We start from the raw sequence: 71824 nt of genomic DNA, 5'->3' as shown, positions 1-71824 counted from the left end.
AAATATATATTTATGGATACAAAATTTATAATTTTTTTCTTAGTTGTGCTAACACCAGGATTGGCCGCCAGAGACTGAATTAATAATGCAAATGATAATCCTATGAAAATGACCCCGAGCCGCTGAAAAAATAACAAATTACATGATTGTGTTTTCTCATTTGTTTAGTGAAATTTAAAAAAGATAAAGATTCTTTTCTTCAGTTTTTTCTTGTTATAAATAGTATACATCATATTATTAATTACACCCAAACAATAAGAAGCAGAAGAAAAAGGATAAAGGTTCTTTTCTTCAGTTTTTTCTTCATATACTATTTTTCTGTTATAAATATATAGCATACATCATATCAGTGATGTGCTCCTGCCCGAAGGTCAGTTTCCACTTGTTACAGAGCATGGTTAAAATATGGAGTTGCAAACATAAGATGATTACTCTGCTGACGTGTTATAGTTGGTTAGCTGACTCAGCTTACTGTTAATGAGTTTGTTAAGCGTGTATATTTGTTGTAACAGACTCAAGTGAGTGTAATCATCTTTGTATATAAACAGAGCTCAGATCATTATTATGATTTAATTAACAGTTTCTAATAAACTCCGGATTCTTCTTATTTGTTCTTCTTCACTTTCTCGTTAACTTTCTTGTTAACCAAACACATTATATTACAAACTCCTTCATGGTATCAAAGCTAGCCATGATGAGCTCTAATCAAATTTCAGGATCATATAGCTTTGCAACTCCAATCAAACTAGATCAGAATAATTTCATTGTTTGGCGAACTCAGATCTTAACATCAATCAAAGGAAACGGTTTAGAGAGCTTCGTCAATGGTGATCGAACTTGTCCAGCGCAATTTCTCTCATCAGCTAGCACTATTACTAGTGGTTCAACTCGAGCAGAGGATCAAGAGATCAATCTAGAATATACAGCTTGGATTAAGACTGATCAATTGATTCTGAGTTGGATGATGTCGTCTATCCAACAAAACTTACTTGCAACAGTGATTCATTGCTCCACTGCCAAAGAGCTTCTAGATGCACTCACAAGTATGTTTATCTCTCAGTCTCAGGCTAGAATTATGCCACTTAAAATGCAGATTCAAACACTTAAAAAAGGATCTATGTCTATGATTGATTACTTCGCTAAAATGAAAAGGTTATCTGATAGCTTAGCCTTGGCTGGAAAACCTGTTGAATTGAATGACTTTATTCAACATGTGTTAACTGGATTGGACTCTTCAGATTATGAATCTCTGGTTACTAGTGTTTTAGCTAGAAGGGACAAGATAGGTCTTGATGAATTTTATTCTTTGCTGCTAAGTCACAAAAATAGAGTTGAGCAGAGGAAAGGCAAAATTGCCAGTGATGTTACACATAATCTGACAGCTAATATAGCTCAAAAGCAATATAATTCTGGAAAAAATGCTGGTGGTAACCAAAAATACAACAATGGAACTTATGGAGGTGCTTATAACTCTGGTTTTGGTGGTAATAGTATGGGTCAGACTGGTGATCTTAATTCAACAATCATCTGTCAAATATGTTTTATACCTGGTCATGGAGCCAATAAGTGCAGAAACAGGTACAACTCTGCTTTTGTGCCTTCAAGGAATCAAGCTAGAGGAGCATTTAATGGTAACTTTAGGCCTGGTCAAAGAAACTTTGGAAGAGGTTTTGGAAATGCTGGTGGTAGGTCTTTTAATGGAAATAATGGCAGAGGTTTTTATCCTCATTCTGGCAATATGTTTGGTCATCCTAATTTTGGAAATTCTAATATGCCAAGAGGTTCTGGTTATCAAGGTTATATGATGTACTCAGATCCTGCTGCATTTTATGTTGCCCATCCTGGAAGCTCCTCTGGTGCCAGTCCTTCTGCACCTGCTTTTTGTTCTAATGGAGATTATAACAGTGGATGTTCTTCTTCAGCTCCATTAGTGCCTGCTCCATAGATTGTTGAAGATCCTACCTAGTACATTGATAGTGGTGCTACTAATCACATCACTAATGATTCAGGTAAACTTCTTGCACCAAAAGCTTACACTGGAAATGAAAAATTACTTGTTGGGAATGGTTCCTCTTTGCATATTAATCTCATTGGATCAGTATTGCTAAACACAACCACACATGAGCCTTTATTACTAAATCATGTTCTTCATGTTCCTCAAATAACCAAAAATTTACTTAGTGTCTCAAAACTCTTAGCTGATAACAGTGTTACTATTGAATTCCTTGCAACTTTTTGTTTTGTTAAGGCCAGGAGCTCAGGGATCATTTTTCTTAGAGGAATTGCAAAAGGAGGATTGTATTAAGTCCAAAGTGCATCTCAATTATCTCAAGATAGCACAGCTTTGTTATGTCAATCTTCTTCCAATAAATTTGAGTCTATGTTTGCTTATTTTCCTTCTATGTCTTGTAATCCTTCTGGTTCACTAAACAGTTCTGATTCAGTCAATCATCTGTCATGTAAGTCAGCCTTTATAGCTAGTGCAAGTGTAGTAGATGTTAATCTACTTCACAAAAGGCTAGGGCATCCTGCTTTTTATACTCTTAAAATTGTATTGAAGGATTGTATTGCTGGTATTTTTAATAAAACCAAAGCCTTGAACTTCTGTACTGCCTGTCAATTTGGCAAAAGCCACTTGTTACATTTTGATTCTGTTGCCACAAAAACAACTCAACCTCTTCAGCTTTTATATGCTGATCTCTGGGGTCCCTCACATGGTACTTCAACTCAAGGCTATTCTTACTATATGTCAATCTTAGATGATTTCAGTAGATTTACATGGATTTTTCCTTTAGCTGCTAAGTCTGATGCACTACAAGTGTTCATAACCTTCAGAAGCTTCATTGAAAAGTTCTTGAATAACAATATCAAAACTGTGCAAACAGATTGGGGAGGGGAGTTTAGAAGTTTTTCTACTTATCTTGCTCAATCTGGAATCCAATTCAGGCATCCTTGTCCTTATATTCACCATCAAAATGATAGAATAGAGAGAAAACACAAGCATATTGTAGATATTGGCCTCACCTTATTAGCTCAAGCAAACTTGCCACTCAAATTATGGTGGAATGCTTTTCACACGGCTGTTTTTCTCATTAATAGGTTACCAACTCCAACCTTAAATAACATTTCTCCTTACCAGAAACTCTTTGATCAAAAACCAGATTATAACTTTCTTAGAATTTTTTGTTGTGCTTGTTATCCCTATCTCAGGCCATATAATAAACACAAGCTTGATTTTAGGTCAGGAAGATGTGTTTTTATTGGCTACAACAATCAACACAAAGGGTATCAATGTCTTCATTCCTCTAGTCGAGTGTACATCTCAAATCAGGTAATTTTTTATGAGAATTCTTTTCCATATGTGTCTGGTTTAAATTTTTCTTATGTCTCTCAGTCTTGTGTCTCATCAAATACAGTCTCTCCTAACTTCACTTTTTTTACTCATTTTCCAATATAATCTCCTCTGCAACCTCAACCAGCAAGTGATTCCTCAGAGACTTCATCTCCAGCTCCTAGAGAGGTATATACTCCTTCTCCATCTCTATCTTCTTCTCATATATCTTCTCACACAGAACAACTATCTAACACTTTATCCTTAAGACATATTCACTCACCACCTCATGTAATACCAGCTGCACCTCCAGTAGGACACCATATGATAACCAAATCTAAGGCTGGTATTTTTAAACCAAAATCATATCTTGCTGATCTTTTGGCTAAACCTTCAGAACCTACATCTATAACCCAAGCAATTTCGGATCCAAAGTGGTTCAAGGCAATGCAAGAGGAGTATCAAGCTCTTATAAGCAATGATACTTGGGACTTGGTTTTACCTTCAACTCCTGTCAAAGTGATAGGAAGTAAGTGAGTTTTCAGAATTAAACACAACTCAGATGATACCATTTCTAGATACAAAGCACGTCTTGTAGCTAAAGGATTCCATCAAACACATTGAGAAGATTACACTAAAACCTTCAGTCCAATTGTAAAATTATCAACCGTCAGAATAGTTTTAAGCTTAACTGTTATGAATAAGTGGATTATAAGACAGGTTGATGTCAATAATGCCTTCTTAAATGACATTTTGGTTGAGGATGTATATATGGCACAGCCTGCAGGGTTTACTGATTCCACCAAGCCTAATCATGTCTGTAAACTCAAGAAGGCCATCTATGGATTAAAACAGGCCCCAGATCATGGTTTGACAGGTTCAAGTCTGCTATGGTATCTCAATGGAGGTTTCTCAATTCTAAGTCTGATAGTTCACTCTTCTATAAGTGGGAAAATGGCCACATTTTGCTTGTTCTAGTATATGTGGATGATATCATTGTTACTGGTTCTAACTATCAACTGGTGCAGCAAGTGATTCTTAATATGCAGAAAACTTTTGCTTGGAAGGACTTGGGAGAGTTGAATTATTTTCTTGGGATTGAAGTCTCCAAAACAACAAATGGATTCTATCTTTCTCAAGCAAAGTATATAGCTAACCTCTTAGCAAAGCATAATATGGCAGATTGTAGCCCAGTTCCTACTCCCATGTCCACAGGACATCAGCTCATAAAAGGATCAGGTTCAACTATTCCAAATGCATCTCAGTATAGAAGCATAATTGGAGCACTGCAGTATGTGACACTAACAAGGCAGCTTTCTCTGTTAATAAACTTAGTCAATATCTGGCTTCACCAACAGCAGAACATTGGGAAGCTTGTAAGAGACTTCTGAGATATTTGAAGGGCTCAATTCATTTTGGTCTACATTTTTATCAATTTGGAACTTTACAAATGAATTGCTTCAGTGACTCAGATTGGGCGTGTGACAAAGATGATAGAAAGTCAGTTGTTGGGTATGATGTTTACATTGGCTCAAACTTAGTTTCCTGGTGAAGAAGCAACCAGTGGTATCAAGGTCCAGTACTGAAGCTGAGTATAGAGCTTTAGCTCAGGCCAAATTCTGAGGTTGTATGGATTCAAGCTCTGCTCGGGGAACTCAATATTAAGCTTGCTGCAGCTCTTATAATGTGGTGTGATAATCAAGGTGCTATAGCATTAACTTACAATCTAGTATATCATGCTAAAACCAAGCATGTGGAACTAGATATTCATTTCATCAGGGAAAAAGTAGCAGCAAAGAAGATTGTTGTGCAATTTGTTCCTAGTGAAGATCAAACTGCATATATACTTACCAAGCCATTAACTTTTGATCAGTTTCATTACCTTCGAAGTAAGCTAAATGTTCACCCTGGATAGTTTAGCTTGAGAGGGGATGTTACAGAGCATGGTTAAAATATGGAGTTGCAAACATAAGATGATTACTCTGCTGACGTGTTATAGTTAGTTAGTTGACTCCGCTTACTGTTAATGAGTTTGTTAAGCGTGTATATTTGTTGTAACAGACTCAAGTGAGTGTAATCATCTTTGTATATAAACAGAGCTCAGATCATTATTATGAGTTAGTTAACAGTTTCTAATAAACTCCAAATTCTTCTTCACTTTCTCGTTAACTTTCTTGTTAACCAAACATATTATATTACAAATTCCTTCACCACTGTACCACTAATTACACACACAAACAATAAGTAGCAGAAGAAAATTTGAAGTAATGACACCTCCTCCACTAACATTATTTTAAGACAATTAACCAAAATAAATAAATAAATAAATGTGGCACTGAAATGAAACATTAGATAAAGGATGACTCTATACAAACTCCTAATATTACTCATTAAACCCATAACTTTTTTATAATTTTTATTACATGTTAAGGAAGCTCATAATGTGTACAAGCAGTCAGCTCAAGGTTAGCAACAAGCAGTCAGCTCAAGGTTAGCACGTGGGAGAATTTGCTGAGCTGAAGTTAGTTAAGTAAGCAATGCCAACTCAGCAAAGTTAGTTAAGGCTTGCTGAGATTTTATTCTGATTAGTTTTCCTTTCTGTTAACAAAATGTATAAAAGGTGTGCTTTGTATTCATTTGAAAATTAATAAAAGAAGAAATAAAAACCAGTATATGCTCTGAAGTTTTCTCAGTAAAACAGAGCAGATTTTCTTAGTAACCAAACAGTACAGATCAGTAGAGTTTTCATTTTCTTTCATGGTATCAGAGCCAAATAGTAACCAGCAAACAATGATGAGAAATTCAGCAATCAATAATACCAATTAACACACTCAAATCAATTTCTCTTTCACGAATCCAATTAAACTAGATCGATCAAACTACCTGCTCTGGCGTTCACAAGTGCTGGCTTCGATTAGAGGTAATCGACTGGAAGACTTCATAACTGGAATCAAATCAGCACCTGAAGAAAATATTTTGTTAGCTGGAGTTGATGGATCTACACAACAAATTGAGAATCCTGAGTATCAGATCTGGAGATCACATGATCAAATTCTTCTTGGTTGGCTGCTGTCAACATTAAGTGAAGGTATCCTTAGTCTTGTTATTAACTGTGAAAGTTCATCTGGTGTATGGAAAACGTTAGAAAAGAAATTTGGAGTTCAATCTGAAGCTCGAGTTCTTCAGCTTAGATATGAACTGAACACTCTTAAAAAGGAATCTCTTAGTATTGAAGATTATTGTGTTAAAATGAAAGTAATAGCTAATAAGCTTGCTAGTAATGATAGCTCGATAACAGAAAAGGATCTAATGCTAACCATACTCAATGGATTAGGATCAGGATACCGTGATATTGCTACTTTCATAACTGGTTCACGTATGGAATTTGATGATGATGCTTATGCGTTATTACTTACTCATGAAACTAGGTTGGAACAAGATCAGGATGATAAGAGTATGTTCAATGCTAACTATGCATATACTAATGCCTATACTAGTGCATTTCATCCTAAGGTTTCTTATGCACAACCTAGAGGAAATTTTAGGAGAGGAGGTTATTATGGTGGTAGGAATGTGATCTCTGGTAGAGGAAATATGAACCTTTCTCCAAGAATGTTTAATGGAGGTTTTAGAGGTGGTTTTGGTAGAGGATATCCTGTTGGTAATCCTTTTAATGGTAATAATCCTTTAGCACCAAGGAGTTCACCATCTGTTATCAAGAATGGATCACAGGGAGCTTTCAATCCAGTGGACTCAATATGTCAGATTTGTTTCAAATCTGGTCATACTGCTGATATCTGTTGGCATAGATTTGTTGAAGATTATGTGCCAATGCCAAGGGGTTTTGGAAAAGGAAAAGCACCTAGAGCAGCATATCTGTCCAATTTTGATGGTTCTGTTCCAAATCCAAACTTTGAAGATTATGAGAACTTCAACTATATGTCTTCATCTTATAATCCTATTTCTGGCAGTAGCTATTATTCTGGTTTTGATGCTTGTACTCCTGGAGCAGCATTTATGCCTAACTTTGAAGGAGTTGCTGATGATGGATGGTACTTGGATAGTGGGGCAACTCACCATCTGACCAACAACATGGAGAACTTGCAGATCAGTGAGGAGTTTAAAGGTACTGATCAGCTCATAATTGGTAATGGTGAAGGTTTTTCTATCACTCATGTTGGTTTTGCATTTCTGTTACAAAGAGCATCAAATTCCTTATCTGCACATTCTAGAAAAGCACTTAAGGATATATTATTTGTTCCATCAATTACCAAAAATCTACTAAGCATTTCTAAACTGACATCTGATAACCCTATAACTGTTGAATTTTGTGGGAATATTTGTTTTGTGAAGGACATGAAGGGACAAGTTCTGCTGTAGGGACTTGCTGAAAAAGGTCTATACAAGCTGCTGCTGAGTTCTAATCCCTCTTCTTCATTTTCTTCATCCCATCTTTGTCATACCAAGCTAAATAAACCTATCTTAATGTTGTCCAGCTTTCAAAGCTTTTATAGTTCTTCTAAAGCTTGTTATCATTCTGTTTCCAATAAATGCAAAACCAAATCTGATGTAATGACTTTGTTGCATAGAAAATTTGGTCATCCAAGTTCAATGATTCTGATGCATTTAGCTAAGTCTTGCAAGCAATTTAAAATCTCTCATAAAGATATTGTGAATTGTACAAATTCTTTGTGTGAGGCATGTCAGTTAGGCAAAGTTCACAGGCAAAGTTTTCCAGCAACTGAAACAAAAACAAAAGGAGTATTAGAACTTATTCATACTGATTTGTGGGGACCCTCACCCACTGTATCCAGAAATGGATACAAGTATTACATTAGTTTTGTGGATGATTACACTAGATACACCTGGATCTATCCACTTAAGCTTAAATCACAAGCATTTGAAGTTTTCAAACTGTTCAAGGCACAAGTTGAAAATCAGTTTAATACCAAGATTAAAGAATTGCAATCTGATCTGGGGGGAGAGTTTAGAGTAGTTTAGAGTATTCAGTGATTTTCTCAATCAAAATGGGATCAAGTTTAGACATTCATGCCCTTATACTCATCACCAGAATGGTCTTGTTGAGAGGAAACACAAACACATAATTGAATTAGCATTGACACTCTTAGCTCAAGCTAGTCTCCCTTTTCAGTTTTGGTGGGAAGCTGTTCACACAGCAGCATATCATATTAATAGGTTACCAACACTTGTTCTTAAGCTTTTTTCTCCTTATGAAAAGCTTTATAAACACAAACCAGATTATTCATTTCTTAAGTGTTTTGGTTGCCTATGTTATCCATATATGAGAGATTTTAATAAACACAAATTTGATTTTCACACCACCAAATGCATCTTCATTGGCTATAATCCTTCTTACAAGGGTTACAAGTGTTTAACAAGTTCAGGAAAACTTCATATCCTAAGGCATGTTGTCTTTGATGAAAATACATTCCCTTACTCAACCAACAAAGTCTTTCATTCATCTGAGAACAGTTCAAATTCTGAATTATCAGTGTCAAACTTTTCCCAGCAACAAATTTATAATCTCTCCGCATTATCCTTAACTAACAGCAGCTTGGAAGATCTTTAATCAGCAAGTTCAGGGAGCAGTGAATAGGTACCTTCTGTTTCTGTACACACAAATAATCTGCATCAACAAGAACATTCTCAAACTACAATATCAGAACATTCCTCATCAACCATACCATTGTCACCAACACAACAACAAACTGAAACACAACCACAAAATGAACCACAGCTATTTACTTCCCAGCACATAAATCAAACTCAAACCAGAAACCTTTCTTCACAACCATCACATTCAATGGTAACCAGATCAAAATCTGGAATCTTCAAGCCAAAAGTTTACATAACCACCTTCACCAACAAAGAACCTAGTACTGTTCAAGAAGCTCTAAGTGATCAGAATTGGCATCAAGCCATGAGAGATGAATATGAAGCTTTGCTTAGGAATGAAACATGGTCACTGGTACCATTTTCAGAGGCATACAAGGTTGTTGACAGTAAATGGGTGTTCAGAATCAAACAAAACACAGATGGGAGTGTAGCTAAATACAAAGTTAGGTTAGTTGCAAAGGGTTTCCAGCAAACTGAGGGTATTGACTACTTTGAGACTTTTAGTCCTGTGGTAAAGGCCTGCACAGTAAGACTTATTTTTAGTTTGGCTGTGATGAATAAGTGGAAAATAAGGCAAGTGGATGTTAATAATGCCTTCTTAAATGGAGAGTTGACAGAAGATGTTTATATGCATCAGCCAGTAGGTTTCATTGATGATAAAAAATCCAACTTTGTATGCAAGTTGAAGAAGGCTTTGTATGGCTTAAAACAAGCTCCTAGAGCTTGGTATGACACGCTGAAAAACTTGGTTGATCAGTAATTGGGGTTTTCAAAATTCCAAAGCTGATACTTCTCTCTTCTTCAAAGAGATTCAAGGCTCAATAATACTTGTGCTTATATATGTGGATGATATACTTATTACAGGACCTGACAGTGGAGAATTAGAGAAATTTATCTTAGAATTCAGTAAGACATTTGCTTTAAAGGATCTAGGAATACTATCATACTTTCTTGGGATAGAAGTCTCTTATGCTGATGGTTGTATGTACCTATCTCAGAGAAAGTATATTAATGATCTTTTGTCTAAGGCTGATATGTTGGACTGTAAAGGGTGTGATACTCCTATAGTGACTGGATTGAAACTTCAAAAAGAGGTTAAAGGTTACTTAGGTCAGTATATTGAGGATGCAACCAGTTATAGAAGTTTGGTTGGAGGCTTGCAATATTTGGTGTTAACCCGACCAGAGATAGCCTTTGCTGTGCACAAACTCAGTCAATATGTGACAGCTCCAACTTTGCAGCACATAATGGCTTGTAAACGAGTTCTAAGGTACTTAAAGGAAACCATGGATTATGGTCTAAAGTTTTCAGCTGGTGGGAAAATGGAAATCACAGGTTTTACAGATGCAGATTGGGCATGCGATATTGATGACAGAAAATCTATAGGTGCCTACTGTATCTATTTTGGAAACAATCTGGTGTCATGGTCATCCAAGAAGCAGTCTATAGTGACAAGGTCTAGTGCCGAAAGCGAATACAGAGCTTTGGCTTCTGCAAGTGCAGAGATAGCATGGATTCAATCTTTGTTCAGTGAGCTGAATATAAGATGCATCTCAGTACCTATCATCTGGTGTGACAACATGAGTGCAACAAAGTTAGCTAAAAATCCAGTCTACCATTCAGGTACCAAACATATTGAACTGGATATGCATTTTGTCAGGGATAAGGTTTTAGCAGAGGAGCTGGAAATTCACTTCATTCCAAGTGAAGAACAAATAGCTGATGTCTTAACAAAACCTCTCACATTCATTCATTTTAATTACTTTCGAATGTGCAGCCATGCCCTTTGAGTTTGAGGGGAGCTGTTAAGGAAACTCATAATGTGTACAAGCAGTCAGCTCAAGGTTAGCACGTGGGAGAATTTGCTGAGCTGAAGTTAGTTAAGTAAGCAATGCCAGCTCAGCAAAGTTAGTTAAGGTTTGCTGAGATTTTATTCTGATTAGTTTTCCTTTCTGTTAACAAAATGTATAAAAGGTGTGCTTTGTATTCATTTGAAAATTAATAAAAGAAGAAATAAAAACCAGTATATGCTCTAAAGTTTTCTCAGTAAAACATAGCAGATTTTCTTAGTAACCAAATAGTACAGATCAGTAGAGTTTTCGTTTTCTTTCATTACAAAATTCTGATTAATCAAAACTACTCTTTAAGGACAAAAAGTTTTAACTTTTCTCAATAAACAAACAATAAAACATGAGGGCTTACGTTGCTGCTGATTAAATTTACGACTGTATTTAAAATTTAACCTCATCATTTGGCTCCTCAATATTTGTTTGCTGTTGTGCATGCTCCTCATTTAACAGTTTCTCTTAGTCCTGCAGCTAAAGATGGCTCGCCATTTTTCTCTTCTTTTTTTCCAGTGTCGGTTGCTCACCACGTACGTAGTTTCCCAAGTCATTTATTTAAGTCTCGGTTGCAATTTTTCTCTTATTTATAGCACTTCGATCGGTTCCCCATGGTGACAAGTCGCTAGCTAGCTTGTTGTTTCTTAACAAGTAACTTGCTTTTCTCATTTCCCATCAATAACCCACCTACTTTCTTTAATTAAAGAGTAAATAAAATATGCATGACTAAAATAACCTACTTTTTGATCTCTATTTAAAAAAAAAGGAGAATATGCATGATGTATCTCCTGAATATTTGTGATTTCAATAACATTAATGTCTCACGTTGAAACTGAAAGAGTGTAATAATTGTTGCCCTTGCAAAAGAAATACATATACTAAAATTACCTATCTAATCCTATTTAAAGGACGTAAAGGAGTTTGGCTTACTGTTTACAGAATCAAGATACACCAACGAAACAAGAAATCTAGGTCTAATAAATTCAGGAAACATTTTCCATCTTTATTTCTAATCTTCATAACAATCACAAAGAATACATTAGGGTACATGTTTGGCTGGCGGGTCAATGAGGGTATGTATTGTAATATAAATTCAGACCCACGTTTGGCTGCAAAAAATAATTACACTAGTTTGAAAAGATTGTGCGGCAATCGATGTGCAAATAAGACCCGCTTCCCCCTGCGTGTCTAAATTGCACATGTCCTTTTCTATTTTAACTATTATTTAATATTAGCTATTAGATTCAATACAAATCAAATATTATATTTCTTTAACATATTAATTTATGTTTAACTGATAAATAAGAAAAGATGTTGAAATCTACTGCATATAATTATATTTTTATTAATAAACTTAAATATTAAAATATTTATTAAATTCATATAATATTTATTTAAAAATATAAATAAGTATTAACTATTTAGTATTATTTAATACTATTAAATAATAAAAATACATAATATAGTCCATACTCTACCAAACATGATGGTGTATCATTTAATACATTCGAATACGATATATTCCATTACAATCCAATATAGTCCAATATAGTGCGGCACACCAAATACACCCTAAAGGATTAAGTTTACAAAATGTACTTAAGGAAGAAGGACAACAACTCCACATAGTTTAGTGAAATTGTCATGAAAATCATTTTGTTTTTTAAAATGATGACAAAGACCTCTTTTCGGAAAATTTTATTCTTTGATTATAGTGATTCAACTGTATTTTATCTGGGCATAATATTAAAAAAAAATCTCGTAATCAGTTCAACAAATCATAGCTTGGGTCGTCATTTTCACTAATTGCTGCTGCTATTGGTGAAATTTTCCATATCTCTCTTAGCTTTTAGAGTTTTAATTTCTCACCTCAATAAACTCAAGTGCTCTATGTGGTTTCTTTTCTTAATTTCTCACGCAAGTGCTCTACTAAATAGAGCTTTCGCTACCCGCGTGGATGGATGCCATCTGCCACTACGTCAAGTCACTTTCTTTTCTTTAAAGAAGTGTAGAGACTTTACTATTAAATTACCGAAGGGATCTTTAATTTAACAAATTAAAGTTGACCAATATTTTATTACTATGTTGTATATAAATTAGATTGGGTGAGGATTGTATCCTTATTGACGAAGGCTACTGGTTTAAGCTTTTTCAACTGTTCCACATGCATGATCAACTTATTTTACATATAACACTTATTTTTTACCTAATTATTACCAATCCTAATATTTAATGCTCGGCGCAAACATCTTTGGGAGATGTTTGAGCTCAAACATCTTTGCTTTAATTGAAGCATTGGGTAAGTGCGATAATTGGTCCAAAAATTATGTTTTTTTGCTTCATCTTTAGCAAATTCCAAAGAGCCAAAGTTGGCATGCATGAGTCTATCTAGTTTGGCGTTACAGATTTTTTGTTCTAATCTGCATAATGATTTTCATATATAGCTGTAACGATACCACGGCTGTACACTTTGCAAATCCCTTAAAAAAGGGGCTGATCGTGAGGAAACTTTTCCAATTCAGGATTGATAATGACTTTGTCTTATTTATTGAAAAGGACAGACATGGTGGAGACAAATCGATGCAAAAAGTCTGGCTGTTGAAAGTAAATAAATAGCAAGATTGATAGCTATAGTGAGTTTCTTTTTTCTTTTATTTTTTTTTTGTTGTATTGTTTGTGTATAAAATATTGTGATTTGTGTGCCTCAATATTGATGGCTATAGTGAGTTTTTTCTTTGTAATATTATATTGTGATACAAATCTCATAGGAAGAATGTGAGTTTTTTTCTTTTTTTCTTTTTTTTTTTTGTTTCCCAACTTTGTGTAATCTATTTGTTGAAATATTGAATGAAGCTGAACTTGAATTAAGCCATGTGGGAGTATTGGCTGGAGCATACTTGCTGACCAAGGATGTTACTCACATGAGAAATGAATTGAGGATCACACGTGACAAGTCAGAAGATTCCAGTTGGCAAAATAGCTATACAGAGATTCCTCTGACGTTGCATGATTAAAATGAATTAGTTAGAAATGTACGGTTGTGATTAAATTCTTAAACATGCATTTCTTGTGTTTGTAAATTCATGAATAAGCTGGATGCTGAGCTAAGCAGCTATATAAACCAGCTCATTGTAATTTCACAACTTGAGCTTAATAAAACAGTTAGATTCAGCTTCTCTCATCTTTCTTCGATCTTAAGAATTCTTTCATGGTATCAGAGCAAGACGAGAAGCAATAATGGCGAACAATGAGAATCAAAATAGTAATGGAGCTTCAAGCTCAACTACAAACTCAAATCAAGTCTCGAACATCAGTACCTCTGTTCTCAGCTCGCTTGTGTTTAATACTCCTATTAAGCTCACTAATAACAACTACCTGCTATGGCATTCTCAAGTTGTAGCTACTATCAACGCAAATGATCTAGAAGATTTGATTGATAGTTCAAAGACTCCACCAAATCGCATGATGATCAACATTGACAGTGATCAGACTGTGATTACTTCACCAAATCCACAGTTCCAGATCTAGAGGAGGAATGATCAACAACTCATGAGCTGGTTACTCTCAACCTTGAGTGAAGAAGTTTTGAGTGCTGTTGTTGGAGCTAGATCCTCACTGGATGTATGGCAGATCCTTGCTACTCAATTTGGAGCAAGATGCAGATCCAGAGTTCTGCACTTAAGAACTCAGATTCAAACCACAAGGAAGGGATCTATGACAGTGCATGAGTACTATACAAGAATGAAAACTACTCTAGATGCATTAAGAGCAGCTGGCAACATGAGCGATGAAGATTTTATACTCTGCTTGCTTGCTGGCTTAGGTCATGAGTATAACTCAATTGTTACTACAATCAATGCTAGGCCTGAAAGCACTATGCCTTCTGAAGTGTATGGAATGCTGCTGAGTCATGAAAATAGGATTGAGCATCAACATTCTGTTAGTCACATGGACTATCAAGCTAACCTAGCTTATCAGAGAGGAAATCAGAGAAGAAACTGGCAAGGAAATTTCAACTTCAATGGAAATAACAACAGCTACGGTGGAAGACAGCCTGGAAATTCAAATGCAAGGCAATTTGGTGGAGGAAACTTTAATCAAAGCTCAAATGCATCTAATAAGGCCAAAGGCAAAAGTCAGATTGATGAAGATGAACCTAAGGGACCTTGTCAGATCTGCTTCAGGAAGAATCACACTGCTGCTCACTGCTGGTACAGGTTAAAAAAGAATTATGTGCCAAATCAAATGCCAAATCGAAGAAGTGCTTATGTAGCTGAAAATGGAGGAAACAGAGATGGTGCATGGTATCTCGACAGTGGAGCAACAAACCACATCTCAAATGACTTCAACAATCTCAACATCAGCTCAGAATATAAAGGGAGTGATCAGCTTGCAGTTGGTAATGGAGTTAAACTTAAAATAGTTTCTATTGGTCATTCATTGCTCAGTACACTTGAACCACACACCTTACCTCATATCAAACTCAATCACATACTTCACGTTCCTGAAATAACCAAGAATTTGATTAGTGTCTCAAAACTTTTGCATGATAATGATGTTTATATTGAATTCAATGAATCATTTTATTCTGTTAAGGACAAGAGAAGGGGGAGTGTTCTTATGAGAGGAATGGCTAAAGATGGATTGTACAAGCTGCTGTGTTTGCCTCTTAATTCCAGTCAAGCCAAGTCTGTTCTATCATCATCTACTATCAGTTCAAGCCTATTCTTAGTAAATAAAGATCACAAACCAGAATCTATGCTTTCAGTAAATTGTAGTGAAAAATGTACAAGTAGCAAAGTGCTAGACCTGTGGCACTTGAGATTAGGTCATCCTAATGTTGTTGCACTTAGGAAAACTTTGTCAGCTTGTAACATTTCTCTCGGAAATAATAAGTTTGATTTGTCTTTCTGCAAAGCATGTCAATATGGAAAACAGCATAGATTGTCATTCAAAAGCAGTGAAACAAAAACTAAACATGCTCTGGAAATTATTCACAGTGACCTCTGGGGTCCTGCTCCTACAATTTCAAATCAAAGGTTTAGATATTACATAGCTTTCATTGATGATAAAACAAGCTACACCTGGATTTATGGTTTAACACAAAAGTCTCAAGCACTTACAGCATTTATCACCTTTAAAAACCAGATTGAAAAAAAGCCTTGAGCTAAAAATAAAAGCCTTACAATGTGATATGGGGGGTGGATACAAAGCCTTTGAAACCTATCTTAAACATGAAGGAATATCCTTAAGATATTCTTGTCCATACACTCACCACCAAAATGGAAAGGCTGAAAGGAAACATAGACATCTTGTAGAATCTGGTTTGACTCTTCTTTCTCAAGCCAACTTACCTTTAAAGTTCTGGTGGGAAGCCTTCTCAAATGCAGCCTATCTTATAAACAGAACCAATACACATGTCCTCAATGACAAAACACCTTTCGAATTTCTTTATTCAAAGAAACCAAATTATTCCATTATAAAGATTTTTGGCTGTGAGTGTTATTCATTTCTGAGACCTTATAATAGTCATAAGTTCAGCTTTCACACTTCAAAGTGTGTAAATTTGGGGTTTAGTCATTCACATAAAGGTTACATGTGTCTTAGCTCAAGTGGAAGGATATACATTGCAGCACATGTAAATTTCAATGAACGCTCTTTCCCTTTCCAAACAGATCCAGAGTTCATGTGTACTGAACCAAAACAGTTAGTTGAACTCACAAACACCTTTAGTAAAGTCCTCACTGTGTCTTTTCCTTCTGAGAGTCACAGTCATGAGGCAACAGCAGCTGGTGTAAATCCATCTGACAGTCAAAATCTGGAAATTACTCCTCCTAATGATCTGAGTTCTGATAACAATAATGAGATAACTGGTTCAGTGCTTCACAATGCTTCAAATGTACAATCTGACACTCAAAACCCTTCAAATTGTTCTGTCACTTCTGGAAACAATCATCTCCAAAATCAAACTCCCGAAATGCCTCAAGTCACACCTCAACTAAAACCCTCACATCCCATGATAACCAGAGCTAAAGCTGGAATTTTTAAACCTAAAGTTTTCAATACAGAAAAAGCCTTATCTCTAGACACACCCTCAAGTGTTACTGAAGCTTTGAATGATCACAACTAGAAACTAGCTATGCAAGATGAATTCAATGCTTTAATAAACAATCAGACTTGGTGCTTAGTTCCCCCAGAACAAAATATGAAGTTGGTGGGAAACAGGTGGATTTTTAGAGTTAAGCAAAATTCTGATGGGTCAATAAGCAGATACAAACCCAGGCTAGTGCAAAGGGTTATCTACAAACTGAAGGAGTGGATTATCAAGAAACTTTTAGTCCAGTAGTTAAGGCTGCAACCATAAGGATTGTTCTAAACCTTGCTGTTGTACATGACTGAAAACTAAGACAAGTTGACATCAATAATGCCTTTCTAAATGGGGAGCTGACTGAAACTGTGTACATGCCTCAACCAGAAGGGTTTGTAAATCCAGATTATCCAAGGCATATCTGCAAGTTAAAGAAAGCTCTCTATGGGCTGAAACAAGCTCCTAGAGCTTGGTTTAACAAATTGAAATCAGTGCTGGAATCATGGAATTTTTGTAGAGCAAAATCAGACACATCTTTGTTCTTCAAACAGAATGGAAATGATGTGGTTATTCTATTGATCTATGTTGATGATATTATAGTCACCGGAAGCAATAACATTGAGATTGAACAACTAGTTCAGGACCTAAGTAGTACTTTTGCTCTCAAGGATTTGGGACAATTAAATTTCTTTCTTGGTATTGAGGTAACAAAAAATGAAAACACTCTAGTGCTATCTCAAACCAAATATCTAAAGGAGTTACTTGCAAAGTTTGATCTATAGAACTGTAATGGAGCTGATACTCCACTTGCAACAACTGACAAGTTGAGTAAGTTTATGGGATCAAAATACTCTAATCCTACTCAGTATAGAAGCGCCATTGGAGGACTTCAATATGATGTACTTACCAGGCCAAAGATTGCTTATGCAGTGAATAAGCTAAGTCAATTTATGGCAAGTCCTCTACAGCCTCATTGGTTAGCTTGCAAACGAGTCCTAAGGTATTTGAAAGAAACTATTGACTATGATTTAAGTTTCAGGAAGTCAGACTCTTTTGATTTGGTAGCTTATTCCGATGCTGATTGGGGTAGTGATCCTGATGACAGAAGATCTACCAGTGGTTATTGCATCTACTTAGGTGATAATTTGGTTAGCTGGAGCTCAAAGAAACAGAGTGTAGTGTCAAAATCATCAGCAGAATCTGAATATAGAGCCATGGCATTAGCATGTACAGAGATAACTTGGATTTGCTCTGTTCTCAAGGAGATAAATGTAAAGCTCAGCTGCACTCCATTATTGTTGAGTAACAGTACTAGTGCAGCAGCAATTGCCACAAATCCAATTCTTCATTCCAAAACGAAACACATAGAAATTGACATTCACTTTGTAAGAGACATGGTTGAAAAGAAAGAAGTGGAAGTTGCGTTTGTCTCAACCAATGATCAAATTGCTAATGTGCTAACCAAACCACTTACTTATCCTAAGTTCAGCTTCTTCAGAAACAAACTTAAAGTCTCTTCCAGAGATTTAAGTTTGAGAAGAGATGTTGAATAATTGAATGAAGCTGAACTTGAATCAAGCCATGTGGGAGTATTGGCTGGAGCATACTTGCTGACCAAGGATGTTATTCACACGAGAAATGAATTGAGGATCACACGTGACAAGCCAAAAGATTCCAGTTGGCAAAATAGCTATACAGAGATTCCTCTGACGTTGCATGATTAAAATGAATTAGTTAGAAATGTACGGTTGTGATTAAATTCTTAAACATGCATTTCTTGTGTTTGTAAATTCATGAATAAGCTAGATGCTGAGCTAAGCAGCTATATAAACCAGCTCATTGTAATTTCACAACTTGAGCTTAATAAAATAGTTAGATTGAGCTTCTCTCATCTTTCTTCGATCTTAAGAATTCTTTCACTATTTGTCGTGAATCCAATCGGGTATCTTCCAAAAATTGTTTTTGGTCTTTTTTTGAATGCTTCATCTTTTCTTTCTTCTTATTTGACTGGCTATGGCTGGCTATAGTGATTAACTACAGCTAATCTTCCTATGAGATTCTTCATTTTCTGGTTCTAATTCATTTTACCTACTTGTTAATGAATTAAGCTTGGTTTTGAGGCGTTGCAACTGTTGGGTGCTTATTTGATTCAATATTTCACGTGCTTATCAATTTGTTTTAGTTTCTTATGTTTCCTTTACAATATGCTAATTCTGCTGACAGCTATTGAGTAGATATATTCATGAAAGACGATGAAATTTTTGTTCATCAAAGTTGCTTGTTGTTATTTGGTACCCCTTTTCTCATGCAAAATCTTATCTTTCTGGCCTACAGGTGATAGAAGAAAAGCAAGAAATTATTAGTTTTCTTAATAGTATTTTGCCCAAGAGTAGATTGACCATTCATAATTCTTGTAAACTAATATATTTAGTTTGACATTTTCTTTCTTCTCACTCTTGTGAAATATTTACACAATGCTAGATTTGTGACATAAGCTGATTAAGATGGAATTCTCGCATAACTAACGGAGTTTTGAAACATAATTCCTTTCTGTTTATATGACGCCTCATTAGTCCATCTTGAAAGAAAGTTTTATATAACTAAGGTGGCTAACTGATTTGACCTTGATGCACCACCTTTTATTCAGAGTTGATAGCTTGGAATAAGTCATCATTTCAGAGTTCATAGTTTGGTATAAATCATAATATTATGCAAGCTTTATAGCACTTTATTGTTTCTTTTTTTGGTTTTTCAGAGATTTTTTTGTGGCGGGCTGCTGGTCTTTGGTCCCGATGTCGCATCATTATTTCTCTCTACGATCCTTATTGCTGGCCCTGCAATTGCTTTTTGTGTAAAATCCTATTTGAAGAGACGACATGATGACCATACTGCTCGTTCTGTTGTGGTGTCAATTGTGGGCTCAATCCTTACTGTACGGGCGAGATGCTTTACTTTTTTCTGCATAAACTGTAATGTGGCACAATCTCTGTTTTGTTATCTTGCAAACATACTCTGTGATTTGTATCAAAAAACTGATGAAAATTTAGAGAATTATATTAATGAAAAATACGAGTCCAGAAATTGACCTTGGCATATGTGCGGACAATTGTGTTTCTGAGCTCCTGCAGTAAATCCAGAGGGAAAGTTTGACAACAGAAGCACCAATCGTGATTGAATACAACCATGCCAATTGCGTTGTACTCATCTTTGACTAGCTCTTCTACTGCCTGAATCAACACCTGAAGCCCTGCAAGGAAATGGAGCAGTTGAAGCTGTAACAATATTTTAATGGGACCTAATTAATTATTGGGCAGATTAAGGCTTTGAAGACATACCAAGTGTGGCCATGACAGCAGCAAAGATGATTATGCCTACTGGCTGCACCATTAGTTTGCCAATAGGATACTTATAGATGTTAGTGTTCTTCATTGCCACTTGAGTGGATGCAGTAATAGCGATGGATCCAGTCGTCATTGTGGCATATAGCTGCAAAAGCCATGTAAAACAGAATTATATATGCATGACAGTACGAGCTCTTTGGTTAAAAATTAGCCACGATGTATTATATGAAAAATTTCAAGCACCTTCATTACAGTTACCTTTAAAAACAGCAAAAACATGTTCATAGTTAGAAATTTTTATCGCGTTTTCATGCTGGCCTTGTTCCTCGTGATCTTCCTCCAGACTGCAATCAGATTCCACCATTGCATCGACGTCCTCGATGGACTTCAAACTGGCAAATTGTGCCTCGTAGTACGCCTTTTCTCCTTAATTCATTGCAATAAGCAGAGCAGAGAAGAGAAGAGAAGAGCATATAAAGTAGAAGAACAAGACAAAATCTCCACTTGTCATGCCTTTTCTCCTTAATTCGTTGCATCATGCAACTTGCATGTGAACTCATTGAATGCCACACCATTTCTTCCTTGCCAAAACAAGTCTATTATCAAATTCTTTCGGTTGATAAACAATTAATAAATATAATAATTGATGAGCAAATCCACACCTACCCCAAACCATTTCTAGGCATGCAAGACGAATGAACAATAGAATTTTCTGAAATAATAACAAACGATAACAAAAATCATAAATTAAGATTACTAAGTTAATCTTAATGTTGTCTGAAACACTTGGTCTATCTATGAAATTTGTTAATTACTTTATTATTGTCCAAAATCCTCCCTTTATATGGTTTACGTACGTGGCGGTCATACAGTAATTATTACTTCATTAATTCTTCTCCAATTTTTTCACTCGATACGGTTTACTTGGCAGGTGGTGATACACCTCTTATGATTTTGTCCGGTATCTTAAAGTAACGTCCATAACAATTACAGTATCATTCTTTGCTCAAATAACATTTGTATAATTAGAGAAATTTTAGGATATCTCTCAGATGTCATATTAATTATACAATTAGTAAATGAGATTATAACATGTGTTTATTTATTTTAAAAAACCCACATACAAGTGGGAATTATATACAATTAAACTACACATATCATACATGAATTAATTCATAGTATTACCTTCTATGTACTCTAAAATTCCTCACACAATTTATATTAATAATGTGAAATGGTTTAATTTTGATGGGTTCTACGCATGTCTGTGAGACCAATAACATTTAATCATTTGTGAATGTACATAATAAATAACATAGACTAGTTCATTTGCTTTGTATCTTGAAAATATTGAATTTGGTAAGCATTGGTTGCACTTCAAATTCCAATAAACATAATAATTGATTCCCTTAATCTATTTCATTAATCTTCACTTCTCAAGTAACTCTATTTTTTGTTTCTCAAAAATGCGTTATCGTTTTTTTTTTTTTTAGTAATTCTTATATAAGTTTGAACTTTTTTTTTTAATTTTATGAAGATTCATAAAATTTTGAACATTTTTTTTCAAAGTACTTTGGATTCTCTGTATGTTTTAAGAGTAGATCTGCTTCCAATACGGGAATCACATACTTTACTAGAAGTGGGATGAGTTTTTATAACATTATAAACCATCTTTTTCACTATTGTTATAAATGAGTATACTAACATTGTAAAAGTTCATTTACACATGTAAACGTTTTCTGAATTTTAATCCTGAATTGAAAATGTTTAATGGAAAAACTAATGATCGGAGGTGGAGTGATGACTTTTTTTAAATTTTGGGGGTGGAGTAAACAATGTCCATCAATTTCAGTGTGCAATCAATGACGTGGTGAGGTAGCAGAAGTGAATTGAAAAGGAAAAATCAACACATGGTAGAGCACAATTGAACTATATACTCCCGTCATCTTAGTATGTTGTGCTGGTGGGATAGCCCCACAGAAGTCTTTTCCATGCTGTAGCGATTAATATGCTTTCAGTTATATTATCAAATCAGTGCGATGTCACAGGGGTCCAAAAAATTATATCAAATTATATTTATGTCTAAAAAGTTATATCAACTTATACTTATTCAATCAATGAAGGCAATAATGTTGTTCCATATTTGCATATACTACTTATAACTACATCAGATGCGCATTTACTCATCATCTAGAAATTAGCAACAAAAATGAATCAACAAATCGTTGCGGGACGGACAAGTGACAACATGACAAATAATCCTTCTGTCACTTAGAAGAAACGCAATTATTCTGAGTTGATTCTATAGTCACCCATGTATCTTCTGTACCCTTTAAAACCAAAGTGATATCATGATAAAGTCCGACCCTTCACCTTCTCCACATATTATTTATGGTTGCTTTTCAAGCAATAAGCCTGATTATAGGCCACGACTACGGTAGGAAACCCCATCGTCCTTTACATAACTTAATGACTGTTGGATCATATCCAGCGACTGAGAATGATACATACGACATATGGGAGTAATCAGAGTTGGCGGTAAAGGGCCGATCAAGTCAACTGTTAGGTTAAAAGTTACAACACAAATTGGTGAAAACTTTCTAACAACTAACACAAATTAGTGAAAACTTTCTAACAACTAATTGCATAATATATGCAATAAAGTGTTCCGTGCAAATGGTTGGAAACATCAAATCATCAATTACTAGTAGCACTGTAGCAGAGCACATATCTCTGTAAAAGTAAATAAATAAATAAACCTATTAACTGGTTTTTTTTTAATTTTATAAGAACCTATTAATTAGTTAGATTTATTAGAAAATACACTTGCAAGTTGGCAATAATAAATTGAAATAAAACTGAAGCAACATATAAAAAAAAACAAAATAACAACACAAACAATAACTGAATAGAGACTGAAAACACTGAGATAAACCCGATGCCTGTGAGATCATAGTTTCATTAAAATAGAATCGCATCCTACAATTGGTGCAGTCTGTCAATGATGATGATGATCATTACAACAATGATGATAATAATTTATTTTCAATATTAAATACATCAAAATCTAAGCTTGAGAATTTCTTATGTTCTGGCCTCCCTCCAATCAAAATCCTGATTTCACCACTCTTCAAGTTGAAACAACCCCCAATTATTTTGACAAACTACAACTACAACTCTGCTCATGGGATTGTATATATATTTGTCTTTCACGTAATAGAATTAAGAAACCGATCTGGTTGATGAATCAACGCACTTATCAAACTCTGCTTTTGAGACTGTACATTTGTATTTTAAGTAATAGAACTAAGAAATCTGATTTGGATGATAGCTGACCTGATACACTGATTAATTGCATTTATTTAGGATAAATATATACAGGTAGTGTTAAAAGTGTTATTCATAGTTTTGGCAAGCCGTTACAACAACCTTTTCAAAGCATCACCAATTCACCACAACCAACACCCCACCAAAAACAAACCTGTATGGTATCTTTAGTTGCTGATATTGACAATGCTATTATATTAATTATTGAATCAGTATCGATATCACACTGCACGACTCCAAAAGTCATATAAAATTATACTTATTCAATCAACGATGGTAACAATGTTCTCTTCCATATTTGCATACTACTTATAACTACTTATTTATAGTTAACATTGTTACCATCACCAATTCACCCCCCACCCCCACCAAAAAAAAAAAACCTGTATCGTATCTTTAATTACTGATATTGACGATATTAATTATTGAATCAGTATCGATGTCACACGGCACGACTCCAAAAGTCATATCAAATTATACTTATTCAATCAACAATGGTAACAATGTTCTTTTCCATATTTGCATACTACTTATAACTACTTATTTATAGTTAACATTGTTACCATCACCAATTCCCCCCCCCCCCCCCCACCCCCACCAAAAAAAAAATATGTATGGTATCTTTAATTGCTGATATTGACAATGATATTATATTAATTATTGAATCAGTATCGATGTCACACGTCACGACTCCAAAAGTCATATCAAATTATACTTATTTCAATCAACGATGGTAACAATGTTCTCTTCCAATATTTGCATACTACTTATAAGTAGATTGGATGGGCATTTACCCCAACATCTAAAAGTCAGAAATAGGGGAAAAAATATTAAATCGATGTGGGACGGACAAATGACAATACAATATGATAAATAATCCTGTCACTTAGAATAAATTCAATTATTAGTTGATTTTTAGCTACACGCGTATCTTTTGTACCCTTTAAAAACAAAACTATATCATGATAAAACCGACCCTTCACCTTCACCACATAGGCCCCTAATTTTACATCAATTTATTTATAGTTGTTCTCGTAGCAAATGATAAACGAGCGTCCAATGTAATTACAAGTAAGTACATGGATATAGAAGAATATTATTGCCTTCCTTGATTGGATTGAGTATTATTTAATATAACTTTTTGATTCCTGCACTGCGATATTGATACTGATTCGATAACATAATTGGACCCACATAATATATGGTCCACTGTCTATTAATCGCAACAACATTAACAACCGTATATAAATTGATGTAAAGCAATAGGGGGAGTGAGGGACTTTGGGGTAAAGGGTCGTTTTTGGCACGATATCATTGTGGCTTAAGGGTCGTTTTTGGCATGATATCATTATGGCTTTGGAGGATATCATTATGGCTTTGGAGGGTATTAAAAGATGTGTAGATAGCTCTAGAATCAAGTCAAAATAATTGTTGCGGGCAGTTTCCACTTCAAACAGTAGCAGAATCAGGATTTTGATTAGAGGCCGGTCAGAACATAAGAAATTTTTTAAGTTTAGATTTTAATATATTTTAACAGACTAAATACATCTCTAACGAAATTTAGTTGGACAAAAAATTTAAGTGTACGATAAAATCATTAAACCCTAGAAAATAGAAACAAAATTTTAACAAGCCTTGACGAAGTTACTGTTCATTGCTATTTTTGCACACCCTGTCCACTAGCACTACTTGCATATACAATTCGGCCACAATCCACAATCCATGGTTTTGCCTCAGTAAGTAGTTGAGATTGAAGAATTTAAGCAAAGAGTTCATATGCCAAAGACTAGTTTTAGTTATTGCTGTTAAAGCTTAAGGCACCATTAGAAGTTCATTTCATGTACATTTTGTACAGATTTGTAGATCATCAACTTGGGAAGTTGAAAATATAGTTTTAGAGTAATTTAATTTGTAGGCAATTAGCTCTTTCTTTGTTTTTGTAATTTAAAGACAGTTTGATAAAAAATTTTGAAGTTTATAAGTAAAAATATTATGTCATTGTTTAAGAGTGTTATTTCTTTCTTATTATTATTGGAAATGTCTTAAATAAAATTTTACTATAAGACACTTTCTTTTCTAATGATAAATGGCCTAGATTCAATCCAATTAATTCTCACTCGTAAATTTTGTTCCAGACTCTCTAATGGTGACTTATCGGACCATTCAAATACTTCGTCCCTTCTTCGAAGCAATTCATCAAACACTTTTACTTTTACTTAATGGAGCCATGAAATACGATCTGGTTCATAGCAGCTGACACACTCGATCAATTTCATTTTGTTTTCTAAGATAGAAGTACAATTTAATTTTTTGTGGTAATAGTTTTTGTGGAGTTAATATTTGCGTGGATGATATAAATCAGGCCTTGGCGCCCAAGGGGGCAGCTACTTTGCATCAGGGGTTTGGTATCCAAGTCATTTGTCTTGTAGTAGAGTGGCCATTGGATTTAATCTAATGGCTGAAGAAGAGACATAGCACGGTAGCTAGTAACCTGACAAAAAGGTGACGGCCCGGTAACCTGCAGGGGATCCGCTTTTTGACCAAAAATAAACGACTGTAATGAATTGGAAGTGGTTAAGTATCGCATGCAAATAAAGGAAAAAGGGTGCATGCAAGTAATGGTTAAAAACAAGACATTGGAAGCGTGCAAGTATGGGTTGGGGTAAGATGGATTTGAAATTTTCGAAAATAGGGACGAAAATTTTAGGAAGTGGATTTAAAGGTAGGGTCAGGTATTGCATTGCGTACTTGGGGTGAAAAATGGGAAATATCAAATTTAATCATGATTTTTTGTGGAAAATTTGTGCATGAGTAAAGTAAATGAAAACTAGTTTGGAAAAAAAAATGTGAAGAAAAAATATGTACCGGGTAATAATAATAATAAGCTTATTTAGTCCCTGTATTTTAAGATTAGTATCCATTTAATTCCTGTATTTTTAAAAATATCTCGAAACATCCCTACCATTAAAGTATTAATACACTTACCATTACTTTTTATTTCTTTTTGCTTACTTTTATAATATTACCCTTTTATAAGAATTTTTTTTGTTTGGACATTAATAAAAAAGAAAATAATTAAATTACCAATTTAACCCTAAAAATAAAAATAAAAAATTATAGTAATTTTTAATTGTAAAAAATTGTATGCAAACTATCAAGTGTGCAAATGGTGCTTACAAAAAATTAGTATAATTTTTTTAATTTTCTAGGGTTAAATTGGTAATTTAATTATTTTCTTTTTATTAATATCCAAAAAAATTATTATAAAAGGGTAATATTGTAAAAGCAAGTCAAAAGAAATAAAAAGTAACGGTAAGGGTATCAATACTTTAACGGCATGGATGTTTCGAGACATTTTTAAAAATATAGGGACTAGATGGACACTAATCTTAAAATACATGGACTAAATAAGCTTTAATCCGAAAAAAACTAAGAGAAAACTATCTTGAGCTTGATGAACCAAACACCCTATCGCAGATTTTCTGATCAACCGTTTGTCGAAGGATGGATGTTTTGTGCAAGGAATCCAGCTGGCACTTAGATGAATTATAACATACAAGCCGCTAAGTCGCTAAGTAAGGCTAGAAACCAGTTATGAAGAAGAAGAAGAAGAAGAAGAAGAATACTATTAGTAATATTATTATTATTAAAACAAAATAACAATGATAATGATGATGATAATTAGCGTAATAATAATAACAATAAAATTAAAAATAGTAAATCACCAACCAAGAAATAGAGGCTTAATTGAGATGAAGGATAAGGTTAAAAAAGAAAGATAAAAATACAATGGACTATTGTGTATGGTAATTGACATTAAAATATAAAATTAAACAAAATTTATTTAAAAAATTATGGAAAATATTAAAACACAGCTGAAAATTAAGATTACAGGCAGTTTGAGAGAAATTGAGAAGAAGAGAGATGCCCAAAAAAAAATTGAGGCTCTATTGATAGAAAAATAATTTTATAATGTAGTAATTTGCAGTCCATCATAACCTTCATGCATGTTTTACTCACAGCCATTAGACGGAGAGCGAACAATTGATATTTTTTTAAGTCAACAGTACCCGTGGCATAATTTGAAGCGTCTGATATGGTCAAAGAATAGTTGAGATTTGCGGGATTAATGTGTGGAATGGGTTGACCGGAATACAAATATTCGAATACTACAACTTGCTTCACCAACCATTGTCAAATAGGACAATCGTGACCATTAAATCATGAACAATTGAGATTGAGTCAAAACTGTCAGCTATCCCAGGCAATCATATCTATTGTAAGCTCATGTAATCATAAAATCAGTTCTTATCAACAGAAAAGGTCAATCTTTTTTACAGAAGCACAATTATAAGTCGATCTTGATTAATGTTAAGGTTTTCAAACATGTTGAGTAAAACATTAACATCCGTTTATCTGTTTGGAGATTTAAAAAATGTGAAATTAATATTTTATATTATAGACAAAAAAATACACGTAATTAATATATAGTTAAGACATAATAAATAAATCATAATATATTACATAAAAACAAATATAAATTATCAAGTAAGCACAAAATAAAAGTATTATCGGTTGGTAAATAAACAATTGTTAATACTAAAAACTGTGCACAATTAATTATTGCACAAATTATTTGTTTTCAAATTGAATGAATAAAAGAGAACATATTTTTCCAAATAATATGTTGCGAGTCACTGGCTTGGTCACATAACATTGCCCATTATCAAGGCATTTTTGCAGCGTATCAGATGAGAATAAAGCAACCATTTCAAATTTCAAAATTCAAGGTAGACAATTTTTTTTTAACAAAGTTAATAGATACGAAAGAAAGGTTAAGGAGTTCTCATGTTTATAATTTTTTTAATAAAAAAAAATATGCGATGATACATTATTTTTCAGATAAAAGCATGAATATGCCACTAGATTCAACCGGAAAGGTTCTTTTACTAATTGAGAAAAATGGCTCCAATATTACCTTCAACATAATGTATGTTGTTTCAAGTTTCAACACCAGACTATTTACAGGACAATTGAAATGAGTTTTAAGATTCATGAGCCCGGAAACAGATTATGACTAGCTCCAACCTGTCAAGCCTAATCTCTCAGTAACATTATACATTACTAGTTTATCCCAAGCAGAGCCAAAGAGATGCTCCCCTCCGATGGCAAATGTCAATGCCCATAAGAGTAAAACAACTGTGAAGACTGCAAACCCAACTGCTGATCCAAGAACATCTACAAAAGAATATATCTTACGGTTATAAAAACGAACAGCATGGGAAATAAGATGCGTAAAATATATAATATGTGATATAATAATGCCAACAAGTAGCCTTCCATGTCAAAAATGCAAAGGCACCCAACTACATCTCATGAAAGGGTGCATTTCTGTAATCAATACAACAAACTAATTACAGAAAAACTGCTACGTTCTTGGCTTACACTATATTGTAATCAAAATACGAGACGCGTAAATGAAAGTCCTCGGTTAATGGTGGTTGAGGCAGCATGCAGACTTCATCTATTGATTCTTAAAACACGCACACACACTCATTTGAAGCAGATCATGCTTGTGTTTCCAAGCTTTGCCAACTGAACGGCACAAAGACCCACACCCCCTGAGGCAGCAGTGATCATAATGTTTTTCTGCTGGCCACTTCCATCTAGGTTGACACCAAGGAGCTGAGTGAGGGCCTGGTGAGCAGAGAGACCAGCACAAGGTATGCCAGCAACTTCAGCTGCAAAAACTTAAAAACTTCTTGCGGCCTAGCAACTGTCAAGCTCTCCTTGGCCACAGCAAACTCAGCTAGTCTGCCTCCACTCTGTCATCAATAACGAAATTTAAAACTGAAACAAAATGAACAGATGAAATCAGCTTATACAAAATTAGACTGAACCCTGATGGAGCAGCATCACCTCTCCGCTCACGTAGATGAAAAGAATGAACCATTCACATGCCAAAGATGTATGAACTTTGAATAAGGACAGAAGGCTCTCATATATCCAACTACATTTACCGAAAACCAAATATAACTTGGAAATAAAGATTTATAGTGGTGGTATCTCTATACATGCCTATAACCTCATCCAACAAAAGCAACAGCGTGCAGTTTACACCTTTTCTTTTTGAATCTGATCTGACAACACTAAAATCTTTGGAATGCCACGTAATTATTTTTATTGACTAACCCAAGCACGAAACAAAGAAAGTACCAAAAATTTATTCAATTCATTCTATCACCAGATTGCAGTAACAAAAAGAAATTTTTATAGGGAAAGCAAAATTGCTAGCATGGTCAAGAACCTGAACCGTGTAAAAAAGAGAAATGTGTTTTTGACATTTTACTATTTATCATAGTTGCAACCACAACCATATTAACTAAAATGGGGGTTCTCTTAACTGGAAGAAATGATATTTTGTTGCCTATCATCAATAACCGGTCATCCAAATTTCTCCATGACCTTAATTTCAATCTTCCTAGTAGTGAAAGAAGACTAGAAATTTATTCAGAATAAATTAAAGATAAAAGGATAAGAAAATATATATATATAAATTAGCACTCACAAGCACAACTACAACTTTGTCACCCACTTTGAAATTTTTAACTTCTAATCCTAGCCCTATGAACTCCTATTACATCAGATGTTGTTCCCAAAAAAAAAAAGCTTCATTAGCAAAAATAAATACCAAAAGCACAATTTGTTTGTTTTGAAAAACAAGTCCCTTCTGCCGAGCTGGAATTTTTCTGACCGAGTCTCCGTTTGTTCCCATAATGGCGGCGAGAATCCGACCGAGTCTCGACGACAGCTCATTGCTACGACTCGTGACTACATCCCTTAAGTCTCTAAACGAAATCCAAATGCCGACGAAGACGGCCGCCTCCACAAACGGTTCTGAAATCACGCTGTGCGTTGATGACGTGGCGGTGGCGATTAACAACAAGAACTTCAACTCGGAGAAGAGGTTCAACGGCTGTGATTTTTTGTTGAAGCGGTCGTATTCGTTCGGATTCTAGCGGAGTCTTGCGTCGGAGAGGATGGTGACGGAGGCGGTAACAGCGTCGCCGTGGAGGTACAAGAGGGGGAGTTTCTGGAGCAAACGGCTGTCTACATTTGGCTCATTGACGAAGTCTAGAGTCTTCTGGAGCAAAGGATTATATTTCCTTTTTGTTTTCCTTTTACTGATACTGTAGCTATAGCCGGTTACCCATTTTCTAAGTGTTAAACCTCAGCCGTTGATTACCTTTCTTTACGATCTAAATGGTCATTTGCAAAAAGACAAATGACTGGGGTACCAAACCCCTGACGCAATATCCCTGGACCCAGCGCGAAATCTGGGTGTCAGTATGGTAAGACAAAATTAAAAAAAAATAGTGTTTAATTTCTTTAAAATAGTATATTCTCTATATAATTTTAATTAATTTATTATAACTAATATAAAAAAAATTAAATGGAAAAAAGTTTTGGCAGGGCTGAGTAACCAAAAATTACATCCATATTTGCCTCTTAATAATTTCTTTTAAAAAAATATTTTATATTAGTTGAAAAAATTAATTAATATTGTATTGGACAATAATGAAGATATATATTTTAATTTTTTTTTAAATATTTTAAACCAAATCAATGAAGATAAATTATGAACTTTAAAAAATGTGCACATCCGCACTGCATCAATTTCATAATTCCTTGTAGCTTACGATGTGAGGTTTTGTTGAAATAGTTATGAGATATATAGTAGTGGGAGTACTGATTTATTAGGCGGTTTTCACTTTAATTGGTTTTGCAAGAAAATGGAAAAGGATGAGCTAAAGCTGAAAAAGAAAAATTAACGGTTGCTGTTTTAGAGCATTTTAATTTGGAATTTGATTTGGGGGACTTTATTGTAGTTACTTTTAGAGGGTAACAGTTGTATCAATCTTCCACCAATTGACAATAGCTCCCAAGCAAATATGAAAATATATGGAAGCTTTTCTTGGTTTCAAAATTATTCGTTGCATCGTGCAACTTGCATTTGAACTCACTGAATTTCAAACCACTTCTTGCCTGCCAAGACAAGCCTATTATCAAATTCTTTCGGCTGGTAAGCAAGTAATAAATATAATAATTAATGAGCAAATCCACACCCCAAACCATTTATAGGCATGCAGGATGAATGAACAATAGAATTTTCTGAAATAATAATATATGATAATCAGGTAAACGGCAAAAACACACAATTAAACAATCTTATATATAATGAATAATTATAAAGAGTCTAGTATTTATACTTATCAAATTGAGATATACAAAATTTGAAAAATGGGAACAACTAAAAAGAGGAATATAATAAAAAATAATAATAATGTAACAAAGCAGAGTACCTCTAGAGTCCGATCCAATTATGTGGCATTTACATCAGATGCCCATTTTTCAAGCAAGGATTTCTTGCTTCCTTGACCATCACCAAATAATCTTCTGATCGATAGCTATTATCCAATTGACCAAAGATTGCCTTAACAGTTATCTGGTCTGTAACTAACTACAATAAAATCTCTCAAATAAAATTCCACATATAAAATACCATTTAACAGCAGCTGTCAACTTTTCTTTTCCATTTTCTTGTAGAACAATCAAAGACTTAACCGCCTAGTGCGTCATCTATCTATGAAAACTGTTAATTACTTCATTATTTTCCAAAATCCTCTCGCGTCATGGTTTGGTTTACGTACTTGGTGGTCATACAGTCATTATTACTTCATTAATTCTTTTCCAATATCCTCACTTCGTAGTTAGCTTCGTAGGTGATACACCTCTTATGATCTTGTCTGGAATCTTAAAATAATGGTCCGTAAGAATTACAGTATTGTTCTATGTTCAAATAACATTTATATAATTGGAGAAATTTTTGAATACTTTTGAGATATTATGTTGTTACAACTGTAATCTAAGCCATTCATCATATGTTGTTACAACTGTAACTGTAGTAGTAATATAGTGCTATGTAACAGTGATGTAATGTGTGTGTTTGCGAGCTCGAATCAACAAGGATGCAAGGGATGCTAGTTGTCAAAATATATATCAACTAAATCAATCTGCTAAACAAATCAAGGAAGCAAATTATATAATAATAAAGATGATAAAGATTGTACATCAGATTCTCAAGTTGGTGACATTATTTTAATTTTTTTATTTGCAATTAATTTTCAACAGGATAGTACATCAAATTTTTGTTCAAGTTTTTTTGAGAAATTTGAGCTAATTTCTCTGATTCTTATATTCTTAATTATTAGATAAGTTTATCTCAAGTTATATGTGCTAATTTATTTGGTATTCTACATGTCAGAAAATATCCTACATGTGAGAATTAATATCTTCATGTATATGTGTAGTACTGTCTGATTGCAGATTTACTGGGCAGCCAAGGCTTTTGTTTGTTTTCCAAGAAAATGGAAAAGGATGAGTTAAACTGAAAAAGCAAAGTTAACGTCTGCTGTTTTAGAGTACTTTAATTAATGTGGAATTTGATTGGGGGTACTTCATTGTAGTTTATCAATTGGATATTAGCACCAAAGCAAATTTGAAAATGTATCATAGCTTTTCCTGTATTTATTCAAAGCTAATAATTATTCGATGCATGGGAACTCGGTTTATGCATACATGAAGATGTTATTCTCAATTTACAATACCAAATAAATTAACATATATAACTCAGTTTATGCATACATGAAGATCTTATTCTCGCATGTACAACACCAAATAAATTAACATATATAACTTGAGATAAACTTACCTAATAATTAAGAATATAAGAGCACATTTGACACTTATAAAATATCATATCTTAAGGTAACAAGAATTGGCTGATTTGCTAATGTTAATGCTATCTTCACCTACTCGGTCTGTCCATGAAAATTAGGGTTGATAAAAAAACACAGGCCGGTCAAGGTTGCGGGTTTAAAGTTTAGCCCATATGAATTGGAGTGAATATGAATCGGAAAATATAAAGCCTACATAGATTAGGCCTGAATAAGTACTTATTTTAATTTATAAATAAAAAATATATCAAATTAAAAAACTCAAAATATCAGGTTAATATATTTTTTAATTAGTATTTGTGATTTATTATGTTGTATTACTAATATTTTGTGTATTAGATTATTATTATATTATGTATTAAATAATTGTTTTTAATTTACATTTTTTTACTTTATTAAAATTTGTTTTAAAATTAATGAAGGCCTAAGCCCTTAATTTGAAAACCGTAATGAAAGTTACCACATCTCCAATAAATATTCCCTTAATACAATTTATGTATGATTAGGCGTGTGTCGCCGTACATATAATTGTGGGCATCATGTCTCACTTGATCATTGGCTAACATCCCACAGTCCGACCAATACTTAATTAGATTTCAGGATTTAGATTTGATTATTTTTATTATCGTTCAATATATATTCTTTTAGCTTCTTCTTATTTATAATATTCGCATGCATAGTGCAGATACTTTACAATTAATTCCAGAATATTAATGATAAAATCATGCAATGAATTAAAATATAATTTTTTGGTCACTAGGATTCACCCGAATGGAGTAACCAAAACTCGGAGTTAGAGTATTTTTTTTATTTGTGAACCATCAAAACTATTTGGATATATCTTTTCTAGTTTCAAGACAAAAGAAATTTGAAAAGAAATACAATCAATCGGATTTTTTTTTTTTGCCAAAAATAAGAAAATTGGAGTACAAATAGTCAAAATATTTTATATTTTATATTTTTAAAAAAAATTAAAAGGTGGACAAATTTCAAATAAAACAACTTAAAAACTGTTTAGCGAGACCTCCGAGGTAGCATGGATAGTCCGTCAAATTGCTGACATGGAAAATACATAAACATATGTAAATATTAAATGGCTAAGAAGTTGAAAAGATTTACACATATGTAGACAAAAAGGTTAATTTTCACATACAGCGGCCATAACAGTGCTCTAGATGTACACAGAATATCATCACTAGCTAACTAACCCACTATATATATAGATATATATATATATATATATAGAGAGAGAGAGAGAGAGAGAGAGAGAGAGAGAGAGAGAGTAGAATCCTGATCATTTAATAAAAATACTCTTGAAAAAAAATAGGTTTGTGACATTTTGTTAGATAATTTTTAAATAATTTTATTAAACACAATTGATTTTAGAGAATTTTATGGTGATTTAAAAAATATTAAGAAAATTTTTTGAAGAAAATTTCAAATTTTAAGAATCTACATATTATTTAGCCATAGTGCAGGTTTAGAATTTAAAAAAGGGAAAAAACCAATGAACAATAAAATTTACTAGAAGTTTGCAAAGTGTGAAAATTGTGCTGACCAATCACATCAACCCACAAGGAGTCAATTTTATGATTGTGCATGAAGAATGGGTATGCCACAAAAAACTTGCACATGATACTCAATCATCCGTATTAATTTCTTATTCTGCCCGTCAGATTACTAGCCTGGCCCATGAAGGACGCGAGGCAGCCCATTTCGTTGTTGTTTTTTGAAGTTGACGAGCTTATCCCACAATGAGAGAAAAATCTACACAAAGATGGTTACCGGCACACGTGTTTCTGGAGACATTCGATTCGATAAAATTGGAACGATAGAGAAAATTAGCATGGCCCCTGCGCAAGGATGACATGCACAATTTGAGAAATGGTCGAATTTTTTTCTTTTTTTTTTGTTTTACGCTGATAAAAAAACAATATTATATTAAGGCACAGTGAGTGATCTTCAACATTAGATATGGTCAATGGGCCAGACGGCATGCGACACGGCACGACATGAGCACATTTCGGTGATGCACGCGGACTGGGTTGGGCTTAGAATTTTAGATACGCGGGGCTTAAAAGCACGATACAATTAGAGATGAGTTAAGCGCAGGAGGATGAAAAAACCTACAATAAGCACGTTTTATTTTTTAATAAAAGTAAAATTTAAATTTTATGATTTAAAAAAAACTTCAAATTGAATTTTTTAAATTCATTTAATTCTTAGTTTAAAAAATATTATAATTGATTTATATTTATAATTTATTAAATAAATAATTGATATCATGATTTTAATGAATAAAATTATAATTATCGTGATTTTATAAATATGCATTAATATTATTGTGAACTATTATCTATGACTCTATGTAAGTTCAAGCTAACAATTAAGTTAATCCTTAAGAAAAATTTATTATTATTATTATTGTTAAGTATAAAAATTCTAATACTATAAGGTCAAACTTAGTAATTAATATTACATTCTCTTATTATTATTAGTTTATTATTATTGAATATGGACTTGAGTTTTAAATTTTTGATTCTATTAAATTAGAATAAAGGTATAAACCTAAAAAAAGTATATAAACTTGAAAAAATAATATACCAACAGCTTGGCAGGCGTGCTCTTAAAAATTTTTAAAAAATAAAAAGATTTATTGAGCTTTTTTTCTTAGGCACGACACTGCTCACGACACGGTACGTATGAGCATGGCACAACACGAAACATATAGTGAGTACGACACAGTACGAGTACAAGTATGCATGAACCTTATTTTACTTTGATGACGGCCCTGCTAATTGGCCATCTCTATTCAAAACGCCAAAAAAAAACAAACAAACAAACGATGTACTTTCAAACCGACAAGGCTGAAAGAATCAATGAAACCACCAAACAAAAAGCAGAGACAAACTTGAAAAAAAAAATCAGAAAACAAAGTTTTTATTTTTCTTTTTTGGGCTTTACATTTTGGGTCTTATCTATGGGCGTGGCATCATATTCTAACTAGGTAGTAATCTATTGTCACCCGTCGTTTGTTCTAATAAAGCCCTAAGTTTCTATTTTATATCCTTATCACTTGGGTTTCCCTTATTTAACGTGGGTGAAGCGGAAACTAAACCATATCAAAAGACATAAATGTTATAAATCTAAAAGTAACTGATTTACATATTTTTGAAGAAACTATGTAGATTATAGCTTAAAATTGAGCAAAAATGAAATTAGAAGAAGAAGAGCAAGGAAACAAGAAAAAAGAGATTTAGAATGAATATATTAAATTGATGAGAGCAACTATAAGTCTAACACGGATTCATTTATATAAACAGAGAATTTGTCTTACTTAAGTGGCCCCTTTCTCTAATTTTAGCAAATGGATTCTCCATTAACATTATTAACATGGAAGTGCTTTCACTTTCAATTACATAATACAACTATTTCACTAAAATAATTGTATTCGTGAATGGAACGATTTAAAATCTACGAAAAAAATTCACAACAGTAAAATCAATTTCTTGAACCAAAACAATTGAGCATCCCTTTCGTATCTACAAAACTCGCAAGATATATTTATATAGTTCAATTACCTTTGCATGATTGCACTAGATTACTTGATGAGAAGTTACGTTAAGGGATGAAAATTACAAAATAAAAAAAAATAAAAAACAAACATAAGCCAATGTTTTTTTTGCCACTATGTAGAACTTAAAGAATTACACTAATTGATCATAAATTATTGAACCATAGCTATACTAGTGAAAACAGTCAAATAATTTGAGAATTTCATTCGTAAATGGTAGCAATATAGTTCATTAGTGCCTAATTAATTAATCGGAATATCTACTAGGGAGAGGCTAAGGCCCGCGATGGAGATGTGAATGCCTTCCTTTTTCCAATTTTAGAAAAAGATGTTTCCCAGCTTTAGAAGAGCTGAAGGAAAAGTTAGAAAATGATTAGCATGTAAGCATACAGTAACAGTCAGAAAAGGAAGCTGCTTTATGATTATTAAATCTCATCTTCTCCGAAACCAAACTGATGATGAGAGTCAAACACATTTAATTTTAAAAAAATGAAAGAAAGAAAGAAAAGCACAGTGACTAACTTGTTACCCAGTACCCACAGAGGTAGGGCAAAGACAAGGATTGATGAAAACAAGATCGTACAAAGGCGACCGCTCAATAGTTGCAAAACAATCTTCGCCATCTACCTATTTCCAACACCCTCAAACCTTAGTAGATGTTTTTAAAAAATTACACCTTATGTTTATTATAGTCAAATGGTGATTAAATTCTCTCTCCATTATGCAAGCGAGTTTTGAACTTCAAATTTCTTACACTTGTTTAGGATGTTTTATGATGCTATTATTTTATTAAATTAAATTGTCTATACGTGAGTGTTTTAATAATAATTTTTTAACTTAAATATAAGTGTGCAAAGTGATTTTTTTTTTTTAAGGATGCAAATGGATCCCACTTAAATTTAATTATTTAATTGTAGATCAGCCCAGGTGATGAAATCATATACTAAAGAAATAATTTTTTTTTCAATATTAAAAGAAAATTTAAATAGTATTAAAAGTGTGAAGCTGTTAGTTATATTCGTTTATTCGCCAGTGAGGTGGCAAGCTGATTTAGCAAGAGTGAGACTTGTTGGTGGTTAAGGCTGTTACAACAAGTGACATGATTTAAAAAATGTTGATGACTCTCAAGTATAAAAGTGTCTTTTTATAATATAATCCGATGAGTCGGAGGTCGGTCTACAAAAAAAAAAAGATTTAATTTATTAATTTATCTAAAAACCAAATATATATATAAAATTTAAATTCACACTATTAAATAAGAGAAACTACGAAATAAATTAGTTAGAGCTATGAATCCACTCCTAGCGGTAGATATAATTTAATAATTTTTTTCTTTTTATTTTTTTTATTGCCTAAAAGATTAATTATATAAATTATCATTATTTTCTCATTAATTTTATTATACATTAAGGCTCCATTTGTTACAGCTTTTCAAGTAGAGTATATTTAAGTAGAGCTTTTGTTAGTAGAGTTTTTATAAATAGGGCTTTTACTAAAAAATAATTTAGTTGTTTGGTTGTCAATAAGAGTTTTTATTAATAATTTATGAAATTACTTTAATAGAAAGATTTTAAAAACTATATTATGAAGATAATAAAATAAGATTGTCAAATACATTGGGGATATTTTAGATATTTTAATATTTAAAAAAAACTTTTCAACCTCTACTACTACCAAAAGTCCAAAATTTGAGTTTTTGCTAATAGATGCAAAATAGCTTGTTTAATTTTCAAAAACTCTATTAGAAAAACAATCAAATAACAATAAAATTTTATAATAAGAGCTTATGAGATTAAATAAGCACTTATTGCCATTAAATATGTCATACCAAACAGGCACTAAGTACTTAGTGTGCCAAAATTTAATTTGTCTATAATAAGTCAAAATACTATTTTACCATATTTTCTAATATATTAAGAATCGATTGTGCCAAATTCCCTTGTTAGTTTACAACAATTCAAAATTTCAAAAAATAAAATATGGATAAAATCAAATAGAAAATATTTTAATTTATATAATTAAAAATATAATTTGTTTAATTCATATTTTTCTACTAAGAGTTTTACCTTTCCCTAACTATTATTATTTAGCTAAGCATAATTGAAATAAAAATAATTTAAAATAAAGTTGAATTTAGTTTTGAATTAAAATTCAACCTTCTAAAATAAATTACAAAAAAAAATTAAGTACTAAAGAAAAGAGAATAAATTTTGAAAACTAAGCCTTTCTGCGCCTTCTTGGAATTCTCCTCATATGCCTCCTTATTCTCCCCTCAAATTGCCTCTTTTTTCTATCCTTTTTCTTCCCCATCAATGTGCCTCCTCTTGCTCTCTTGCTCTCTTTCCCCTTTTTTATAGGTAGGAACTACCTCTTCCTTCTCCTTTTTCTATTATTAAATTAATTATTTTAATATTTTTAATAATGCAAAAGATAAGCAAATGGCAACCGCCTGCCACTTGACTTACCTTGGCGAAGTGGCTCGACTTCTTTTTTTTTTCTATTTTATATATTTTGTTATTTTTTATGTTAATGCAATCCATTTTCTTTGTCTCCCGCTTTTAGCTATGATTCCTTTTTTATTTTCAAAACATATCTACAATATAAAATGGAGATAAAATTAACATACTACAATTTAATTTAACATAAAATAATATTAGTGGAGCACTAAGATAATTTATAAGTTATGAAAGCATTAATTAACACTGTAAGCAAAAAAAATGATAATGTTAACCTTTATTAATGTACACTTTCTAGTATTAATCACACCCCCAAATAATTTATTGTTAGTCCTTAGCAATTAAAGCAATGATATCAAGTGAAATTGTTGAGAATAGTCAAGGGAATACTATTGAAACTTCAACTGATCATTTGCACATTCATGAAGACCCAATTATAAGAGCTAGAGCAAAAAAGATGTAAGCTGTTTTAAATAGATTAATTGAGAAAATATGGATTAAAAATGCAATTCAAGATGCAAGACATCATGAATTGGGTTTGGAGAGAAGACAAGGGATTGTGGGCATTATTCAAGCTACTGGGTAGCCAAATACACAATTTGGATTAAATGCAAAAAGATCAAATTCGAAATAACACTGGTATTGATTAAGCTAGAAGTAATGTGCAAGTTATATATCGTTGGAAAGATAATTAAGTTAACTTTCCAATGCAATTGACATAGCTGGATTTCGAGTTCTCTAGAAGGCGTTATGACCAATTTATTATAGCTTGTTCAGACTTGGGATTTCCAATGACCTCTTTGTTTATTCAAATTCATTTGTTTGTTTTGTTTCAAGTTTGTCAATATGTAAGTTAAGTCTACCATCAATGATGGTAGGCTAACATTAAGTTTGTCAATGATAGCATTAATTATGGTAGGCTAGCATTAAGTTTGTCAATGACTAACATTACTAATGGTGGGTTGGTGAAGACTTTTGAAGTATTATTTGACAAACCTATACTTGGAAGGCTGTTCTAATATTTTCATTTGTATTTTTAGGATTTTGGGTTTCGATTAGCCGATTTAAACTCAACAACCTTACTATGTAAGAGAATTAAAGATGAATGTTATTTTGAATTTGAAAAATCGTTCTTTCTTTGGTTCTTTTGACAACTAGTGAACTTATCAAGAATTTACATTCTTATGACATTCCAAAATAGACTTATCACTCACCTTCTCATCTAAATCTTAAGTGTGGCGTCCATATCCTTCTCTATACCTCTAGTTCATGTTTTCTTAAACATTAGGTCAAGATCTTTTGTTTTTCTTAAATCTGTTTAGAACTTTCTTGGGAAGTTGAACCTACAAATTAAGTGTGAGTTTCAAAATTTCATTGTGGGGTTCGTATCATTTGGTATCAGAGATAGTTTCTAATTAGGTTTGAATGTTTTATTTATTTTGATTATTTAAAAAAAAGAAAAAATACAAAAAAAAGATTGCAAAAGGAATCAAGTATTCTTACTTTCGTCAAATTGAATTTTAGTTATTCATTTTCCTTGACATTATTTACACACAATATCAATTGTGTTCCTTTGCTTTCTTGCTTTCTTTTCATCAATTTCCTTTGTCGTTCTTTGTGTCCTCTTAATTCCTTTTCTTTGTTTAGTGTGTTGGTTTGTCATATTTGGTGTGCCACCTGGGTTTTTCCTATTTTTTTATTTACGTCAATAAAGAACTGAAAGAGAGAATTAAGTGTGGTAAAAAAAAAGTTTGTGAGATTATTAGAGGGTAAAAGCCAATTTGTGTATTAAACAAGAGAGTTAAGTGACATCAAATTAAATGAAACATGTGAGGGAGTGTTGTGAGGTGTTTTTGCTAACATTCTTTTCAGATCAAAAATATGTCAAGAGATCAAGAAGCTATAGACCAATCAATCATGCTCAAAGCCATGCAACAACAATTTGAGCACATGAATATGATGTTTGGAGAGATCTGTGACAAATTGGAGAGGCAAGACACTGCCATAACCAATCTACAAAGAGGACAACAACCAATAGCTCCTAATGTAAGAGGTAATCAAGGTCGTACTGCCATAAGAGAAGAAAATGGTGATGACCTAAATAATTTAGATTAGTAATGTGCGATGGTTTTTCGTATAGATAGGTAATTAGAATAGGAGAAAGCGATAAAAAGAAATAAAAAAAATAAAGAAAAAAATTATAGAGAAAAGGAGGGGAACAAAGAGTTAACGACAATTTGTTCTTTGTTAGTGTTTTTGTCTTTTAAGAGTAAATTAAATCTTGACCATAGAATTAGTTAAGTGACATGTATTTAATCTCATACAAATGCTGGGGAAATATTAGATTAAGGGAGGATTGAAATTTTGTGTGTTTAATGTAGCAATTTGGGTTTGGGCTGAGAGAGAAGGTCTTTTGTGCTCTTGAAGTATTGCTCTTTCTCTATTTATTAATTACTAACCACATGTGCATGCAAGTCATTATGATTGGCTAAAGAATAAATATAGTAATAAATTAATGGCAATTTAGGTTAGATTCATTAATTCAATTTGAATTTTAATAGGTTTTGCTTTGAAAATTTTGATACGTTTAACAAATGGATGGTTTTATTCATTTATTAGAGCTCCAAATTAATCAATTCACTAATTTGTTAATTTATTCGTTCAGGATTCATGATTCATTTATTTAGCAGAATATAAACGAATCAAATATGAGGACTCATTCATTTAAGATTTTTTAAAAAAAAATTAGATTACTTATTTACCTTTCATAATTTTTAAATACAAAAAATATATTAAGTTGTAAGGTTAATTACGTATTATTTGAGAACAAGACAAAAAGAGAAGTGTTAAGTGAATGAAATGAAATTTGTGATATTTTTATTTTGCTCTATTTTTGTTGTTTATTAAATTATTATTTGATATATAATTGTGGATGAATAACTTTAATTTAATAACAAACCTCATTAACATGTTTTCTAGCTTTTAAGAAACATTGCCCATCATCTGCTCTTTCTTCTACAGTACTTTTTCTCTGAAAAAGTATTAGAATGAAAGATGACTGAAGCCTCCATGACTTTCTTAATCACTCACTAGTTGGGTGTTTTTTACAATATCATAGTAGATTCTTGTTGCAACTTGGGTGGACAAACTTAATGCAACACATTTAGTTACGGTGGATAGAGGGTTGGTGAAGAGAGTTATTACTAGAATCACAACCATCTATGGATACTGAGGAATTATTGCGCAAGTGTTAGGCGGTTGTTTCAAAAGAAGAAGAGACAAACATAGTAACATTCATGGGGCGAATGAAGATAAAGGGAGATGAAGTAGCTGCGAATTGTTTAGTGGGTAAAGTGCTACTCTCAAGAAGCATAAACAGGGAGAGCTTGAAAGCTGCAATGCAAACGGCATAGAGAACTGTTAAAGAGGTAAAAATAGAAAGCATGGGGGATAACATCTTCCTCTTCAAGTTTGCCTCCGAAGAAGAAAAGAAAAAGGTGCTCGTGGGAGGGCCGTGGCATTTCGACAGAGCTTTAATAGTCTTAATTGAACCAACCGGAATTGGAGATATAAAAAATCAATCATTTACTCACACCACATTTTGGGTACAGATCCATAACATACCAATAATGTGTATGAATAAGGAGGCCATTCAAAAGCTGAGAGAAAAGATTGGTACAATCAAGGAAGTAGAGACAGACGAAGTGGGGAATGTATTGGGCAGTTTGCGTGAGTCAGAATCTCCATTGACATTTCACAGCCACTAAAAAATATTGTATTTCTACAACAAGCAGATGGTAAAATCCCAATGCCAATTCTGTATGAAAAGCTACCGGATTTTTGCTTTTGTTGTGTGCATATCGGCCACCAGTACAGAGAATGTCTGAGATACAAAGGGCAACAAAAGGAGGACTTGCCTTATGGTGGATGGATGAGAGCTGTTACACAAGCCGATAGGGTAAAACAGAATCGAAGTAAAGAGAAAGTCAATCGAGAGCAATTTCATTCCAAAGCAAATGCGTCAGCAACAACCAGCCCAAGGTCAGACAAGATCCAGAACAACCCGATTGGTCGACATGGGTCAAACTTGAACAAATCGGGTCAGGAAATAGAATATGGAGCAAAACCAATGGATATAAGCGATAAGTTGAAAAATGACAAAAAACATTTAATGTTGACTACTTTAGAGATGAAAAATCAGCAAGTGGAGAGTCAGAGTATGGGCTGCGACATCGACGAGGTGCAGGATAGGGTGGCCAGTAATGATAGCCACTCTCGATATGAATGTACAAAGTCGGGAAAAAAGGTTTGGAGGGAAAACGAAAGTCCTGTAGATAAAGCAAAATTGAAAATCATAAAAAATAAAAAGAATGAGGCTGAAGAGAGTGCCAGATCGGATGTAGAGGAGATGGATAATAGGCCAAACAAGATTAACGTGAAGCCCAAAGTAAGAAAATGGAAACTACATGCAAGAAATAACAAAGCAAAAGGAGCAAAGGATCTTGGGTTAATAGGAGCAAAAAGGCATAACAGTGATGGCAATTGGCTCAACCCACAACACAAAAAGAAGAGAATGCTCAATCCACCAAAACAACCACACGAGGGAAACCACATAAGCCCAGTAAACACCTTAAGCAACTGCAGCCATATTAGCTCCAACAAAATAGCTCGACAGCTGAAGCTAACAGAAGAGATACTAGATGCAATGGAAATTTTGGTGGCAATAGAAGTGGATGTATTGGCGGGTGCTGAATATCAGCCCCGCCGACAACTATGAAGCTCCTAAGTTGGAACGTTTGAGGTCTGGGGAAGCCTCGAACGCGCCTAGCACTCAAAAAAATTCTCCACTTACACCGGCCTCAAATTCGTTTTTGTTGTGAAACCAAGATGTTGGCTAAGCATGTCGACTCTATTTTTAAAAGGTTTAATTTCGAGAATTGTTTTGCAATAGATAGAATGGGCATGGGTGAAGGTCTAGCCTTGCTCTGGAGTGCGGATGTTAACATAAGCATTACCTCGTACAGCCTGCACCATATAGATGCAATAGTGAGCAGTGAAAGTGGCTTGGTGTGGAGATGCATAGGGATTTACGGTCACCCAGAGTTCAGCTAGAAGCAGAACACATGGACCCTGCTGAAAAGGTTAGCCAGTCTCTTCTCATATCTTTGGTGCTGTTTTGGGAACTTCAATGAAGTAATGCATTTGCATGAGAAAAATGAGGGCAATAAGAGAAACTTAAACATGGTTGTTGAGTTTAGGGAAGCTGTACAAACTTAAACAAGGTTAGCCAGTCTCTTTTCATATCTTTGGTGCTGTTTTGGGAACTTCAATGAAGTAATACATTTGCATGAGAAAAATGAGAGCAATAAGAGAAACTTAAACATGGTTGTTGAGTTTAGGGAAGCTGTGCAAAGCTGTAATTTACAAGATATGGGTTGTAAGGGGTATCCCTATACGTGGTCAAATAGAAGATACAGTGCTCATTTCATTGAGGAGAGGTTGGACTGGTTCTTATGTAGTAAGGATTGGGGGAATAAATTCCAAGATATTGTAGTCACAAACCTCATGAACTGGGTCTCAGATCACTGCTTAATAATTTTAGAATTCAAAGAGAGGAGCAAAAAATCGAGAAATGTGAGCAAATCCTTCCCCCCGAGATCATTATGCGGATATGTGGAGTTCTTATGAAGTGTAGGAGTATAGTTGAGGAAGAGTGGGGTCGGTATGAGGTTAGAGTATGGGAAACCCCTGTGCAACAATTTCAAAGAACAGCCAAAGAATCATTAGCTCAACTTAAGCATTGGAGTAAAAACAAATTTGAATGTAGGCAAAGAAAGTAAGAAAAGCTTATGCAGAGCCTGCAGAATGCTATACAAGGAAACTCAAAGCTGGCGGATGGAGAGGAGATTAGGAGGATTGAAAGTCATATTAACTCCATGCTGATTGATGAGTAGATTTACTAGAAGCAACGTTCGAGGGCCGACTGGTTAAGAGAAGGGGATAAAAACACGAAGTATTTCCACGCCAAAGCCTTTGCTCGCAAAAGAAAGAACAAGGTGTGGGGGGTTGAAAACTCTCAAGGCACTTGGCTAAAGGAAATGGATGAAATAGAGGAGGAATTTTGTAACTATTTCCCAGAGCTCTTTACTACTTTTAGCCCGACTCCAAGCTAAATCCAAGCTGCCCTTCAAGGAATGCCTGCCAAAGTAACTCCGGAAATGAATGCCCAGCTGGAGAAGATGTTCACCCCTGAAGAAATAGAGGAGGCCCTTGCCAAATGTGCCCCATAAAGGCCCCAGTCCAGATGGTCTACCTATTGTCTTCTTCCAGAAGCATTGGAAATCAGTTTGTAATGGAGTGGTCTCAACGTTTCTACATATCCTTAATGAGCAAGGTAACCCATCTCCCCTCAACCACACTTTTATTGCTTTGATCCCAAAAATTGCAAAACCTAGAAAAGTAAGTAATTACAGACCTATCAACCTTTGTAATGTCATCTATAGAGTTGTAGCTAAGGCTATTGCAAATAGAATGAAACCGATTCTTTCCCAAATCATCTCCCCAATGCAGAGTGCATTCATACCCAATAGGCTCATTACCGACAATGTTATTATTGGTTATGAATGCCTCTATAAAATAAGGCATAGCAAAGGGAAAAAGAACGGTCTTGTGGCTCTTAAATTGGACATAAGCAAGGCATATGACAGAGTTGAGTGATCTTTTTTTAAACAAACAATGATAAAGCTGGGGTTTTCAATTAATCAGATGGCCTTGATAATGAGGTGTGTCACTACCGTCTCACTCTCGGTGATTATTAATGGTGTGCCAAAGGGAATGATTCAGCCGGAAAGAGGTTTGAGACAGGGCTGCCTGCTATCTCCATACCTTTTTATTCTATGTGCAGAGGCTCTCTCCAATATGTTGGTGTTGGCAGAAAAAAATCAACTAATCTGAGGTCTCAAATTTGCAAGGGAAGTCTCAATTACTCACTTGCTGTTTGCGGACGTTAGCTTGGTCTTCTCTTGTGCATCAGTGGCTGAATGTAGGAATCTAAAAGAGATATTTTACGGCTACGCTGCAGCCTCAGGACAGATATTTAATATTCAGAAATCCTCCTTATTCTTTAGTGGCAAAATTCCAGAGAGTCAAAGGGCTACTATAAGGGGCATTTTCAAGCTAAATGTGGTATCAAAGCATGAAAAATACCTAGGTTTCCCCTCTATGATCGGTAGGAAGAAGATGGGGTTTTTTAATGATGTCAAGCTTAAAGTGTTAAACAAGATTGCCAGGTGGCAGCATAAAATGTTCTCTAGTGGGGGAAAGGAAATTCTGATCAAAGCGGCAACCCAAGCAATTCAAGCATATGCAATGAGTATTTTTAAGCTTCCAAGAGGCCTTTGTGATGATATTCAGCGAGCTATAGCAAAGTTTTGGTGGGGATCTAAGGGGGATAAGCACTGAATTCATTGGCAAAAGTGGGAGAAGCTCAGCCAGGCCAAGACTAGAGGTGGGCTGGGATTTAGAGAATTTACTTGCTTCAACCAAGCCTTGGTAGCTAAGCAAGCTTGGAGGTTATTGCAGTACCCAAACTCCTTAGTCTCAAGAGTTCTTCAAGCAAGATACTATAGGAACTCCAGGTTTTTATGTGCAGAAGCAGGGGCCAATGCATCGTTTATTTAGAAAAGCATCCTTTGGGGCAGACAAGTGATTAAGAAAGGCCTTAGATGGCGAGTGGGTAATGGCAAGAAGATAGTAATATACTCGGACAACTGGCTGCCAAGACCAGAGACTTTCAGGCCTATTTCCCCTCCAACATTGTCAATAAACTTAGTAGTTGCAGACTTAATTAAGGCTAACAACCAGTGGGATGAAATCAAGCTAAACCAGCACTTTATAAAAGCAAACACAGTAGAGATTCTAAGATTCCCCTTCCAGCAGAGCAATCGGAAGATGAAGTTCTATGGCATTATGACAAAAGGGGAAACTATTTGGTCAAGAGTGGGTACCAACTAGCCCTGAGAATGAAATTTCCAAAGTCCTCTAGTAGTTCAGAGAACACCACTCAATACTGGAGTACACTCTGGTCATTGGAATTGCCTGAGAAAATTAAAATTTTTATGTGGAGGGCCTCAAATAACCTGCTTCCATTAGCTAAAAACCTGTGGAAAAGGAAAGTAGTACATGAGCCAACTTGTCAAAGATGTAGAAGGAACATAGAGTCTATTAACCACGCTCTACTGGAGTGCAAGGCAACGAGAAAGATTTGGCTCCATTTCCCCTATACAGTCCCAAGCCTTGAAGCTTATTCCCAGGACATCTTCAGCATTCTTTAAAGAATGGCTAAGGAGTTGAGGAAAGCAGATTTGGAATTAATGGTAACCTTGTGTTGGTCTGCATGGTTTTCTAGGAACAAATTTATCTTCGAAGGCAGAGAGATTGATCCAATTATCTTAGCTGCTAAGGCGGAATTTATTTTGGCAGTTTTTCAAAGAGTTAGGAAGACCGAGCCAGCTCACATTGCCCACCCCAGAGGAGAGAAACAGCAGGAGTGGCTCCCTCCCCCTGAGAATGTTTTCAAAATTAATGTGGATGCTGCCATTAACTCTAAGAACCAGAGTGCAGGCGTGGGAGAACTGATTAGAGACTCTAATGGTAAGATAGTTGCAGCTGGTGTTAATCAGAACCATCTAAAGGGTTTAGTTGGCTTGGCCGAAGCAGAGGCTGTGCAATGAGGGCTTCAGTTGGCAAGAAAATAAGAATTAATCTCCTTGATCATTGAGTCAAATTGCTTAGAGGTGGTCCAGCTAGTAAACAAAACTAAGGGCAGCAGAACAGAAATTTTTTGGACAATCTTGGAGATCCGAAATCAGTTGAAGGAATTTCAAAAAGTTGTTGTCAATCACATTCCAAGACAATGTAATACTTATGCCCACTCCCTAGCTAAGAAGTTTTGGAGAAAAATTCTTCATGTATGTGGCGGAAAAATATTCCGGCTGAGATTCAAGTTGTACTTAAGATGTTGTGATTTATGAAAGGCTTGCTTTCTTTTTTAAAAAAAAATAACGAACCTCATTTGAGATGACAAATGATCTTTAGCTCGAATTTCAATTGACTGAATTCTTAAAATAATTAAAATGTATGTTCTCTAATTGAAAGTCATTTGTTTAGTTTTAAGGGCATTTATGGTCTTTCACCGAAGCAATAAATGAAGTAGGACCGTGTGAGGTGTCATTTTACATATTTGCTTCTGATTGTCAACAATACCATGCAGTACATGAAATGGAGATTATTGCATGAAATTGAGATTACAAATTGAAAAATGATAAAGAGATAGGACGCTGACAACAATGATTTCAAAATAGGTCTGTTTTACTGCATTAGTTAGAAAATAACTAAAATGAGTCCCGTTAATAATTATTTTTATTAGAATTTTATTCAATTTTTTTGTTTGAATATCAATACTCTTTAATCAACTCATATAATATTTTTTTTATCTGATTTTTATCAAATTCTTTCGGTTGATAAATATGATAATGAGCAAATGCACATCATTTCTTGGCAGGACGAATGGACAATAGAATTTTCTGAAATAATAATGAGTCTAGCTAGTACTATTCACATCAAATTGAGATAGAGAAAATAACAACAATGTGACAAAGCAGAGTACACCAGCTAGAATCCATGCCCATTTTCCAACGGGTTCGGATGGATGGAAAGCTAGAATTTTCACCAAACACAATGATTTATTTATTGTAATTTTCATTATTATTATTAACAATAATATAATAATATTTTAATTGAGATAAAATATGGAATCATGAAATTTGAGTGGGGTAAAATGGTGAGTTCAAGAATATAAACTTGATTCCCATTCACCTTATGGAGATCAAGTTCCCACTCCTTAATCCCAAAAATATGTGGACCTCATGATCATATATTTCATTCTCATTACTCATTCTATCTTAACAAGTAAACACCACCAATCATTTTTATTTTGGATTCCAATTCCTCAATCCCATAAGTAAACAAACCATTAAAGATAGATCAACATAACCACATTATTCTTAACAATTTTATAAGCATGTCACGAGATAATAAACTTTTCTAAGCATTGTTGAAAGTCAAATTCCTTGAATTGTGCATGTCTTAATTATATACTTAAAATTCATTCTCAGCCAATATGTGATATTCAAGGTGGATCTACTGTTGACTTAAAGTAGGAAATCGACCCACTAGAAAGTAATTTTCACTTAAATTTTCTTAAATGAAGTCTTAATTTTTTATAAATTTAAGGGAAAATTATAGTTTAATGGGGATAATTTTATGAGGGGTAAAAGCTCGATTGGTCCCTCTATTTGGAGGTTAGTATCCTTTTATTCCTTATATTTTTTAAAATAACTTAAAACATTACTGCCCTTAAACTACTGATACCCTTGCCTTGTTCCATTTGGGTTGCTTTGACAATCTCACTGTCTTATAATATTGTTTCTTTTTTGGGACATTAAAAAAATTAAATTACCAAATTAACCCCAAAAATAAAATAAAAACAAAAAGAAAATGTATTAATTTTTGGGGAAGCTCACGATGTCCAAAAAAATTAATATTATAAAAAAATAAATAATCAATTTTTTTGGAGATTAATAAAAAAATTAACATATTAGGTTCTCAGCAGAGTGTTCCACAAAAATTATTTCTATTGTTTTTGTTTCTATTTTATTTTTTGGGATTAAATTGGTAATTAATTTTTTTCTTTTTATTAAAGCCCAAAAAAAAGTAATATTATAAGAGAATAATATTATAAAAATAACTCAAAAGGAACAAAAAATAATGACAGCTGTGTGTCTCAATGTGATGCTATCTAAACTAATTACAAACATAATTTTTTTCACCTTCTCACCCATAGTATATCTCCCTTGTCAAACAACTAATCCTCTTGATGTTTGGAGATAGTTTTAAAAATATAGAGATTCAACGAGCTTTTACTCTTTTATGAACTACTATTTTTAATGGGTCAATTTTGTGTCTCAATGTGATGCTATCTAAACTAATTACAAAAATATTTTTTTTCACCTTCTCACCCATAATATATCTCCCTTGTCAAACATCTAATCCTCTTTTTCAGCTCCCCGTTAAAATATCCAGCTTAAAACTCTTCCCATGACTTTACGTCATCAACTATTCAATTTTTAAAGATTTAAGCATAAAATTCTTTTTGTACATTCACAAGTTTATTGATTTGAATATTATTTTTAATTGATTTTTGCTTATAATGTTGAATCCGCCCCCGGGGATATTGTCCCTAAAACTTTTGAGTGCAATTTGCTTATGTTCATTACTGACCCTACAAAAATCAATGTGTCGAAATGAGTTATTTTCAACATTTAATACAGCATCATATAATATTGAATCCAGAAATTAATCAACACGTCCCTCGCTCATTTTAACATTTTTTTCCCCGTACTATTGAACAACATTGAATGCAATCAATTTCACAAGAAGAAATATAATATTAACTTTACACAAAAAAGAAACCTAGGTATGTAATACTGAAGAAGAAGAACGTGTAGATGCTGATATAGGTGATGTGGATGATGAAGTGATCACACAAAGGGAGACTTAAACCTTAGGCGTTTGCGACACACGGGGCATGATGCATTCATTCTAAGCCATTTGTCTATGCAATATGCATGAAAGTAATGATTGCACTTGGGGATTGTCCTTAATGTCTGCTTAGGCTTATATCTAGATAAGCATATTGGGCAAGTATTGTCATTTGGCTTAGGTTGCCGCCCGCTTACACCAACTATAGTTTTCGGGTAAGACTCTATGGTGGGTTTGTCGAGACTGGCGACCACGGTTGAGGTTGATAATTCGGTGGTCGGTTGCCGCCTCCGGTGGCGCTGAGGATCGTGAGTCCAAACCTTGCTGCAGAGGTAACATCCAAGTGCAATGATGAACAGTGCTCCCGGTGTTCCAAATCCGATCCCAATGATAATGGCATCATATTTAACACTTTCCTTACCTATTAGTATTAAACATTCAAAATGTGAATTCCAAATAGATGAGTAAAGTATATATGTTAAACAAGTACTAATAGATTTTACTTTTTTTTTATAAGGCATGTCTTGACTATTCTTGACTTTTCTCTAGCACATTCAACAAAGACTAAATAAATTCTTCTAATACCAAGACTTGAACTTGAATGATCAATCAAACAAAATTATTTGAAAATTATAAAAATCATGGACCTAAATCATACTTAAAAGTTAATATCATTACTCTCTACTAACTATTTTTAGTCACTCCTGTTATGTGCAATCTATTCAGTCTCATATTAAATCACATATTATCGTTCCATCAATTTCCTAATATTATAGTAGTAAGATAGTGTAATATAAATTCTGCTGATCTGCTTAACTCGTACTAAGAAAATAGCTCAATAGTTGTGGATTATTCCAAATTTATATTATCAAAAACCACTCAATCAGCTTCCTAAGGACAAAAGATGAGAATCTCACTGTTAGGGTTAGGGTTTGAAGAGGGAATGTCTCTTACCCGAGTTGGAGCATCCAACAACAAGACTGGTGTCATCATTCGTGAACTTACAAACTTCACCACGATATTCACAGGGTGCACAATGGGGATCACTCCAACTTAATCGAATATCATCTTCAAGACCATTCCAATATCCCCCAGAAACCGGGACCATCACATCTGCTCTGATCACTTCACACGAACTTGGCACTGGCAACATTGGCAACTTTGTTTCATTGTAAAACCTGCTAGGCACAGCCAAGACCGTGTAATTTTCAGTACTGAGACAAGCCACTGTCCTGTGATGCTCGGGCACATGATTCGATGATGATGATGATGATGAACAATTGAGAAACGTGAAGTTGCCGTAAATTTTTTGCTCAAAAGGAGAATCCTCAAGGCTGAAATTGTCGAGGAATCGCTTCGGGAGACAGTTCAGTGGGTCGTTGATGTCCAGAGTTTGCAAGTTGTAGTCGATGTTGCGGACAGCGAAGAGTCCTGACCGCGGCAGCATGAGAATTGTTTTGTTGCGAGAGCATAAGAGTTCAAAACGTGGGTACCTACAACGAGGGTTTAAGCTCTCTAAGTTGTTTATTATTTGAAAAGGGAATTTAACTGGTACACTGCTGCCGCCGCCGCCGTTGCCGTCGCCGCCCAGGCTGCAATATTGTATGGGGCAATTTTCTATGCTTGTTGCGGTGCCATGAAGTGAAGACATGCATAGCAAAAAGAATAAGAGAAAGATTTGCGATGTAGCCATTGCGAAGGTATTGTATTCTACAAGCAATATTTGGGTCATAATTGTTACTCATCACTCATGATGAATTTTTAAACGTGTGAAATTATTGTTCTAGTGTTACTAGTGAAAGTGTTAATCAGTATTTAAGTCGTTCTATGATACTGCAAATAATTAAGAATCCTTGTGGCATGATTGATGAAAAGTAAGTGGATTGTTGGATTAAATCCTATTTATGTGCCTCATGATTTAGTAAAATATAAGAGTTTGCCGATCAAATATAAATTTTGCCAATTAAAACTCTTTCTGAATGTAGCTTTTATTCGACAATTCACAAATTAAAAGCTCCTCCTAATCTCGATCTCAATCTCTCTTTATGTCTAGCTAAACTTAATTCAAACCTCTTTCAAACTCCGATCCGTATACATATATATTTTATAGTCTACTAAAACGTTTAACTAAACAGTCAAAAGTGCGCAGCAAATTTTCTGCAAACATCGAGAATGACTTATATATATATAATTATTCTTCGTAGTATCTTAAATTTAGTCCTGCATAATTTTAAATCACATCCGAAAAAGCTTAAATTAACTAGACGTTGTAGGCAGAATCATATACAGAAACTTATAATACATAGTGATACTTCACTTAATTAAACATTTACAGTTATGAGTAAGTATAGGCGTATTAAATTTTTTATCTAAAATTTCATCCTAAATGATATATGATTAATTAAGTGGCTGATAATTTTTTATAAGATCTAAGTGAATTATTAATTATATTATCTCACCAACCACTTGATGAACGCATATCATTTAAAGATATTTTTTTAATACAAAATTTGAAATAAATAGCGTTGCTCTACGTACACATTCTGAAGCAACAGCTATAGCAGTTTCAGTAAAAAATTAGTTCTTGGTCAGCAGAGAGCATCAATCAATTCGTCCACAAAAATGACACTTACATTGCTCCATCTGCTCTACCAATTCTATAAATGGTATGGAATTAATTAATTGGCTCGTTAATTTTTATTCCCCAATAAAACATGCAGCCTAATTCAAAGCTATGTGAATTAAAAGCACAAAAACTAGTTTAGTCCTTATATTTTAACATTAGTGTTAGTTTAGTTTATTTTTTAAAATGTCTTAAAACATTCTTACCATTAAATTATTGACATCCTTGTTGTTACTTTTGTTTCTATTAATTTATTTTTACAATATTACCCTCTTAAAATAATATTTTTATTTTTTAATATTAATAAAAGGAAAAAAATTAAATTACCAATTAACCCCCAAAATAAAATAAAAACAAAAAGAATAGATATTAATTTTTGTAAAAGCTCATGTATGTCCATGAAAATAATATGGTAAAAAATTTAAATCACCAATTTTTTAAACATTAATAAACAAAATTAATATATTAACTCCTAAGAAGAGTGTTCCACCAAAATTAACATATGTGGGTTTTGTTTTTATTTTATTTTTTGAAATTAAATTGGTAATTTAATTTTTTTTCTTTTTATTAATGTAAAAAAATAATATTGTAAGAAGGTAATATTATAAAAGTAAGTCAAAATAAACAAAAAAACTAACAACAAAGGTGTCAATAATTTGAGGTTTTTTTTTTAAAAAAAAAAGGAGACTAAACGGATATTAACCTCGAAATATAGAGACTAAATAAGTTTTTTATCATGAATTAAAACTTCTACATGAGATATGTAATATATTTATATACAAACAGTGCTTAAGAAAAAGGATAGCATGCGTACTTATATTAATAGTCTTAGAATATATTTATCATCATCATCAAGAAGTTATGTATATACAGAACTTATGTAGATTATGTGGACATCCGCAGCTAAAAAAATGAAAAACATAAATTTCAACACAGTATATTTTGTCTGTTAGTGTTTGAGAGTTAGCATATTTTTATCTTTTAACTGCATATGCACGAAATCCGTATTTTAGTGTTCACGCTTGAGAAGCTATATATATTACGGACTACAAAAACATTCAAACAAATCACATGTTTCAATCTAATACCAAAATGTGACGAGAATTGTTGAGTATCTTAAGACTATAATACTTCTTGTAAGGGACATTAATTAAGATTTAAGTGCTTGAAGCTTTGAAATCAATTGACATTTATTTTTTTTTAAAAAAAAAAAAGAGATAAGAAGATGGGTAAATTACAATTTTATTTTCTTAGTCTTTTGTCTCTCGTGGTTCAAACTCAAAGTAGCCAACAAAAAAGAACTACTTGAAAACGAGTAGGCATAGGGGCATCTGAAATCAATTAGCTAGGCATTATTTTTGCTTTTGTTTCCTCTATTTCACGACATGCTAAATTGACAAATTACTGAAGAAATCACAAACTTGTCTAAGTTGATTTCACTTGGTTAATCATAAGCTGCTCTGTTTATTGTTCAGTTACAACAATTTACATTTTACAATCCGTAATATATGTCAAATCCTAAAATCTTGATAATCATATTCACGCAACTGCGTAATCTTAAATTTATCTAAAATGATCAGCATAAGCTTTTAACTAATACCAGCTATTATCACATTGTAAAGAATTAGATTCAACCATTAACGAAAGTTTCCATGCATTCTGTGCTAATCGTGGCCCAAAACATAGAGCCTCACCAATACAGTAATCATCACCACACCATGAAAAATTTGTAAAAAGAAATAATGTGAAGGGATCTTGATGAAAATATCCATGAAAAATTGGCGCTTTAAGAGTTTTAATGAAGTCCACAAAGCTTTCGACTTCAAGTAATTGACTTTTGCTTTAACGATCTAGAAAAAAGTTTCTAAAACGAGAAAAAGGGGGTACGCGTCACACGTTTTTTGTCACGTGACCAAAGACCGCATAATTTTACAGGCACATGGACACGTGTCCTCTTCATTTTAAAGTTTTAACCATTTTCGGTTTTCAGATACATTTTACAAAACCAAAAATCGGAAACAAAAGCAAAAACAGATCTCTGCATATAATATAATAATTAAAAACTTTCTTAGTTAGATTAAGTCTCCCCTTGAATCGCACCGATCTCGCTTTCAATTTTTCCCTCACTTTCCTTCTCTCCAATCACCTCCTCACCGCTAGCCAACTCTTTCTAAGAAAGAAGAAAAAAAATCGAAAAATAGAAAACCAATCTCTTTATTTTCTTAAAAGATCTAGGGTTTCTTTCACTTCGCGACTTTCAAATCTTTGCATTTCTAATTGCTATATATGTAGATTCTTTTTTCTATTTATCACAATCGATTTATAAACATTGATGAAGTTTACTTTTGAGCTTCGACTTGTAATCTGTTGCTTTTAAGTTTTGCATTTTTCGTAAAGAATTAAACGGCGCCGTATAATTATATGTGTATCGATTGGGTCTATTGATGACGAACATGGAAAGTGTTGCCGGAGATGTGGCGTGTTTGGATGCGGAGTTATTGCAATTACAGGAGTTATCTCCCTTGGCGTTCAAATCGAACCCGGACTTTGGGCAGAAGCTCTTTGATCAGTGGCTTTCGCTTCCTGAAGCTAATAAACTGGTACTGTTTTCACGATAAGATAGATATAATTATTTTCTATGCGCAAATTTTATTGGCATATTTTGAATTTGTTCGGTAGTACTGTTACTGCTTAGTTTTGTTTGAGTTTTGTGGGCGTTATGGTCTAGTTGAATAACATATTTGGATTTAACTGATGGAGTTGGTTGCTTGTTTGGTTTCATTTTGGTGATGATTTAATAACAAATTTGGGTAATTTATTGAGTCAGATACTAGGTTTACTGTTTGGGGTAGCAATCAATTTCGGTTGGTTGCTAATTTGCTGTCTGTTGGGGGAATGATTGTGACAATGATGGCTTTCAATAATAGTTTACTTTCAGTGAGATATGATGTGAATCTCTTATGAAGCAACTTAATAGTGTAAACTGGAAAACTCCGGATATTGGAAAGGGTTTAATTTATTAAGGCTGGTGGATTAGCACAGAGATAGTTGCTGAATTTTAAAAAAAATGTCATTTGAATTGTGTATATTGAAGTTGATGGCATATCTTATGGAAAATAATGAAATGCAACTTGGAATTCATGGAATGAGGAGACAAATGGAACTCTATTGAGGCAAGATCTGGATTTTTAGAAGTTATTTTAGCCTAAAACTTATCGGAGAAGTGGTTGCATTCCTCTGGGAAAGGGCCATTTGGATTCTGATTTTAAGATGAAATATCAAATTACTTGTGGTGATCTCTGCTTGATGTGATGGAGAAATGGTGGGATGTTGCTTAGTGTTGTTTATGGCGGTCAATCTGATGTTTGTCTACTAGTCACCTTAATTTTGGAAGTGGGGTTTTTCAGTATGCTTTGGGAATAAGAGTTCCTAGCTAAGAGCTGTTTTATTGGTTTATTGTGTAACTATTATTAGAATTACTGTAAGAGATGAGAGTGAGTAATTGCTAGAAATTAAAACATTCAAGGTGGAGAATGAAGTACTTAATGCCATTGTCCCAAGCCTTAGTTTCATTGTGTTGACTGGAATGGATATTAAAAGGATTTATTGAGAAAATGTGATTGCAATCCTTGACTCTGTTGATGTTTTCAATTGAAATCTAGTCACTGTTTTCTGTTACAATTGACAATTCTTACTGTATCTGTTAACTTGACTTACTTTTGTTTGTTTAAAATTCAGATAAAATATGTGACATTCAGTTATTAAATTTGAACAGCTAGTCAGCCGGCTGGCCCATGTTCAATATAGCACCCGGAGATTTGTTTTGTTGTTACTAACTTATTTATCTTCAGAAGCTGATATCTGGAATGCTGCATGTTCTCTGAATTATGAGCATCAATGAGATAATATCTTAACAACTGTTATTTTGTTTATTTTGCTTCTTCATTGGCTAGGTGACATCATTGCTTAATGACGCAAAGGCTGGTCCCTTGAATGTGTCTGCAAACTCTTCTAGTTCAAATGCTGCCACGAATTCATTACCGTCTTTGTTTCCGGCTGGCAGTGCACCTCCACTCTCACCAAGGAGCACATCTGGCTCACCTCGTGTGATGAAACAGAGGGCTGGCCCTTCAAATTTAGGTTCTCCGCTGAAAGTAGTTAGTGAGCCAGCAAAAGAATTGATACCTCAGGTTTGAAAAACTACTTGTTTTTGGGCTTAATTATCTGGTTTCTTTGTCGTTGGGAGGGGGGAGGAAAAAGGAAAAAATCAGAGAGACATCTGGGTGAACGTTTCTGCTTTTTTGTCTGGATTGCAGTCATTTTTTGTGCTTACTCTGCTGAAGTTCTGTTTTTAGGGAAATTTTGTAAGAAGTTCTAATATAGATGTAATGTTTGCAGTTTTACTTTCAGAATGGACGTCCTCTTCCAAATGAGCTAAAAGAACAATGTTTATTTCGAATTAATCAGTTTTTTTATGGTCACTCGGATGGACTGCAAATACAAGGTGAGATATTTATAAAATATTGTATGAATGACATTGAAGATAGGACTTAAATCTTTTCATTTTCTTTTGGCATGTCAGAATTCAAATTAGTTACTAAGGAAATCTGCAAGTTACCGTCTTTCTTCTCTACGGCTCTTTTCAGAAAGATTGACGTTAATAACACGGGTCTTGTGACAAGGTATGCATTTTTTTCGTACCTGAGGAAATTAGTGTCTATTATGTGTTGCAAGAAGTTCCTATTTTATTTATCTCAGTTTTGCCGATAGTTTAACTCATTATTGTATTTCTGCTGTCGTACTGGAAATCGATAAGCCTAAAGGTTTTCACTTTGTTATTGGAAGTTACGTTCATTCTTTGTTTGACAGGCGATTGACGTGTCTCTCCTCTTCAGTCTCCATGGTTGTAAATACAAAAATGAAAATCTTGTTTTTGGCTACAAATAAGATTAAATTCTTCTAAATTAGTGAATTTGATGAGTAACTTGGAATTGAAGTTGAAGAAACTTGAATAAACAGATTAGGAGGTAATTATATAGTTATCGCAAACTTATGAAATAGAAATGAACTTTTTTGTTTGGCATCAGCAGTTCCAGTCTTACCCTTTCTTTGCAGTCAAGTAGTCAACTCAATGATGATGGGATTAGCCCTTTGCTCGATAACGTCGTAGTAATCAACTGGGGTTGCTGCTCATAACTCATTTTATTGTTCCGACTCATTTGGCTTCTGTGCAAATTGAGACTGTTGGTTCCATTTCAAAGTACACTGTCTTTAGTTGTATTGAGGCACTAGCTGTTCTAAAAAAGATTGCTATTGATGGAAGGCAGTTAGTAGATTTTGCTGCAAGTTCATTGTAGTCTATATCTTGTATTTGCAGTTGAGTGGAGTTGCCTCTTCAAGCCATTTGTGTTGTTGGTTTTCTTCAAGATTTCTCTAATGTTTCTGCAGGGATGCTTTTGTTGATTATTGGGTCAATGGAAGCATGTTGACAATGGATACGGCAACCCAGATCTTCTCGATCCTAAATCAGCCAGATCTCAAGTACCTCACTCAGGTGCCTTTTTTTTTTTTTTAATTCTTTTCATCTTTGTGTTACTCTGTTATAAATGGTTTTCATTTTCTTTGAATTAAAAATTTATAATGCAAGTGCTTAGTAATTTATTTTAAGATATGGTAGTATGGAGTCTGGCATTGGTAATTAAACCACTGTCAACATCTTTTTGGGTCTGTTTTTAATTTGTTTAATATTCGTATCAACTCCATGTCTGAGAATGTTCACAAACTTGATAACAGGAGGATTTTAAACCTGTACTTAGAGAACTGTTGGCCACTCATCCAGGGTTGGAGTTCTTACAGAGCACGCCCGAGTTTCAGGAAAGATATGGTCTGTACTGAACCTATCGGCTGTAGATTATTTTCTCGATTTTGATAATTTCTTTGATTAGTTTTGTCTTTTTAATTTACCAGAATAGTACTGCCACTTGATAAGGAATCCTCAAGTTTATTGCCATGGCAATTAATGTACTGGTTTGGCAGATGCCTATTCATTAACCTTACACTTAAGTACTTTTCTTGCTGTGTTAAATGTTGCTTACAATTTCTTTAGAGAAAAGTGATGTATATAACAGCTAGCTTCTATAATCCATTACAAACTAGTGTAGGCATTAATCTTTTTAATTTTGGAACTTGTCACATGCAGTCTTTCTAACTCTAAATTTTATTGCAATGGGCAGCTGAAACTGTAATATACCGAATATTTTACTACATAAATAGATCTGGGAATGGTCATCTGTCCCTCAGGGAGCTGAAACGTGGCAACTTAATTGATGCAATGCAACATGCGGACGAAGAAGAGGACATCAACAAAGTTTTAAGGTAGATTTACTGACCGAAACTGACTTAGATTTCCTTTGAATATATATTACTTACGGTTCCAATGTTTTCATCGCCTTCCAATATGATCATACTGACAGGTACTTCTCGTATGAGCATTTTTATGTCATATACTGCAAGTTTTGGGAGCTAGATACGGACCATGATTTCTTGATTGACAAGGAGAACCTCATTAGATATGGTAACCATGCGCTTACGTACAGGATTGTTGATAGAATATTTTCTCAGGTTTGTGAGGTTGATGACTTTTGTTTTTGAGGCTAGATTACCTGCTGTTTGCAGTGTGAAAAGTCATATTTTATTGAATAATAGTGCTTCCTGAAGTTAAGAATTGTTATTTATCCTTCTTTGCATGTCATGCCAGGTTCCTAGAAAGTTCACTAGTAAGGTTGAAGGGAAGATGGGGTATGAAGACTTTGTCTACTTCATACTGTCTGAGGAGGATAAGTCATCTGAGCCTAGTCTTGAATATTGGTATGTTTCACTAATAGACGGATTCAAGGATGTAATAATCAATTCCTGGTTAATTTTATCATATGAAGTTACTGCATGGTGATGGTTAATGACTATCCTTACCCAGAAATTTCTCTTATATGTTTTACTCCTTAGATTGCTTGCTTGCAAGACCTCATGGAAAATTCGGCTTTTCTTATAAAGATCTAATAATTGTTAAGGAAGCATAAGTAAAATAGACACTAAATGAAGAGCAGTCGTGGTGATTTGCTTGTTTCTTCCTGTGTTGAGACTTGAGAGTCTTGATTTCCTGTCAAAAGGGGGAAAATAAGGAAGAGAAATTCAAACGATAGATATTTAAGAAACTGTGTTGAAATAAATTACGAAAGAAAGAAAACTTGGGTTTTTAAGCATATTCTACAAACTGGAGGATGGTCATAGTGCAACACATTAGTCCAAAAATTGTGATTTCAACCGTAGTCATATGATTTTCAATGCACATTAAAATAGCTTGAATCAGTTTGTAAGTTCTCTTCTGAATTCTGTTTCTCATGAATGCTTTCAGTGCTACATCCGATAATAAAATATATGTTCCAATGTTTGGTTAGAGTGAAGGTATGTCACTCTATCAACTGTTACTAAGTCGTGACATTTTATGTATTTGCTAGGTTCAAGTGTATAGATTTGGATGGAAATGGAGTTATCACCCGGAATGAAATGCAATTCTTTTATGAAGAGCAGTTGCATCGAATGGAATGTATGGCCCAAGAGCCTGTGCTCTTTGAGGATATATTGTGTCAGATAATTGACATGATTGGACCAGAGGTTTGTCCTTTCTGAGTTTGTAACTTTCCTGATTTTATCTTTCTCTGTCTGGTCTCTTTTTGTTTTTTGGTATTTGATATTTCTTTCCTGTATGTTAAGTTGAGGGTGCAAATATGTTGAAGAAAATTGGCTTTTCATGCCCATTAGTTGTTCTAGCCTGCTAGGTTCTAGTCAGTAATTTCCTAATTTTATTCTAACATGTAGCACTAGAATGTAGTGTCTAGATCTTAAGATGAATTCATTTTACATTCTGACATGGTACATAGTAGAAGTCATTTTATGTGTGTGGTGATCTGCCGTTTAAATGCTTTCTTTGTTTTTAATAAGAAGATGGGGGATACTGAATTTTGTTGGCCATTAGGACTTAGGAGCTAGAAAAAGATTTTCCTTGATTATTTGCTACAAATGCACTGTTAATTAAAGAGTTCTATTTTTTTTTTATCTTTGGATTTTTTTCTGTACAGAATCAGAGCTATATTACGCTGCGTGACTTGAAAGGTTGTAAACTTTCAGGAAGCGTTTTCAATATACTTTTCAACCTCAATAAATTTATGGCCTTTGAAACTCGTGACCCATTTCTTATTCGTCAGGTACGCATTATACTTTAAACTTTTACTTACTATTCACTACTAAAGTTAGACAAATTAGTGGGTAGTTCTGTACTACTTTGTCAATGTTGGTGACAGCCTTGATGTTACAGGAGCGAGAGAACCCAACACTGACAGAATGGGATCGCTTTGCGCATAGAGAATACATTAGGCTCTCAATGGAAGAAGATGTTGAAGATGCCTCCAATGGAAGTGCAGAAGTGTGGGATGAGTCCCTTGAGGCTCCTTTCTGAATTTAACCAGGCAAGTTTCTGTTGCCGCTTACGAGTAACATCTATCTTCTGCTATCTGTAACCGGAGCGAGCAAATGTCATGAACAGAAAGATCTCTAAAAATTTTGATATATTTTTTTGGTTGTAGTGAGCCCCCCCCCCCCCCCCCAAAACAGTTCCTGAAATCTTCTTTGTCATTATTCCTGAAAGTGTACAATGTGTTCTCTACAGGCGCTCCCAGAAAAAGCTTGAAGAATCAGATCCTTTTTCTTTATTTGGCACCGTATCAAGAAACCTTCAACTTGAAGGATCAAACGTTCAATGGGGCTTTGCAGACATCTGTGACCTGGTCAGGGGAAATTTTGAGCTTGGCCTTGCGTTTTTCTCTTTGATTTATCAGCCGAAAGAATTCTGAGGCCATTGTATGCACAATGTGGTAAACAGTTATTGCAAGGGACCACACTGCCTGCCTCATCATACTGAAGTTCCTGCACAACTTTTTTGCTGAGAGGTGATAATCAAGTTCACTATAGAAAATCGCAGAACATGTATCACATTATTTTTCCTTTTTTTTTTATTTCTTTCACATTTCAATTTGTAAGATTGCAATTTGTCAATTTTTTTGGTCGCCTTAATCTAGTTGTTGGTTCTTTCATAATTTGTGTGCTGGTCCATTAAGTCATGCAGGCAGGTATTGGAGCTTGTTATTTGTTTAGCAATTTTAGTTTGGATTGCGGGTATTTTATTTATAAGTTGTCCGGTTACGTTTCTCCGATTTTGTTGATAATTTTATCTGCAGATGTTGATTCTAATTCTATAACATCATAGGAATGGATGAACATTGAATAATCATTTCCTTTTATCAGATATGTTGACAAGGTTTAGAGTTGAGCACAGACTTGAAGAAGCAATGCTTTGAAAATGTTGGATTTCTTTGAACAACAATTTAGATTTCAATTCAATACCGTAATCTATTTGTATGTGATGGTATTGGTGGTGTCGATATTTTTTTGGTATGTTCTGAGACAGTTCTGGCGAACGCTCACGTTTTTCTTTTGTATGTTCAAATTCACCCTTACAAGATTTGAAAATAGTCATTGCGATCCCAAGTTTGCTTATCCCTTAGGTTAGCAATAACAAGGCTAAGGGAAATGTCACGAGTCATGCACTTCTCTGATATATTGAACGGTACGATATGAAGATCAAAAACGAAATACAAAAAGAAACTGTAAAAAAATATCAGTGGCCGCGTCAGGCAGCTGCTGTATGGTTTCAAAATAAGGGAGAAGACTATAAATACGCTAGTAGTGAATGGGCATGGATCGAAAAAGACAGGCATGCATGAGAATAGTAGAGAATTTCAGTGTATTAACTAACTTGAGAGGGGGGGAAGGAATCTCAATGAATTTGGACAATCGAAATTATTCTTTTATCACTTGAATGGTACTTATCATGAAAAATTACTATCACTTCTCTTTCTTTTTAGTAATGATCTCCAGCTCTATCTTAAACCAAAAAAAAAAAAATCTCTGGCACGCTTTTTTCTGAAAAAAAAATAAAATTAACTTTTGGGGTCATTCTATTCTAATTTCTATGATGCTCTTATAAAAAATTACAGCATCAGTAGTGGCGTATAATATATATTGTTGTATTCAATCAATAATTCACAATTACAGATTAGTTAAGATAATAATTTAAATCCAATTAGAATTTTATTAACCAATTATCAAATCAGTTAAGCATATCTTCTAAAATTAAATAATAAAAAGAAAGAGCCATTGGATGACTATAGCGCCCATTAAAGCCCAAAAAGAGAGAGACTTGTAAAATTCGTGCCTTGTCAGGAGTTATGCCAGAAGAAACCGAGAGAGAACTTGTCGTATTCTCAAAAAAAAAAAAAAAAAAAAAAGAGTTCATGTTGATAGCATATCAGAACGTACATTACTAAGTTAATACTCATAAAAATCTTGATTTTGTCTACATTTTCGGTCTTGTTTGGTATTAAAATTAGGTAACAGTAACTTAAAAATTATAGTACTAAATTTGGTAAACACTAAATGATATAACTTAGAAGTTAAGTTGATTTGATCAATCATTTTTATGATTAAAAATATATCTTAACTATTTTTGTCAAAATTATTATTTTAAAAAATTATGTTTACTACACATTTGTCAACTATTGATTTTTATTTCACATTTTTTTTTACAGTAACTGCAACTTAAAAATTACAATTTCTCAATACCAAATAAGACCTTAATTAATAGGGTTACGATTTTTATATCCGCTCATTAGTTCACGATCTAGCGATTCTTCATTATCAAGCATTAATTCCTTATGCATATGCTAATAATCCACTTTTTCTTTTGAGAAAAAAAAAAGAAAAGAAAATGATATGAATGGAAAGAAAGATTTAAGCTATCCTATACATATTTTTAAGATAAAGTATGTCATTGCTTACAAACACAAGAAGATACAAAACCTAAACTAAATATCTCATTCTCATAATTTTTTTTTTAACAAACCGACCCATTTTCAAACTATTGTAACTTCAATGGGGCTATAGACTCTCTATTTAACGTAAGGACGACATTTTAGGTCATAACATGGATGCGATATGATTTTATTGAATTAATGTTGATACAAATTAACACAATCAATAAATAGATTGACACAATACCACGAATAATAAACGTGTCATACTTGTATTGGACCACACTTCAACATATTTACTTGCTTACGACATGAATATTGGTTAACATATAATAATATTGTTAAAAAAAACTAATACATATTTACTTAATACTAAATTAATTATTCATGTCATATTCATATTATATCATAAATTTATTTGTGTCATATTTAATATTATGTTAACTTATTTATTTACTATTTTTAAAAAATAATAATAAATAAGTTGAATTTATATTTACTTAAATTTGATACGGAAAAATAAAAAGACACAAGACAAAAGCACGAATTGTCACCCGCAACATCGCGTGAAAAAGTTGCTAATTATTATGATTTCACCAAACTTCAGGGATCAAGATGGAATTACCCAAAATGCCTGTGCGATCAGTAGTACTAGTAGTAACCCTAAACCAGTCGTGAGTAGCAATTGGTAGTGACAGTAACAGCGGCAACAGGCAAAGAAAGAGAAGATGAAGGTGGTGGCTTTAGTCAGCGGCGGCAAGGACAGCTGTTACGCCATGATGAAGTGTATCCAATACGGTCACCAGGTTTGTTGCTGTTATCATCAATTAATTTTTAATTATTTTTATGTAATGGTAATTTGTGATTGGCAATGTGTAGATTGTCGCTTTGGCGAATTTGATGCCGGCTGATGATTCAGTTGATGAATTGGATAGCTACATGTATCAAACTGTAAGTAGTCTCTCGTAGTCAGTAACTAATTTTGTGTTATAATCTTTATCTTTTAAGTACATTCATATTGAATCTTTAATTGTAAAGAGGTGCTATCGAGAATTCGAAGTGTATTATACTAAGCTAAAATAAAAATGATGTTTTTACTTTTGGAGAAGGCTAGACATTTGTTTCGCTTAAAAGTGATTTTAGGCTAGAAGTGGATGTGTCTGGGATTGGGAGTGCTTTTAGTTTCATAGGAACAACAGCTTTTGAAAATCGATTTTGTGTAGGGGTACATATTGCAGTGCTTCTGCAAAGAAATACTGCCAACCATCCGCCAAAGGTTTCTTGAAATATCACTGCAATTTCTTTTTGTAAATTCAGATGGAAATTTCTTTTTATTTTATTTTTTTCAATTGGTTATTACAATATATAAAAAAAAGCATTTTGATTACTTGGAAGTTCATTTTGGAGAAGCTCTGTTGAGTGGTTTTGTAGAAAGTGCTTTGACTAAAAAGCAGTTCACATTTTAAGTTGGTGTAAAATGATTTGTTTTGTTTATTATATGATTTGAGTTATTGAATGCCTTTTTCCCCCCTCTCTCCTGCTAGGTTGGGCACCAAATAATTGTGAGCTATGCAGAGTGCATGGGATTGCCATTGTTCAGAAGACGGATACATGGATCCACAAGGCAAGCCGTTTTATGCGGTAAATCATTTTGTCTTTGTTTCATGCAATTTCGAATTTTTTTCTTTAATTAGTATGGGGATTTCCGCATTCATGGGTCATGTCATGATTTGTACTTTAGCCCATTTATGATCTTGACATTTTCTTATTTTAGCAATACTAGAATAATTCTAGCTAATTGAGTAGGTATGTATTAAGTTGCATTTTCACTAATTTGATAGCTAGTACCTATGAATTATGTGATTAAAAATTACTAAAACAAATATGGAATGAGCTGCCCTAGACTACTATGCTAAAAGAATGGATTCTGAATTTTAATTTCCTTTTCTAGCATACATAATCTCTTAAGTGGCATCTATAAGCATGCTCATTTGTGTCCCTTGAGAAATGTGAAAGATAGTGCCCCATTTATAGATTTAGTTGCTTAAATGATGGAATAATGCCCCATTTAGAGATTTAATTGTTTAAATGATGGAAACTTTTGGAATATATTACAAAGTTTTATGATTGAATTCATTTTTATTAACAGCTTCTCTATTTAAATTTATAAGGGAAAGAAAAGCTGCAATTGTTTTATTCATAGATTCGTCCTTTTAGAAAATTTTTGCAATTTTTGACAATAGATTTGTGCTTTATTATTTATATAGGCACCAAAAGCTTAGCTACAGAATGACTCCAGGAGATGAGGTTGAAGATATGTATATTTTGTTAAATGAAGTGAAAAGACAAATACCTTCTGTCACAGCTGTATCATCTGGTGCAATTGCTTCAGATTACCAGAGGCTACGTGTAGAAAGTGTTTGTTCTAGGTTAGGGTTAGTTTCACTGGCATATTTGTGGAAACAAGACCAGTCATTGCTCCTTCAAGAAATGGTAAATTTCTAATTCATGAACATGATTGAGATAGTTGATTAACATTCTGATTGCCTGTCTCATCAGATGTTTTCATATTTTTGATAGTTGATTAACATTCATATTGCCTGTCTCATCAGATGTTTCATTTTTATTCTGTCCAGATAACAAATGGCATCAATGCTATTACAGTCAAGGTATGGTTTAATTTTTTTGTGGCCGCTTTGCAACTTCTTTCTGTCATTGTGTTTGACATTATGACTTACTAAATTTGATATTAGCATTTTTATATGATCTTACATACCGTTTTCTATTTATTTTAGCCAATTTAGAAGCTTTGTTGCAAATATTTTATTGCATTTCATATATTGCCTAAATCTTTGTGAAATGCTGCCTGTGGCAACGACATAACAATCTTTGTCGTCCTAAAGGAAAAATAGAAAGTAAGTTTGAGGACCTATTTTTTATGAAATCTTTATCCTACGAGAATTGTCCATGAATTAAAGATTTTTCCAACTGATGTTCCATGGAAGAAACTTATGTTTTTACGGTTATGCATGTGCACTCACTTTGCCGATATTGGAAGTTCAGTTTCTTCATCTTGTAGTCTGTTTAGTTTAACTAATACAATCTCATTTTTCTTATATGTATATACTCAATTGCATATTAAGTGAAACATCTCACATTGCAGGTTGCAGCTATGGGCTTGGAACCTGGAAAACACTTGGGCAAAGAAATAGCATTCTTGGATCCATATTTGCATAAGTTGAAAGAGTAAGCCATGCTTTTTCTTCCTTTTTTTTTTTCCCCTAATCCTCAGTTTCTCTTCTATATCATGAAGTTCCCCGCATTCTCCAAGCATAGTTAAATATTTATTCTGTCTATTTGGCCATATCTTTGGCAGGTCGTATGGCATAAATGTGTGTGGTGAAGGAGGAGAATATGAAACACTGACACTTGATTGTCCTCTCTTTGTCGTAAGTTCATCTAGATTACTGTTTGGTTGATCAGTTTTATCCAATTATTCTCTATTTTTTTTCTCTCTATTTCTCCTTCATTCTTGTGAAAACACTTCTGGTATGTGAGGAGCAAATTTTCGGTTGCATTTGTATGTTATTCATCTTCATTTCATTTGTCTGCATTTGTGTCTGTATGTGGTGCATGCCTCTGGTGTACTAAGCATTATTTGTTATCAAAATTAACATCATTGGTGGTAACAAAAATCGTGGTCATTATTCTTTTGCCATTTTTCTGGGACTTAGTAAGTTTTTAATTTCAGAATGCCCGAATTGTGCTCGATGAATTTCAAGTTGTCCTGCACTCTGCAGATTCCATAGCTCCAGTTGGGGTCTTACATCCCTTGGCATTTCATTTGGAATATAAGGCAGGATCTGCCTCATTAAGTGGCAGGAGAGAAACTGAGAATTCCATTCAGGAGAAAACAGGATTAGTTTTTGAAGTGCAAGGAGAGTGTCCTCAAAACTCTGAGGCTATGTGCCTGCCTGTAGCTGAGGTCACCGATTCAGTTGAAGTTACTGATAACAGACTTAACATTTCTAGGACAAAGAAGGATAATACATTTTCCATATGCTGCTGGTTGCAAGAAACACAAAAAACTTCAGCAGGTAAACACAACTAGGATGATGCATATGGACTGGAAACCATGTGCAAGTCTTTGTTGCTTTTGCTGCTTATTTTTTTCTTGTGCCTGATTGTTTTAGGTTTTTTCTGATGGCAGGATTGCTCGATGATCTAAGAGTTGTACTAAAGCAAATTGAATCAAAACTTGTCAGATATGGTTTTGATTGGGGGCATGTCCTCTATATACATCTTTACATTTCTGATATGAATGAATTTGCAGTAGCAAATGAGACATATGTGAAATTTATTACACATGAGAAGTGCCCATGTGGTGTTCCTTCCCGCAGTACAATTGAGCTGCCTTTGTTGGAAGTGGGTCTGGGAAAGGCATACATTGAAGTTCTCGTGGCAAATGACCAAAGCAAAAGAGTTTTGCACGTACAAAGTATTTCTTGCTGGGCACCTAGTTGCATTGGACCATATAGTCAGGTATAATAAGTTCTTTGCTTTTACATTTGACCTTCTGCCAATTAGCGTCTGTTTCTACCAATGCTTTTCCTGTATTCTTTTTCTATTCTTGGAAATGATGGTGAAATAAGTTCCAGATGTAGTTGGTAATAGTCTTATTTTACCATGTTTGCAAACTAGTCCCAGAATTGTTTTGAACTTTACATTTAGAAATATGAAAATTTTAAAAATAACTGCACTCTCACAATTGCTGCCACTGCCACCGCCAATACCGTCTTTGTAAAAATGTTTAACAGTTGGTCGGATTGGGATACGTGTCATGAGCACAATTTCTTTGATGCCAAGAGAAGTTTTACTCTGTGCTCTCTGATGGAGGACCATTTGAAGTTCCCAATGATAATTTTAGCTGCCATGCTTAATTTTGAGTGAGAATTGAGATGGACGCTTGCTTGTACGCGAACACTCATTAAATTTTTCCTAGGAGACCTTTGATTATGTGTACATGGCTTCTACCATCACATGGTCCTGTCTTTTTCAAATTGCCATGTACCTATTTAATTCAATCTATCATTTTCAGGCAACCTTGCACAAAGAAGTACTTCAGATGGCTGGCCAATTGGGCCTTGACCCTCCCACGATGACTCTCTGCAACGGAGGCCCAACTGTAGAGCTGGAACAAGCACTACAAAACAGTGAAGCTGTGGCAAAGTGCTTTAATTGTTCAATATCTACCTCCGCTATTTACTTTGTTGTTTACTGTTCGACTTATGTTGCATCATCAGAGAGACTCAAAATACAGGAAAAGCTTGATGCTTTTCTAAAGCAAATGAGAGTCTGGCATTTTGAAGAAAGAAGCATGTCTAAAGTTCTTGATCCAATTTTCCTATTTGTCCTTGCCTCCAATCTGCCAAAGAGGTATATCTCTATATGTTGAATCACTAAGGCTAGTAGTATCTTCCTGATTTAATGTTCTGTTTCTCAAATCTGGATAGTGTCTGAAATTCATAGCAGTAATATCATGAATTTACCAAACAAAGCAGTATATCATTTTACCATTGAAGGTGTTATACATTACGCTTAACTGAATCGTTCCCTGATTTCTTTCTGGATTTTCAGTGCATTTGTGGAAATAAAGCCCATACTTTATGTTACCGATGATTCAGAAACAGTCAGTGAAATTGTACAAGACCTGTCTTGTATGAAGGCACCCAGTCACTGGGGTTTTCAGCATGCAGACTGGCATGAGTCTTGCTTCCAGAAGTGTGTTGTTCATGAAAAGATATGTGCCGTTATTCTATCTATCACATGTGAAATTGCTGCAAGGATCTGTTCTGAGTCTCTTGATGCCGGTCAAAGCAAGGATTGTCAAACTTCTCAGGCAGATGGGGGAATGGGAAGACTATCTCGGTTTTGCATTTATCTTCTGAATAAAATTATTGTGGAAAACAATTTCTCATGGGAAGATGTAACAGTAAGTTCCTCCCACAAACACTGCAATTGGCAAGTGCAATTGCCTGATATTGATATACTGTTTCTTCTTAGTTTTCTAATTCTTGTTTTCATTATTATTCTCACTTTGTGCTTTCACTTTTACTCAGAATTTGAGGCTATACTTCCCAACAAGCCTTAGCATGCCAATGGTGACACTTTCAGCCATATTCTCCAGTGCGTTTGATGAACTTGCTGTAATGAATCCAAGGATGAAAATTGATGGAGATTCCATCTTTAACCTTGTTCCGGTCTTAGGTGCGGGGAGGTCTGCCACCATGGATGATATCATTACCTGTGAACTGTTCGCACAGAAATCCTGAAGCTTCTTCACTTCATGTTGAACAATCTTTCTGAGTTTTAAGACAATTTGTCCATTTGAAAGCATGAAGAAGATAAGAAGACTCAAACTCAAGTGAGCAATAGGCATTTAAAGAGGAAAACAATCTGTTAAGTTGTTTTCCCCTTGAAAGGTGTTGTGTTTCAACATTTGGGTGATTAAGTGATTTTGGAACATTAATAGACATAAGCCTTTTTAATGCCACCTTGTACTGATAAATGAAATTATAGTTATAAGCTAGAGGCAGATTGATCCATGTTCAATCAAGGTCTCTCCATTTTAACGCTACCTCGTACTGGTAAATAAAATTATGGTTAAAAAGCTAGAGGCAGAGTGATCCATATTCAATCACAAGTCTCTGGCCCTAATGTAAGAACTACCAGCATATTCCTTTATTATAGAAACATATTGTCTTTCTAAGCCCTCTTTTTTCCTTTGTCATCAAAATTACCCCAGGAGTAAGAAAAAATAGCAGTTGAAAATCTTGAAAAAGTTTAGAAGTTTTCTTTCCCCCCTTCCAAAAAAGAAGGAAAAGGAAAAATGATAACCAATAATAGCTTGTTGCTTTGCCATCATACGACCCGCACATTCATTATCACAATGGTGACAGTTTGCCCATGTATCTTAATTATCCACTGTTTTATTAGCCAGAAGCTTTGATGGTGACTCTCTCAGACTGTTAGATTTTCAAAGATTTGGGCCACCAACCATTGCTTTGTGGATAGGGAGGAGGAATCAATGTATCAAGAATTTTCTCTATGTAAAATTTTGATATTATTACTATTTACATCTTGTTTTGCCAAATATAACTCAATAACATGAAAATTATAAGAGCATGATTGAGAAATTGAAACTGCCAAGAACATAAGTAGAATACATAAGTACAAGTTTATTAATTATGTCAAAATTTTAGGCGTCTCAATTTTTAAACTTTTAG

General features: G+C 33.9%; 5 protein-coding genes and 2 non-coding genes across 11 annotated transcripts; 5 read left to right on the top strand and 2 right to left on the bottom strand.

Annotated features, from left to right (window-relative positions):
• Positions 1 to 14585: 14585 nt before the first annotated feature.
• On the top strand, positions 14586 to 14723 carry LOC112498431 (small nucleolar RNA Z247). The gene has a single exon (XR_003065747.2). It is a non-coding gene; the product is annotated as a small nucleolar RNA Z247 (small nucleolar RNA).
• A 4622-nt stretch (positions 14724 to 19345) lies between these two features.
• On the bottom strand, positions 19346 to 20748 carry LOC127899428 (putative metal tolerance protein C3). The gene is made up of 4 exons (XM_052432824.1): positions 20497 to 20748; positions 20233 to 20383; positions 19984 to 20144; positions 19346 to 19864 (listed from the first exon to the last, which is right to left on the bottom strand). The coding sequence occupies exons 1-4, from the start codon at positions 20521 to 20523 to the stop codon at positions 19757 to 19759; spliced, it is 447 nt and encodes a 148-aa protein (XP_052288784.1). The 5' UTR covers positions 20524 to 20748; the 3' UTR covers positions 19346 to 19756.
• Positions 20749 to 35154: 14406 nt separating this feature from the next.
• Positions 35155 to 35261, top strand: LOC112497789 (U6 spliceosomal RNA). The gene has a single exon (XR_003064771.2). It is a non-coding gene; the product is annotated as a U6 spliceosomal RNA (small nuclear RNA).
• Positions 35262 to 47728: 12467 nt separating this feature from the next.
• On the top strand, positions 47729 to 48124 carry LOC107175972 (uncharacterized). Its single transcript, XM_015527914.2, has one exon. It carries the CDS (start codon positions 47729 to 47731, stop codon positions 48122 to 48124), a length of 396 nt encoding a protein of 131 aa, XP_015383400.2.
• A 2868-nt stretch (positions 48125 to 50992) lies between these two features.
• On the bottom strand, positions 50993 to 52440 carry LOC112497569 (putative RING-H2 finger protein ATL21B). Its single transcript, XM_025096166.2, has 2 exons — positions 51948 to 52440; positions 50993 to 51414 (listed from the first exon to the last, which is right to left on the bottom strand). The coding sequence occupies exons 1-2, from the start codon at positions 52438 to 52440 to the stop codon at positions 50993 to 50995; spliced, it is 915 nt and encodes a 304-aa protein (XP_024951934.2).
• Positions 52441 to 55616: 3176 nt separating this feature from the next.
• LOC102625238 (serine/threonine protein phosphatase 2A regulatory subunit B''beta-like) lies at positions 55617 to 62877 on the top strand. Of its 2 annotated transcripts, none has more exons than XR_008050962.1 (13): positions 55617 to 56216; positions 57570 to 57806; positions 58015 to 58120; positions 58199 to 58298; positions 59065 to 59170; positions 59410 to 59500; positions 59850 to 59991; positions 60090 to 60237; positions 60374 to 60483; positions 61131 to 61287; positions 61801 to 61877; positions 61988 to 62138; positions 62339 to 62877. XR_008050962.1 is itself a non-coding variant. In XM_006470865.4 (13 exons), exons 1-12 carry the CDS (start codon positions 56061 to 56063, stop codon positions 62126 to 62128), a joined length of 1620 nt encoding a protein of 539 aa, XP_006470928.2. In that variant the 5' UTR covers positions 55618 to 56060; the 3' UTR covers positions 62129 to 62138; positions 62339 to 62877. The 2 variants fall into 2 exon arrangements, 1 of the variants encoding a protein (XP_006470928.2); XM_006470865.4 differs by having other exon boundaries at positions 55618 to 56216; positions 61752 to 61877.
• A 2225-nt stretch (positions 62878 to 65102) lies between these two features.
• LOC102624743 (diphthine--ammonia ligase) lies at positions 65103 to 71212 on the top strand. Of its 4 annotated transcripts, none has more exons than XM_052432526.1 (12): positions 65103 to 65344; positions 65418 to 65489; positions 66083 to 66162; positions 66806 to 67031; positions 67151 to 67207; positions 67702 to 67784; positions 67915 to 67987; positions 68290 to 68635; positions 68749 to 69080; positions 69637 to 69974; positions 70176 to 70559; positions 70658 to 70804. In XM_052432526.1, coding segments are annotated over exons 1-12 (2070 nt in total). In that variant the 5' UTR covers positions 65103 to 65266; the 3' UTR covers positions 70659 to 70804. The 4 variants fall into 4 exon arrangements, with proteins under 4 accessions (XP_052288486.1, XP_052288485.1, XP_006470926.2 ...); XM_052432525.1 differs by having other exon boundaries at positions 65107 to 65344; positions 70176 to 70530; positions 70658 to 71212; XM_006470863.4 differs by having other exon boundaries at positions 65109 to 65344; positions 67175 to 67207; positions 70176 to 70530; positions 70658 to 71212.
• The last annotated feature ends 612 nt before the right edge of the window (positions 71213 to 71824 follow it).

Source organism: Citrus sinensis, chromosome 8, assembly GCF_022201045.2.
Source record: "Citrus sinensis cultivar Valencia sweet orange chromosome 8, DVS_A1.0, whole genome shotgun sequence".
Taxonomy (NCBI): Eukaryota; Viridiplantae; Streptophyta; class Magnoliopsida; order Sapindales; family Rutaceae; genus Citrus; species Citrus sinensis.
This window is presented reverse-complemented; position numbering and strand designations above follow the sequence as displayed.

What these genes read in the sequence shown, in the direction of transcription:
- LOC102625238 (XM_006470865.4), top strand. Translation starts at nt 56,061, where the DNA reads ATGACGAACATGGAAAGTGTTGCCGGAGATGTGGCGTGTTTGGATGCG. An exon ending in CGAGTTTCAGGAAAGATATG is followed by an intron (nt 59,501 to 59,849) that starts GTCTGTACTGAA and finishes TGCAATGGGCAG; the next exon opens with CTGAAACTGTAATATACCGA. An exon ending in TTGATAGAATATTTTCTCAG is followed by an intron (nt 60,238 to 60,373) that starts GTTTGTGAGGTT and finishes ATGTCATGCCAG; the next exon opens with GTTCCTAGAAAGTTCACTAG.
- LOC107175972 (XM_015527914.2), top strand. Translation starts at nt 47,729, where the DNA reads ATGGCTAAGGAGTTGAGGAAAGCAGATTTGGAATTAATGGTAACCTTG.
- LOC112497569 (XM_025096166.2), bottom strand. Translation starts at nt 52,440, where the DNA reads ATGCTGCCGCGGTCAGGACTCTTCGCTGTCCGCAACATCGACTACAAC. An exon ending in TGTTGGATGCTCCAACTCGG is followed by an intron (nt 51,415 to 51,947) that starts GTAAGAGACATT and finishes TAATACTAATAG; the next exon opens with GTAAGGAAAGTGTTAAATAT.
- LOC127899428 (XM_052432824.1), bottom strand. Translation starts at nt 20,523, where the DNA reads ATGAACATGTTTTTGCTGTTTTTAAAG. An exon ending in TGTTTTTGCTGTTTTTAAAG is followed by an intron (nt 20,384 to 20,496) that starts GTAACTGTAATG and finishes TGGCTTTTGCAG; the next exon opens with CTATATGCCACAATGACGAC. An exon ending in TGCTGTCATGGCCACACTTG is followed by an intron (nt 20,145 to 20,232) that starts GTATGTCTTCAA and finishes ATTTCCTTGCAG; the next exon opens with GGCTTCAGGTGTTGATTCAG.
- LOC102624743 (XM_052432525.1), top strand. Translation starts at nt 65,267, where the DNA reads ATGAAGGTGGTGGCTTTAGTCAGCGGCGGCAAGGACAGCTGTTACGCC. An exon ending in TATTTGCATAAGTTGAAAGA is followed by an intron (nt 67,785 to 67,914) that starts GTAAGCCATGCT and finishes TATCTTTGGCAG; the next exon opens with GTCGTATGGCATAAATGTGT. An exon ending in TCTCATGGGAAGATGTAACA is followed by an intron (nt 70,531 to 70,657) that starts GTAAGTTCCTCC and finishes ACTTTTACTCAG; the next exon opens with AATTTGAGGCTATACTTCCC.